The 71,787-nt window shown below is 41.8% G+C and overlaps 4 protein-coding genes across 4 annotated transcripts; 3 read left to right on the top strand and 1 right to left on the bottom strand.

The window, feature by feature from the left end:
* Nucleotides 1-19,214: 19,214 nt before the first annotated feature.
* EIF3F (eukaryotic translation initiation factor 3 subunit F) lies at nt 19,215-26,372 on the bottom strand. The gene is made up of 8 exons (XM_046637877.1): nt 25,950-26,372; nt 23,100-23,170; nt 22,778-22,857; nt 22,209-22,346; nt 20,773-20,864; nt 20,207-20,343; nt 19,960-20,073; nt 19,215-19,415 (listed from the first exon to the last, which is right to left on the bottom strand). The coding sequence occupies exons 1-8, from the start codon at nt 26,347-26,349 to the stop codon at nt 19,338-19,340; spliced, it is 1,110 nt and encodes a 369-aa protein (XP_046493833.1). The 5' UTR covers nt 26,350-26,372; the 3' UTR covers nt 19,215-19,337.
* Nucleotides 26,373-30,175: 3,803 nt separating this feature from the next.
* NLRP10 (NLR family pyrin domain containing 10) lies at nt 30,176-33,982 on the top strand. The gene is made up of 2 exons (XM_046638135.1): nt 30,176-30,683; nt 31,914-33,982. The coding sequence occupies exons 1-2, from the start codon at nt 30,401-30,403 to the stop codon at nt 33,677-33,679; spliced, it is 2,049 nt and encodes a 682-aa protein (XP_046494091.1). The 5' UTR covers nt 30,176-30,400; the 3' UTR covers nt 33,680-33,982.
* A 12,982-nt stretch (nt 33,983-46,964) lies between these two features.
* Nucleotides 46,965-47,909, top strand: LOC124251724 (olfactory receptor 10A3). Its single transcript, XM_046684548.1, has one exon. It carries the CDS (start codon nt 46,965-46,967, stop codon nt 47,907-47,909), a length of 945 nt encoding a protein of 314 aa, XP_046540504.1.
* Nucleotides 47,910-57,532: 9,623 nt separating this feature from the next.
* Nucleotides 57,533-58,505, top strand: LOC124251700 (olfactory receptor 10A3-like). Its single transcript, XM_046684503.1, has one exon. The coding sequence runs from the start codon at nt 57,533-57,535 to the stop codon at nt 58,475-58,477; it is 945 nt and encodes a 314-aa protein (XP_046540459.1). The 3' UTR covers nt 58,478-58,505.
* Nucleotides 58,506-71,787: the final 13,282 nt, after the last annotated feature.

Raw genomic sequence — 71,787 nt, forward strand, 5'->3', positions numbered from 1 at the left:
GGGGCGCGGCTGCTGCAGCCTGAACTGCTTATTTATTTATTTCCGATGTGTGCTCCACGTCGCCATGGCAACCGCTCCATCTTTTCCGGCGTCACTAAGGCACCGCTGCTTTCAAACCTTCCCGGGACAGAGATTGCTAAGAGGCTATCCCTTCTGCTCGCGTGGGGGTCCCGGATACGCGTTCCATACTCAGGCCCCCCCCCCCCCCCCCGCCCCGAGATGACTCCTCCTTTCCGGCGTGGGAATCTTCATCCTTTCACTCCTTCCAACCTTCCACCGTCGACTGCCCCCCTTCTCAGGAATGGGAATACCCATCCCCGGAATTTCGAAGATTCCCGCCATCTCTCCGCCCCTTCCCCCCGCCGCGCCCCCCCCCCCCCACCCCCCCCGCCCCCCCCCCACCCCACCCCAGCCTGGAAGTCCTTTAACCACAGGACTCCTGTCTCTCCTCAAACTGTCGCAACTCAGCCCCCTCCTTACCCTAGTGAAAATCCACTTCTCCCTCCCTCTTCCCCCACTGGAGTCCCTTGGCCTCGCTATTTAGCATACTGTGGCCCCCTTGGGGTCAGAAGACCAAGCTCTGTAAACACTGCCATTTCTAGGCCACCTCTTTCTGTTTATTTCCCTTTGTGCTTTTCCTTCATTACTACTAAAAATCCTTTGGAGAAAATCCAGCTGTGTTGGCTCAACTAGCGGAGAGTGCCTTCTTCGTCTATACCTGGCTGAGGGCGGCCCAGGGAAGGCTGTGGGGAGAGGGCTCGCTGGGTGGGAAACGGTGGGGTAGAGAGAGCTGGCCAGCCTTCCCGTCTGCCCCGCCCTTCTTTCCTGTCCCTTCCCTTCCCCCACCCAGGGCGGCTGGCTGCGGGGATTTACAGGTATAATCTTCTTGCAGAGGTCGGGGAAGCCTAAGAAGGACCTTTCAGTGCAGCTGTTGGGAGGGCGCGCTAATGTGCTGAGCCCAGGGGCCGGTGAAGGTGCCAACATTGCCTGGAGGTGGAGGGCAGGGCGGTCCGGTTTGAGCTACACTAATCCAAGGATCAGGGGCAACTCCTGTGAAACTAGACTTGCCTGTTAACCCTATGGGTTACAGGGCTTGCAACTGGCAGCGCGCCTGTTGCATCCAGCCCACAAACTTGTTTTTGCTTATCCTGCACAGTTTTGTTTTTCATTGACTAAGTTGACGACACTTAAAAATTGGAAGATTTAATAGATTGAGCTTTTGTCCTCTCTTGAAAACTAAGAAAATCTGGCATCCTTGGGCCCGCTGTTGCTCTCCTTATGGGGAGCATGTGTTCTCCTGTGGGCCTCAGGCTCCAGCCAGCCTGCTGCTCTCGCTTACGTAACTCACTGGTCCCTATAGCTTTGGAGTCAGCCACTCTGTGCAATGCAGTATCACTGTAACCACTGGTTTCCCATGGCCTTCAGTGTTGCCCAAATGCTTCAATAACCAGTATTTACCAAGGGCCAGGTCCTCAGCAAAATGCTGTATATAGCAAGCAGACACTGTTACTCCCTTATACCGTTCACAGACTAACAAGTGTGGAAGTGTGGACTGACTTTCAAACAGAACCACCGTTTCTGAACCACATCTTGATGGTGAGACTCTTGGCATACCCATGACCTCAGGAGTGGTTGATTGGGACTCTAGAATCAATTTGTTGGGACTGTGTGAAGCTTAAATCATTGTTCGGGTAGGGGTGAGGGATGAGCTTCCCTATCTGGAGAATGTGTGGAGTTGTAAGGCCTCCATCAGATGCTGCAGAACCAGAAGCTACTGCTCATGACCCATATGTTATAAGACAAGCCTCCAAGGATGTCCAAACTCTGAAGGACTGATAGAAGGCCGATAGGACCTAGGAAGGAACTCCCTCAGTAAGAGAGGTCCTGCTCCAGCAGCATCACTCCACTCCAACCCATGCTAGCTCAGAGCCAGCAGTCCCAGAGACCTGAGACTGACACTGGGTACTGGCTGCTGGGCCCCTGCAGCCTGCCTTAGTGAGGCCACTGGAGGCGGTAGTAATAAACACAGATTCTGCCTCCCCAAAGAACCAAGTAGTTGGTACAAGACAAGAGTTCTATAGCTATAAGAGCCAATAGTAGGTATGCTGGGCTCCAGACCCCCACCTCCAAACCCTGAGATCCCCAGAAGTGCAAATATGAAGCCCAAGGCCAGGTGTCCTGAGCCAGGGCTGCAAGCCATAGGGAAGCTACATCCCAAACGTCTGGGAGGAGCCCTGGAACGGGCAGATGGAATAGCTTAACAAAGCCCCAGAGAAGGACCCTTGACCCTTATCAATGCCAGGAGCTGTGTGTCAGTGTTCCAAGGGAGGGAGCTGTGTGGCAGTTTTAAAGAATGGTTGCAAAATCTTTGACATTCCTCTCATTGAGAAGTAAGGTCTATGTTACCTCACCTTGAATGTGGATGCTATGTGACTTCTGAGGTTAAGTAATAAAAGGCCTTTCAGTTGACTGGAGCCCTGAGCCACCATGTAAGAAGTTTGACTCCATATGGCCACCACGCTGTGAAGAAGCCTAACCTACAAGGGAAGGTCATATGTGGATGTTTCAGTTGACAGTCCTAGCTGAGCCTTCAAGTCAACCAGGCACCAGACAGATGAACAAAGAAGCCTTCAGAAGATTACGGCCCCTAGCAAGTCAAGTCATCCCCAGCTGCTTGAGTCTTGCCAGCTGAGCCCCAGACATCATGGAGGAGAGACAAGTTGTTCTTGCTGTGTCCTGACCTGACCCAGAGAACCTGTGAACATTATGAAACGGTTGTTGTTTTACACAATAGATCACCAGGCAGGCAGAATTCAGCTCAGAGGAGCTGGTTCTTTTTCCTTGAAAGCTGATTAATGGGCTTTTTGGTTACAAAAGCAAGGGTCCCAGTTAGTCTGCGTAGAAGAATGGTAACAAGGAAACTGATTGCTCTGCACAGTAAAGGAATAGGGGGTGGGAGTTGTCCTCTGGTGGCCAAATGATGGGTGGTAGGAATAAGGCTGGAGCTGGGAGAGAGAAAATACAGGAGAAAGGCTTGGGCAGGAAGAGGAGTGAAATGGCAGAAGGCTAGAGTCTAAGAGGGAAAGTGGCTTGTGAGAAATTCCCAGGCAGGGATGGGCAAGGAACCTGAAGAACGAAGAGGTCTAATATGCTATTTTAAGTTTGGTATCCCCAAATCTTTGGTGGAAGTCTGATATGTGTGCACCATCACCTTATGGGAATGATGCTTGGGGAATGCAGAGGGCGAGGCACTGTCTGCACATGGGACAAAGTGGAGTAGAAGGAGGATGGCAAGCCAAGAAGCTGGTTGGAGACTGAGAATTAAGTTACAAGCAGGGATGCAAAGGTGAAGGAGACCAGGAGGACATACCCCTTCCTGGAAATCCTTGGGCATATTAGGGAGGGCGTACCAGACTTCCTCAAATAAAAGGAGATAGGCTGGAGATAGTCCATTTGGCTTTAAAGGAAAGCGTTGCCTTAGAAGTTTGGAATGCTTGGGGCTATCTGTGAAGAAGTGCCAGGACCAGTGGTCCTGAAACTGGGTCCTGGCTACCCTATAATAAGGTGGAATCCCTTAGCCACGCAACGGAGCACGTTTCTGGGAGAGCAAACAAGCAATGTTAAAACCCAACACTGGGACCCAGGACCAAAGGTCCTTCGTGGCAAAATGAGGAACAGGGACCGGGGAGTCTCTGTCCCCAGAGAACAAACCCTAGAAGGAAAAACCCTCTGCTGTAACAGTGATGGAATGCTATGAAAGGAAACCACTACCTACTCTAAAAGGAGTTCCATATCCTCCAAAGTCAAACCCTGGAGACAAGCACTGCTGGCTAGAACCAAGTGCTCTCAACACTGTGCCCATAAGGCTCACTTTTTCCCTTTAGTTTCTGTTTCCACTGCTACCACTGTGTTTTACCCTAAGTGGCAATGCTCCCCCTTTAACAACTGTGCTCCTGGTGGGCACAATCCCTGTGTCCCCTAGTCCGGCCAGGACAGACTAGATCTTTGAAGACTTCATTAATTTTAGAGGGAAGACAACAGGAAAATCAACAGAGCCATCATGTGCATGCACAAATGCAGGTCCAGGACCCTGCCCCATTCCTCTGGCCATCTGCAGATATCTATACACTGATTCCAATAGGTGGACTCTCCTACAGGATTTCTTCCCTAGACATCCTGACACCTGCATGCCCAAGGTCAAGAGGTGAAGATGCCCATTTCTGTTCTAAGAGATGGCCTTCATCTCCAGGTGACTGACACTTTGAATGGCCTTGCCAACATGATAGGCCATCCACACTCTCACACTCTCAGAGTGTTGACTTCACCTTCACAGGCCCAGCTGAACAACCACAGTTACAAATTGTGTTAAAAAGCTGTAAGAAGAAAGAATTGTGTGCTATGGGAACGTAGGTGCAGGAAGGCGGGATTCAGGGAATTGGTCTAGTTTGTCGGGATGCAAAGAAGGCTTTCCTGAGGAAGGAACATTTCAGGTGGGATCTGAATGACTAACACAAGTTAATTAGGTAAAATTGGGGATGGGAGAACATTTCAGGCACAGAGCCCAGCATGAGTAAAAGACCTGAAATGAAAAGGAATATTGTAAGTTTAAGAAAAAGAAAGAGTACCACTGGACCTGAAATCCATGGACCACGGATGGTGGTGGAGGGAAATGCAGCTGAAGTAGAGGTCAGGGTCAAGTGATACAGGCCCCTGAAGGATATGAAGATGCTGGTCTCTATCCCAGAAACTGCGGGAAGTCACCAAAGGATTTTTAAACAAGCTGCTGACATGCTCTGATTTGTCAGACTTGCACTGGACACTGAAAGTGTGACATGGACTCCTTCCTTGAGTGGCCCACAGGTTAGGGGCAGAATCAGACCCAGAAGCCTTGTCACTGGCCTCTGGCCTCTCCCTTCAGATCAGCCAACCAGATTGCCTTTTTGGCCATGGGCCTTAAGGAGATGAGATTGCCCCATTAGAACCACATCTACAAAGTAGTATCATACCGTTAAAGCAGTCCATCTCACTACAGCTTGCAGAAGGTATGCGACACTTCTCTGGATACTGCCTTCAGAGCTGGGCTACGAGCCACAGGTTGGCTTAGACCCCAACTTAGTAGTTTAGCAACATCAATAGACTTTGGCTGTTCCCACTAAAAAGATTCTACTGGCTGAATTTCAGATTTAAATGTGATTCCCAGTGGAGTCTGTAACAGGCTCAAGAGGGGCAGTGCCGTAGAGGGGAGAACCTATGTATTCCCCTGAAGAAATGCTGTTGTGTAAAGACCTCCTTGTGTCATCACTGCCCTGGAGTTGGGGTGGGGTCTAGGACATATCCTTTGTGGCTCAAAAGTGGCCAATGGAGGCAGCAGTGGTAGCTTTGGTCAGCCCCAGGGCACTGTGCCTGGTCCCACCGCAGCTGAAGGTTCTGGCTTCTGGGCTAGGACCTTAGCAGACTCTACTTACCCAGGCAGAGCCAAAGGTAAACAGAACCCTGGAATCACCACTTCTGTTGTTCAAAATGTGTGTCACTTACTCCCTCTCCCCTTGGTAAACACATGACTTAGATTGCAGACCTTCGGAAGGTACCTTCTAGTCTGGGCCTACGAACCCTGTGTTCAGATCTTGCCTTTGTCTCCAAGTCTCTCTGGGGTCTTGTGCAGATTTCCTCCTCATCAAGTGTGAGTGATACCTGGGTTGCTAGGGCAATAAATGCTCTTAAGCCCTCCCTAGCAAATGCCCATGGTGCCTTGTGCCCCTCCCCCATCAAGTCAATTCCAACTCCTAGAGACCCTGTGTACAGCAGAGCCGAAGCCTGCCTGGTCTTTGTCTGCCATCCTCTCACATTCCGGTGCTCTGCCAGACAAGGCTCCACTGCTATTCACAGGGTTTTCATGGCTAATTTTCTCAGAAGTGGGTGGCCACGTCCTTCTTCCTAGTCTGTCTAGTCTGGAAGCTTCGCTGAAACCTGTCCACCACAGGGGACCCTGCTGGTATTTGAAATACCAGTGGCATAGCTGTCAGCATCACACAGCTGCCACAGTACGACAACCAAAAGATGGGTACTGTGGTTCCCTCACCAGGAAACTAACCTGGGCTGCAGCAGAGAGAGCACCAAATCTTAACCACTAGACCATCAGGGCTGGCTGTCCCTTCCCTAGTGTCACCCGGCTTCAGCACAGCTGTGCTGGAGCATTCTATGCATATTATCAGCATCCCAGCTAAAGAACCTGCTATGGTGTTTCTGCTTTTCTGGCTCAGGAATTTCTTTGAAGGAAACTCAGTGCATGGACAGGCACAGGCACTGCCTGGAATACAAGAGAGTTACCCCAAGACAAACCCCCAGTCAGTGGGGAAGTGGTGGTTGGCCTTTCTACATGGCTTTTCATGGCGTTCTTACAAGAGTAAGCCCCAGATGCCCCAGAAGTAACTAGCTCAATAAAGCACCTCTTTTTGTTTTTTCCCCTCATTTTCTTGCATTACTCTTTCCATTCTCTCACTCTTGCTTTCTGGCTCAACTTTTCAAAGAGGATCTGGCCATTGTGCACGTGGTAGCTTTGTACTGTGTCAAATTAGCTAAGCTGGAACTGTGTTTTCCAGAATATCCCTCCCTGAATGATTCTGTGTTACCTGTGGCCCCAAGAGACAGTTTTTGTGAGATTTGAAAGGTAGAAGTGAGGCAGCAGCCTGTGTGTGCATGCATGAGTGCGTGTGTGTATGTGTGCATGAGCATGTGCAGATGTGTGTGCCCATGCATCCTCTGAAGGTCTGTGCAGGGGCCCAGCACTGTGGCAGCTCACACATGCTGTTGCTGATCTGCTTTGATGGTGTGGGGCAGCCCCAAACAGGCAGCTCCCGCCAAATCTCAGCTTCTTTAGGACTGCTACCCCAGCTCCCACAACTTCATAAGCTCTAACTCAGACAGTAAATCCTTACTCCGTATCACTCATAGTGGTTCTGCATCTCTGACTGACCCCTGACTGAATCAAAATTGTAGGGGAAGTGGTTCCATAGGGACAGAACTTCAGGATGGGTTGTCTGAATTGATTCTGGGTTACCTAGAATTGGATCTGATTGGATTTAAAATGATTGATGACACTATTTCCATAGGTAAAGGAGACACTGGTAGAACACGCCATACAGGAGGAACCAACAGCTATTTCAATGATCATCTGTACACATTTGTCATCCAATGCCTGCAGAAGGCAAGGCTTTGGACGACCAAGTAGTTGCTGCCATAGAACACTTTAGTGAAAATAAAGAGTATATTGGGGTAGATTGTTTGCTTTTATTTGCAGGTGGAGAATCTGGGTAAAAATGATCATCTCAGGGCTTGAAATTCCTAGCTCAAGGTCTTCTCTCTGGTAAGGGATGGACAAGCTTCTATAGTTGCCCTGGAAGAAACCATTATCTATGGTATCTTCGGGGACGAGATTTCTGAAAACCAAATCAAAATCCAAAAACTAATCCTCTGGGTGGTTGAATTATAATACAAATTATATTATCAATCTCCCAGAATCTCATTAAAAAGATTGGGGAGGGGTTGGACCCTGAAGATTGAGAAGAGGACACATGAGCAGATTTTGATGAAATTGGGGATTTGAACCCCTAAATTATGCTGAGCCTCCTTTACCAGTAGAAAGAGCTCTTGCTCCCCTGATGTGAATGTTTGTGTATATATTAAGCCATGTTTTTCCTTCTCCTCTCCCATTCCCTTACCATCTAATAGAAGATATGTAAACAGTAAACTTTCATCTCAGTATTTAAGCCACATGATATCAAAAGGGGAATGTGACTCAGCCAGAAGGGACATCACCCAAAGACAGACAAAGGACTCTGCCCTCTTTTGGAGAGAGCGTTCTCCTTCTCTGTTTAAACCCTGTCTGATACATAGTAGGAGGAGGAAAAGGGAGAGCAAATGAGGGAGCGGATCTTGAGAATGCTGGGCTGTGAGTGGGGTGGGGAGAGGGGACTATAAGGTTAGATGGGGAGAGGGGACTATAAGGTTAGATGGGGAGAGCTTATTGACCGGGAAGCACTCTCCCGTGATTCGGGTTTGAATACTCTGGTAAGGGTACCTGGAGCTGGTTTAATACCTTTGCGATAGCCCCTGAAGCTTGGATATGGTGAGGGCCTGCAGTACGTGAGAAGGTGTAGTAGACAACATTGGTGCTTCACTCAGATCCTGTCGGATCCCTTTTTACTGTTCTTACGTGTGTCCTGGCCCACCTTCCACTTTCACCAACAGCTTTGATGGACTTTTGCTTCTAAAACCCAACACCTGCACCTCTTCTTCAGAGGACTACATTCACACTGCTGGAGCCACTTTTCTCACCCACACAAAGAGCCATAGGTACCTAGGATTGCTTCCACAGTGGATGGCCCTCCCCTGACACCTGACAAGTGCAGGAGTATGAAAGCACAGCATCCTTGCCTTGGGTACGTACAACACTGAGGTGTAACTTGTGCTCCAGTCTCTCTGTAGGATCAGGTGACTCTAACTTCTGTGGGACAGTGTCTGAGATCACACTCTTGCTTCACTTCCTCCTATTTCTTGTCCTCCTGCACCCACTCCTTTCCTTATTTCCCATAGCAACATTTCAGCGGTGTGCTGGAGCTGGCTAGAACCGAGAGCAGATTGTTAGCATCTCTTCCCAACTCCACATTCTGACACGTCATGCTGGTAGCTTTAAATTGGCCATAGTGGGAGCTTTCACCATGGAGTATTCACGGAAATTGGCAAATGCTATAAATCAAGGCTTTATTTTCTTTCCAAAGAGCCAGTTGTTCATCATTTACCATCACACCACTGGGCACTTCCTTAATAAATCACTTATACATGAGTACTCATTTCAGAGTCTGCTTCTGCAGAACCCAGCCTGGGAAAAGAACTACCTTGGCAGTTTATTGAGCATGAGGCGGCTCTGGGAGGTAGGTATGTTGGAATGGATTTATTACATGAGACCAGAGAACCCACTGTCTATTTCAGGTCTAAATGTGGACTAAAGCAAGAAAGCCCTCTTCAGCAGGTCCAAGCTGAGGTTCCAGCTGCCCTGACTTTTGGGTTCTATGACCTGACAGTCCAATAGTGCCAGGGGCCTCTGTGTTAGATAAGAACACTGTGTAGAGTCTGTGGAAAGTTCCATTAGGAGATCTTTTAGGTTTGAGAGCTTAGCGATGCCTTCTGCATCACAGAACTGCTCATATTTGAAAAAGCAGTTGATGGTGTGCTATGGGGCCCAAGCAGAGCCTGTGAATACCTGATAGTGGGACATCAAGACACTATATGACTAGAAATGCCCATTGTAATCTGGGCCACCAGTCCTAGAGTTGGCCTAGCTGTAAACCTGGTGACTTATGTCCACCAGTTCACCAGTCTTAAATGGGCAATTCATTGTATGATGACAACGGTGCACTTGGGATTGGGTCCAGACAGGTACAGATGGTACCAATCAGCTGCCTGAAAAGGTAATTTAGACTCCATGTCACATACCCCTGTGTCACCAACCTGCTCCCTCAGCTCACATTCATGCAAGTGGGGCTATTCCCTATTAACACTGATGTAGGAAGAAAAAAATTTGAGCCTGGCATATGGATGAGTTGGCTTGATACAATGGTATGAAGCAAAAGTGAGTTGCAGCCATACTACACACTCACTCAGGACAAGTCATAAAGGTGAGTGGTGAGGGAAGTCCTCCTAGTGGGTAGTACACTTGACCATTCACTTTGCATGTAGTGGGGCATGGCCTGAGGTAAGAATATACATGGACTTCTGGGCAGTGGAGAGCAACTCAACTGGTTGGTCAGAGGCCTGAATAAAGCAAGACTGGAGTATTGGAGAAGGAAGTCTGGGGAAAAGGCATGTGGATGAACTAACAGGAGAGGTGTGTGATTGTGCAGATCTTTGAGTTTCATGTCAATGCTCATGAGAAAGCATCTGCTGTGGAGGTACACAGTAATAACCAAGTACACAAAATGACTGGTCTGGTGGTTATCAGTCGGTTTCTATCCTCAACCAACTAAGTGCTTAGGTCCATGAATGGAGTGGGAATGTGCCAGACATGGACACTCTGCATAGGCCCAACAACAGGCTCCCTCTCACCAAGGCTGATTTACCTACTGCCACTGATGAATGCTCAGCCTAGTCACAGAGACTGATCCTCATTGTGGTATCATTCCTTGAGGAGACTGCCTCAGCACTTGGTAGTAAGCTGATTACGTCAGACACCTTCCGCCATGGACAGGGCAGCAGTGTCCTGGAACTGAAACCTTTTCTCAATATGGATTTATCTTCTATGCCTGTAGTGTTTCTCCAGTGGCTTATAGAGTATCTAGTGAGCAACCTGGGATCCTGTATATGAAGTCTCAGCTGAAGGCTGTATTTTATGGTAAAGGCTGTGTGACAATGGTTTTGTAAGACAAAGGGTCTTACCATATATTTCCCTGGAAGCAAAGGGTCAAAAGTGGAAACAGCTTTTTAAAGGTTCACCAAGGAGCCAGGTTTGGGATGACACACTGTGGATTAGGTCACAGTCCTCCAGGATGTAGTATTTGCATTAGACTCTCAGCTGATATATACTGCTTTGTCCCCAGGAGTTAGAATATACAGGGCCATGTAACCAAGGGCTGAAAACAGGATTGGTCTCTGCATCATCACCCAGTGAGCTCCTTGCAGAAACTGTGTTTCCCATTTCTGTGCCTAGTTCTGTTGGATTAGAGGTCCTCATTTTCAAGGACATGTCTTCCACTGGTTAACATAGGATGTGTTACACTTTGGGCTCCTCATGCCAGTGGACTGTCAGGTAAAATGAGAGTTATCATATTTGAGGGAGCAATCATCCATGACTGTTCAGAGGGTCTAAGGATGCTGCTGCATAATGGGATCAGGAGGACTCATCTGAAATTAGGGTGCTGAGTATCTCTTGGTGCTTTCAGGTCTAGTGATGACAGTGACTAGGCAATCACAGCCAAGAAGGCCTGATAATGGCAAAGCAGCCAAGGGCTCAGACCCTCAGGATGAGCAATCCAGACCAGCTTTGGTGTCCGGGTTGTGGGGGAAGGAGATGATAAATATTATTTGTGGCTTAGGAGCAGTTGCATCAGGGTAACTACAGTTTATTCCATTAAGCCTCCTGTTGAAAATTCTTTTTATAATAAAAGAGCTTGCAGCTGACCACTGCCTTAAAGAGTCAGTGACAGAGTGCATAAGCAGATCTGAGCAGTGCAAGGAGTGTACCTTCTCAGACGCTTTTGGTGCCCTGTGCCATAGCGCTTGGCCTCCCCAACTTCAGCACATTTGTGGTGGACAGCTCCATGCACTTTGCTCACACTCCATCTCAAGCTCTCCTGATTAGCTAGAGAAGGATGCTCAGCCCACCTGTAGATACAGCCTGTATGAGGAAGTTAATCTCTTAAGAAACTCTTCAACCAATGGGAGAACTGGCTAAATGTCTCAGCCTTCAAGTCATTCGGTAGGAAAATTCTAAGGGTTATTTTACAGTTCCTTAGAGGGTTCTCAGTGGAATGGAAATGACCAGTTTAATACCTTAGATTGTATTGGTTTTCCTCCCTTCCTTATCTCCATTCACTTCTGCTTCTTGAAACATATGTTTGGTTGATTGTGTCCCCTAAAATATAAGTCCTAAGCCCTGGTACCTGTGAATGTGACCTTATTTGGAAATAGGCTCTTTACAGATGTAATAAAGTTGAGACGAGATCATTAGGGTGGGCCCTAATCCAGTATAAGTGGTGTCCTTATAAGAAGAGGAAAACTTGGACACAGACACTCAAGAATGTCATGTGACAGATGCAGAGATTGAACTGCTGCAGCTGCAAGCCAAGGAACACCTGGGGCCACCGGGAGCTGGAAAAGGCAAGGACGAATCCTCTAGAGGCTTTGGAAGGAGCATGGCCCTGAGAACACCTTGATTTCAGACTTCTAGCCTCCAGAACAGAGAGAATAAATTTCTGTTGTTTTAAGACACCAAGTTTATGGCAACTCTGAGAATCTAATACAGATTGCCTTCCACATAAACTGCCTTCCCCCACATCCTGTCTCATGTTCTGCTTTCAGGGGACCCAAACTATGTATGTTCCTCCTCCAGCTGAGGTTTTAAGGTCTAAAACTGGGGTTTCCATTCTCAGCTAACACGCACACCTCAGTCCATCTCTTGCAGCACAATCAGCTGAGCAAGTCTCACCTAGGACTGTTTGGACACGCTCCTGCCTTGGACCATCTCCTTCTTCCAACCTCCAGTTTGGTGAGTGTCCCTCACTCATCTGCCAAAAACCCTAGGACCGGGTGGAGGTGCCAGGTTCTTTTATAGAGGCCCCAGGACTACATACTAGCTCTGACACCACCCCTTCCCTGGATGGAAAGCCCCAGAAATCTCATTTTCATCATCAGGACCTGGGCCTGGCTTCCTCCCAAGAAGTGGCAGCTCCAGATTTTTGTAGAGGGGCTTGTAGATTACAATCTGATTGGCAGGGGAGTGGGACCTAGATTTACTTAAAACTATGATTCCACGCATGTTTTGAAATGAGTGATTTTAGGGTGAGGATAGAGTAAGATCTTCAGTGTCATCACTCTGTAGCTCAAAGATGACCAACGGAAGCATCTCTAGCAGCTCTGGTCACTCATTTTGCACAAACCTAGCCTCTCCAAAACCAGAGGTGCTTTTTCTGTACCAGGCCCTTGGAAAACTGCTCAAAAACAGTGCAGGTGAACTGGCAACCAATAGCCTTTAAGTGGTGCAAGGGAGCCCACTAGTGGTCATGACTCAGAAAGCCTCAGGCACAGAGCAGTGCTCCTTACGGGTCTAGTGGTCCATTATCATGGACAGAAGGACCAACGCTATGAGCCAGAGACCATTATAAAACCGATGACCATCATGGGACGGAAAGATAAGCACAGGGCTGGCAAGTGCAACAAGGCAGAAGATAGGGCAGGAGGCATCAGACAGACCATCATGGAACAGAACTAATCACGGCCTAGATCATCACCAAATGCAACTGTTCTCCCTTGTGGGACACCACTGGGGAAAAGGGGGACAACTGGAATTTCGTTAGGCCAGTAAAGACTTGCTTTACTGAGCATGCATGGATTCCTGGACATTACAATGAGAAGCAATCTGGCCCTATTTGAACATTCCTGGAAATGCTGACCATGGCTAGGATGTGGGAGAAATGCTAATTTCATCAGACATGCTCAGAACCCCATGTCAGTTATAGGTGGTGCCAAGTAAACTTGCAGTATGAACGGATTCCTTGATTTTTCAAGGAGGACTGAGTGAGGCTTCTGGCGTTGAATCTGGCTGTTGACAGTTTTGCAGGTGTTGGAAGATGAAATGGGCTCTCAACCTAGGATGGGCCGGACAGAACTAAGTAAGACGCCAAGCTCTTGCTGAAGGCCTTGTCTCATACTTCTTGCCTCAGGGGGTGGGAAGACTCATTTTACCTGTTTAATCCTTCTTGGCCAGAGCAAGAACCTAGTAGGACCCCACACTTGCTTCCCTCAAGGGTCCACAGATTGCTGTGGGCTGTGTTCTCCCCAGGATCCAGAGCTTTCTGGTCCTTTCTGGAGACCTGTACTGGCCTCCTGGCTCTCCCTCTGGCCACAAGGGACAAAGCCCTAAAGTAATTCTCTCAGGACTCCAGCAGAGCCCAAGGCCTCTCTTGCACCCAAGTAGCCCACAGGCTCACGAGAGTAGAAAGGTTAGCGTTAGGAAAAGGAGCCACGTTCAGGTTTCCACATGCCTAGACTCCTCCTTGCTCTCCAAAGCTCCTTTGAGTTAATTTTCGCAGGCACCTGGGTTGGGCTGATGGAGGAGAGGTTTAAGGCATTTATGGACTCACGGAGGATAGAGGTGGGACAGTGCAATCTCTGGTCCCCCCGCAGCTTCCCACTCCCACCCTCCACAGTGGAGAGGGCGAGTAGCAGCTGGAGATGCACCTTCACAACGGTCAACTTCACATGCAGAGGTTAGGCAGCACTGTGTGGGTTACCCAGGTGACAACGTGTGACAGAGTAGAGGACAGAGATTACCCTAAAAAAATAGAAACTCAGACATTTGAATCCACACCATTGTTCACCATCATGGAACAATATCTCAGCACAAAACCGGAAACAACACAAGTCTAACATTAAAAAATAGTTTAAATAAGCTAGAGTTGTCCATACAATAGAAACTTATGAAACCATTCAAAATAATGTTTTTGAAGATTTAATGACATGGACAATGATTATTTTATAACTTTTAGTTACAAAAATTATTTTATAAAATTTAGTTAAAATTTCAAAATACAGAATTAACTCCAGGTTCAGAGAACTTGTGAGACATCCCAGACGACTTTTGGGAGGATCTGAGGAAGCAGGGTGTCCCCATAAAGGTAGGAGCACGCCAACAGAAAGACTGCACTGTGGCCGTTACTGCGACCCTATATTGACCTTCGGTCTGTTGCATCCTTAGAAACACAACTCTTTCTTTATGCGTCATTGTAAAATTAAGAGTAATATTTTGATTTTTACCTTTTCTTCCAAGTTCTTCCTCCTCTTTTGGGCTTAGTCAATTCCCAATGTCTTTCAAGACTGAATTCCCCTCTCTGATCCTCAGGCAGATTTAAGCATGTCCTCTACTGTGTCTTCCTAAGACTTGCTCCTCTTTTAGAGCAATTATTCCATTTTGTCACAATTGTTTCTCCCATAAGATTGTAACCCACAGAGGGCAGGGAGCATGGCTCACCTCCGTCTATATTCCTAGTGCCCAACACCATGTCTGGCACATATTAAGCATCACTAAACATCTGTAGAATAAATGAGTAAAATCAGTAACCTACTGTCTGGTTGCTCCCTCCCTCCAGTCCCTCTCCAAAGGATCCCGATGAACTTATCATGTCTGGAGTGCCTCATGGCAGCTGTCCCGCAAGCCATTCATTCATTTATTCATGTAACATTTATTGAGAATCTACTCTGTGTCTGGGTCGGCTCTGGACCTAGGAATGTAACAATCAATAGGATAGGTAGTCTTTGCCCTCACAGAGCTTGTAAACAGACAAGTCTCAAATGGTGAGATAAATGCTAAAGTAGAATGGCATGGATCATGGCATAGGAGCACCTTTCAGGAGGAGGCAGCATCTAGACTCAGACCTTCAGGATGAGGAGTAAGCCAGATAAAGCGACATACATTTAAGACAGAAGACAGTCAAATGCAAGGGAGCTCAGGCTGGAAGGGTGAGGGATGGAGCTGGAGAGTCGGGCAAGGTCATGATGAGCCTTACAGGTTGTCGTAAGAAGTGTGGACTTTACCCTGGGCAATGGGACACTTGCAAAGAGATTTCATCTGAGGTACGTCCTGGTCAGATTTGCAAGAGCAGTGTGGCTGCTCTGACAGTGGACTGAACATGGTGCATACGAAAACTGTTTTTCTCTCTCCACTTACGCTCACATCAAACACTTCTCCACCAGATGTGCATGTGACGTCCCCACAAGCAATTCTCAGACAGCAGCTGGGTGTCCTACAATTTAACTCAACTCTGACACTACCTATCTGGAGACAGCATCAGACCCCAAGGTTAAGGGCTCAGTCCCACAAGACTACCTCCCCACACACCTCCCCCTCTTTCAGATGCCAGTGGGAAATCCAGGTGTCACCTGTGCTTCTGACCGACCAGCTATAAATCAGAGGGTCCCACGACCCCTTCCTTGAGTTTGATCAGTTTGCTAGAGCACCTCACAGAACTCAGGAAAACATCACTTAGCATTACTGATTTATTACAAAGGATATTGAAGGACACAAATGAACAGCCAGATGAAGAGAGACACAGGGTGAGCTCTGGAAGGGGAAAAGAGCACACAGAAGAGCCCAGAGCTTGTGTCTCTGTGGAGTTTGGGGTGCACCACCTTCCTGGCATGATCCTTGTTCCCGGAGGCATTCTTGTTCACCAACCTAGAAGCTCTCCAAATCTCGTCGTTTTGGGTTTTTAGGGAGGCTTCATTAGTAGGATTGATTAAATCATTGGCCATATGTGACTGATTCAACCTACAACCCCTCTTCCCTCCAGGAGCTCAAAGTTCCAACCTCCAATCACAAGGTCGGTTCCCCTGGCAACCAGTCTGGTTATCTAGGTGCTTTCCGAAAACCACTTTATTAACATAAACTCAGGTGGGTTGAAAGGCGCTTGTCAGGAATAACAGGATTCTTTATTGCTCTCACCACTTAGGAAATCCCAAAGGTTTTAAGAGCTGCGTGCCAGGAATGTGGATGAAGTCCAAAGTATGTATTTCCAATACCACAGAGGGCAAGACTGAAGGCAGAGTTGAAGTAAACTAGTTGAGGCACGATAGAGGAGGAGGAGGGGAGAATCGAGGACACACCTAAGGTTTCTGGCTTTGATAAGCAGGGACGTGGTTGTGTCATCATCTGAGGAAGGAAATTCAGGAGGTGATTTGTGGGGGAGGAAGAGACAATCAGTTCAACATGGAATATGCTGAATTTAAGATGGTTTTGAGACATCCAGGTGAAATATCTGGTGTCCACTTAACTAGTGTGGAATCAGGAAACCAGTTCCGAATAAGGACCAGAGCTACAGCTAGAGATTGGGCATCTGTAACACACAGGCAATAATCAGTTACAGGCTTCCATGAGATCTTCCAGGCAGAGGACCCAGGATGGAACCCTGGGGAATGAAACCTTGAGGGAAGGCCAGAGGAGGAAGAACGAGGAAGCAGCACAGAAAAGGAGCGGTTAAGGGAGCTGGTGTCATGGAACACAAGCAACATAGAATGTCCCACTAAGACACATCCTGAAATATTTTTAGCATATGCACAACCATATACAAAGAGAATGTGTGAACATACACACATTCACAGTAAAAACAAACTTGGGCACATATAAGTAAAGGCTGCAAAAAAAGAAGAAAGAAATCCAGTCATCCTTTTTGAGTCAACCTAGGCAGAGAAGGGTGTCCTTTCCTTATTAACACCTTGCTAGCCGGGAGTCAGCAAGGATGGAGCTGCAGCATTGACACTGTCCTTCCCTGAGCCTTGGCACTATTTTCTGTGCCTAAAATGCTCTAATCTCCCTTTTTCTTTTTTTCAGTCTTTCTCTTCCTCATTCTTTAAGTCCAGCTTAGATTTCATGTCCAAACTGGAAGCCTTCCAGCATCTCCAACATCTTGTGATTCCCAATATAATGAACTCTTATCTGTCCCCTCCAGTAGATTCTAAGCAGGCACCATGACTTCTTGCTTAGCACACTGTTTAGCATTTGATAAGTATTACATAAGCAAATGGATAACCTGAATTCTTCACCTTTCCTCAAAATAAGTGGTGCAGCCTCATAGTTTGCCAAATAAGTCACAATTATTTAGTTGCATTTTAGACTTCCCCATTTAGTTCCAACCCCTCTAACCTTAACTCTGGACACAGCTGCATCCCCTAAGATTCTACCACTCGGGAGTAGCCAGTTTCCACATACCACCATCCCTCCAATCACCTTTATCAGAGACCAGGCAACATCCTAGATTCCTCTCATCTCTCACCATCCAAGTTTCAACCAGTCTCCAAGTCCTCCTGAGCATGCCCCACGTGGTCATGCACCGCACAATGACGTTTTGGTCAACAACGGACCACATATACAATGGGGGTCCCATAAAAATGACACCATATATTCTAGGTGTGTAAGAGGCTATATGGTCTAGCTTTGCGCAAGTACACTCCACGACATTCGCACAATGACAAAATCCCCTAGTGACGTGTGACTGTAATATCTTTTTGAATCTGAGTCTGTCACGATCCCCACTGGTACTTCCTTAGTGTGGGTTCTCATCATTTCTCCCCTGAACAATCACAGCGACCCTCTGACTTGTCTTCCTGCCTTATATTTCTCTCCCTGTCCATCCTTCCTCTACACCACTAGGTGATTTTCCTGAAATTCAAATCTGATTAAATCTGCTTAAAATTATCCAGTGCCTGCCCACAGCTTCCAGGATAAAAATCCACCGTCCACAGACTGAAGGCCCTTGTGGTCTGGCTCCTGCATGTGCCACCTTAGCTTATGAACAGGTGAAGCTTTTTTACATTTCTCTGCTTTTTTTTACACGTGTTTCCTCTGCCCTGATCACCCCTTCCGGATTTCTTAGTAAGAAAAACAAAACAAAACACCAGCTCAGATACCATGTCCTGGGTAGAATCTTCCCAGACTCCCTGTGACAGAGCTGGTCAATCCTCATGACATGCTCCTGTTATGTCCTATTTTTGCTCTATGAGAGTAATTATTTCACTGGGCCACTAAACTATGAAGCAGAGGGCTACACGCAGAAAAAAACCCCAAACCTGGATTCAAATCCCATTTCATCACTTAATAATCCTGTAACTGCAAATAACATACTCAACTTCTCCGAATCCCAGCTCCCTTTGTAATATGATGAGAATAAAAACTGCCCATAATAGGTGCTCAATAAATGCTAGATTCAGCTCTCATTTTCTATTGCTTTGCAACTGATTATTTGTTTTTCTGTTTTCCTCACAAAATGGGGAAAAACAACCTAGAGATGGACCACAGTGGCAAAAAGCTCTACCCTCCTATTTTGAAACACTGACCATACCTTTGACTCTTTCCGTTCAGATTAAGTGTTATTTTCCCTCCACAGATTCTCATTTTCTGTGGATACCAGAAGACCCATCAAGAAATAGTTCACAGCATTGTCAGTGGACACTTTACCAGTTTGAAAATCAAAGTAAAAAATTTGCTAAAGCAGAGTTAATCCTCACTATAAAGAAGGCTGTCTTTCTACCAGCTTGTACTCATGGGCCCCAAGTCTCAGATCCGTATCCATCCCCTTTTTTCCTCTCCTCTCACTCACTAGCACATTCTCTAGGTACTTCAAACTGTGCATAAGGCAACCCTTTGTATTGCCATCCATATAAGATGCTATGGAAGAGAAAGGATAAAAATAAATTTTTTTGGAGGTCCAGTTTACTTTGATCATAAACAATAAGACTGGGGAGAAAGTGCCCCTGTAAACCAGTGTGCTAAGAAGGCTGTCTGGTCAGGTCAGGTGAAGCTAAAGCGGCTTGGGCTGTGGGTTAACTACTGATAATGAGTCATGCCAAACATACAACCAGCTTCTACCCAGGGTACTCACTTCCTGGTTCCTCTGTGAGCTCTAAAACAGTTTTTTCCCTTCCACCCAGCAGTAAACTCACATAATACAGAATTCATTTACAAAAGGTAGGCTATGTTTATTTAGACTCACAAGCAGTTGACTGACTCGGTGTGACTCAAACCACAAAGAAACCAGCTATTTCACTCCATTCTGAGTCCTAGGATTGGGGCCCATTCACAGGTTTACGAGTTTCTCATTGAGGGCAATTTGTGACTGTGTGAGATTGGCCAAGTAGGTCACCATCAGCAGGTCCTGGAAGAGAAAGAAGCCACAATGAGTGAGGAATGGGGCGGCAGAAAGGCTGGTCTTGGCCACCTCTACGATGGACACTGGGTGTGAAGACAGTCCTGGATAAATGACAGCTACGAAAGGCTGAGCAAGAGTTGAGGGTGGAAGACAGGAAGGAAATGCTTGAAAACACTTTCTCATCTCTACTGATGCAAATATAGACTGGGGGTGCTTTAGCCCAGGTCCATGGGTAGAATACAGGGGGGGTCTGTGGACTCAGATGGGGAAAACAAGAAATTGCATTTTCATTAACCTCTGAACTTTAGCATTTCTTTCAAGCATGACTCTAGATAACAAGTCACAGTAGCGTCAGCAGTACCTGAGCCAACGGAATCAAGGAAAGAGATGCAAGGGAATCTCTGAGCATGTGTACTATCTCTTTCTTCCTCCCAACCTGCACTGCAAGGGGGCCAAAGGTGAAGCCCTGTCTCCTCTGTCCCCCTGCAGGCTATCTTCCCCAACTCCCTTCAGGTCGTGTGCATGTGCTGAGGTAGGGGACAGCACTCACATTGATGTTGCTGTTGAGCATGGTCTCGAAGTCATCAGGAACTATCTTGGGTACTTGGTTAACCAGACTCATCAAGAAGCGGCCCACTGTATTGTCAGCTGACACCTTTCCAGACTGAGCACCAAACAAAGATTTAATAAGGCAGTTAATTCTCACCACCGAGGACTGTCACTTCATCAGCACATCTCTCAGCGACCTCGGGGTAGAGATCCATGCCCTCCTCCTTTTTTTCCTTCCCCCTCCTCACCAGTACATCCTCTGCGTACTGCAACACTGTGCTTAGGGCATCCTGGATGCGAGCCGACGCCCCTCCTACTTGCTGCAAGTCACTTGAGAGTCCGATCACCCGGTTGGGGCTAAAACAGGTCTTCATGATCAGGTCAACTGTGGGAGCGGGTTGGGGGATATAAGAGACACAGAGAATTCAGTCATCCCACCAGGAAAGACATGATTTCTAACCATCCTAACTTTCCCACCCCGCTCTGGACTCAGTCAACTTCCCCAGACTCCCCTATTCTGCCCTTATTAGCTTCTTCCTCCTGGAAGCTGAATTCCTGCACCTAGTACGCTAGTCACTGGTTTCGGTCTCATATGAATCTGGTGCTGCTAATTTCCCATCTCTAACAACTTCACAAGCAATTCCTCGAATTCTATTTATATAGAAGAATGACTGTGACTTCCACTCATCACAAACCTTAGATGAACAGTTCCTCTTTAACCCACTCAAGGCCCTCCATCCTTGTTAGAGAGCAGCAATCTTGTCCCCTGAAAAATGCCAAAGGCCTCGCAAGGCGGTATGGGAAAGTAACTCACCTCCGATGCGTTCTGTGTCATAATATGCATATTTCACTGTCAGAGGTGTGAACATCACCCCCATGGTCCTCCCAGGGACACCCATTAAAGTGCTGGGGAGAGAGAAGTCAAGGTAAACAGACAGTTTTGGGGGAGGCTTTCCATGTCTAGTCCAGGCTTGGAAAGCAGTCACACCAAGAGGATGGCTTCCAAGGTTCTGAGATGAGAAGGCTCGACCATGTGAAACCCAGGGTCTCATGGGAGCAAGACACTTTCTTCACTGAGCTCATTCCACACACCAGACCCTTGGCCTGCAAGAGGGGACTCAGCTTTCAGACCTGGTCTGGTCTCTTCAGAGGATTACTTCACACACTGTGCAATCTCAGTGATGAGAGGACAGGACACTGGATTTCCCTGTGGAGCTGGCTGCCTAGACATCCACCCCCGTGGAAAAAAGAGATGGGACAGATCTTTTCTGGGACTGAGCCCTTCATGAGCATTGAAAAAAAAAAAACTGACTCTAGCCCACCAAGATTACATTGGGTACTATAAGTACTCTTACTAAAGGTGACTGCCTTTACTATGTCAACTACATACTTTGAACTGGATCTTGAGGAATCTGAAATAGCCAGAAAGGCTAAGAAATCAGGCAATGGCTAGAGCTTAGGGGTATAACAACTGGCCCATAAGGCCACCCTCTTTGTCTTAGTGCATAATAGTTAACCGGTTACATCAGTGTCAGACACAGAAACAGCACAAAGCTAAACAGCATAAGAGATGCTCCAACAAATGCCTTCACGCTAACCAGAAAGTATAACCCTTCCAGCTCCTCTACCAGCCCCTTCTTCAGCATGTCATCAGAGCCGTTCCCAGCACCCCCACCAAAGGGCGTTTTAATTGCCAGTAAGCTCAACATGTCAATGTCGTAATGCTATTGTCATCAAAACTGTACTGAATCCTGGGTTAACAGATGTGTTCAAAATAAGGACAGCCATTCTTTAATCTGTACTACCCAGGGTCCTGTGCTCAGTGCTAGGGATAACAACAAGCTAAAGGATGACTCTGAAAAGCAGTGAACATGGTGAAGGATCATGACCAGAGTACCACGTGAGCATTGGCTGTAAAAACTGTGAAAAGTTAGCTTCTAGAAAAGATGTCATGAAAAACAACAGTTTGCTCAAATACCTAAAGGGCTGCCATTTGAAACTGGTTAAAAGCAAAATGTAGAAATCTGGGGAACAACCAGAATCGGTGAGTGGAAATTTCAGGGATAGATTCTGTTTCAGAGTAAAACCTTCCTAATGATTTTAACTGTTGAGAACGAGGAATGGGCTTCCTTGGGAGGCAGTGAGCTACACACAAAGATTAAACCTGCTTGGGGTGGAAGTGGGGTGTCATCCAGGCGTGGTATGAACCAGACAGCCTTTTATGCCCTTGTGGCCCACGACTCTGGTCACCTGACATAGGCCTTGATGCTCATGCGGCCGTTCTGGAGGCTCGTGTCCACAGTGAGGTGAATGGGGTTGGGGGCTTCCCGGCTGTAGTACTCATGGATCAGCACAGAGTGCTCTGTGATGTCATGGCCTGTAGCGTACCTGGAAAATGGAACATAGCTGTGGACTCATGTCTACCTGTGACATCAATACCAAACACGATGGTGGTACAGGTGTCTCTAGGTACCTGATACTTCTAAGGTAGTGATACCCCCAGTGACACCCCAAATACCAAAACAATAAACACACTGAAAACTATATCAAATCAAATCACAGACTGACTTACAGCTATTGAAAAATTCCAAGGCACCACCAGTAAGGCAAAAAAAGATTTGCTCAGTAAAAGCTACAATTCAAAATAAATATTCTTGGCCTCACAGGATCAGAACTGCCAACAAAACACACTGAATTCACAGCTCCTTGAGATAACACACTTTCAATATTCTGTCTCCAAGAGGGAGTACAGTACCTAGTCAGGTGGCAAAAGGCCTTGGCGATCACTGAGACTTTCCTTTCCCCCACCTCCCACTTACCAGCCCAGGATGAGCTCATTTGGAGAGACCTTCTTGTGCAATTCATACATGTTCTTAGCAAATTCCATGTCAACAGCCACCTAAGGAGGAAGGCAGAAAAGGAAGCTAAGCCAGAAGCCCATATAAAAAATGGATAAAAAGGACAAGAAGCTACCCCCAATAGTCAGAAGAGACCTGGGAAGTATGTCCAAATGAATGAAGCTCTTTGAAACCGTGGGAGCTCTAGTTATAAGCACAACATGTTGTGCTGGAGGGGCCTTAATGAGAGCCAAGCAAATGAACAGCTACAGGCTGCACAGGAGCAGCTCAAATTCCCACTCACCTCATCTTCTGACTCGTTGTGTGGCACTGAAAAGCAATTGGTGACTTCCACAGAGTGCTTGTCAACGGTTCCTGTGAGAGAGCATCATCCATGTGTTATAAAGCCATAGGGCTCCCAATAGCCTCTGACCACTTTCCAAATACTTTCAGAGTTTTCTTCAAAATCAATGAACAAAAATCTGAACTCATGAGCTCCAACTTCAGCCATGTGCATCAACGGAAGCACGATTCTCTGGAGAACTGAAACTCTGAAGTGATCTCCAGCTCCTTCCTTTAACTGTCAACAATTAGGGCCTATTCTTCCTTCATAAGGTCCCCTCTAGCCTATCTGTTACCTCCTACTAACAGCCCTACTCCAGATCTTCACTCTGTGACCTTCATTTTTCAGTTTCCAGACTTTCTCCCTATACTTTAATCTACAGATTAAATTATATTCTAATAACGTCTATACAGACCATTGTGGCCTTGTCTCAGAGCACAATTCAAGGAGCTTCACTTGTACCTCCCTTCAGCCACCTGGTCCCATGGGCCTAACCTTAACCCTAGCATCATCCAGAAACCCACCTGGGAACCTTAAACGTCAGCGTCAGTCTTTCACCACAAACTTCTACTCTTCTAGTTCTGATACCTTTACTCCCACTACATTTGCTTCTTGACCTCACTAAGATTGCTAGTCCCTTGCCTTCTCCATTGTTTCCCTCATCTACTGGAACCTCCCACCTGAAGCTTCAAAAGTGCCTCTCTCTCCACCACAGACCACAGTGTTGTCTATACCCCTCAGTGTCTGTTTAATTTCACTTCACTAGGTTTTTGCCCCCTTAGCTGAAACTATGTCCTCAACCCCAAGATTTCACGTTCTTTGATCTCTTGTCAGCATTCAACAGACTCGAGCAAGCCAAGCTTCTGAAATAGTTGTCTGCTATATTTCCATGCCACTATGACACCCTTCTACTAGAGCATTTATCATATTGTGTTCTAATTAGCTACAGTAAGAGTATAATTTCATCTTGCATTTAAGGTTAGAGCTTGTTTTATCAAACCTTGAATTCTAAGTACCTAATGGTCTTATGGATACATAAAAGGTACCAGTGGACTTCATTTAACCAAATGAAATATGTTTCATGAATGAATGCCTGAGAAAACCTGTAAGTTCTGCAAGCAGAATCTACGGCTTCATTCTCCAGTGAGCATTGCCTCTATAACACCTAGCACTGTACTGTGATCCCACTCTAGAAGAGGATCTGAACATCTAGATCACAGTTGGTCTAACGAGGGTCAGTGTCACATTTGGGGCATGCAGCACAAACCTCGGGTGGAGAACTGTTTCTTTAAATAGCTTCAGTGAGTCTGGAAAATTTGACGGTGCAGCTGAAAGAGTACGTAACTATTTGTGGAGTGCCAAGTCGGTGATGCAAAAAGTCACTTGTTACAGAAGCTCAAAGCAAGGCTGTCACAGAGGTTAAAAATGGGGGTGGGGTGGGGGCGGGGGTGTGGGATGAAGGATTGATACTGAACACTTGCCCTGGGAACCTGGAAGATGAGTGGAACTCAAAAAAACGAGGGCGAGAAGGGTGTGCACTTGCGGCAAAGAGAATACAGAGGCTTGGTTTGAGAAAAACCATGGCAATGTTTGGAAGATAACGGACCATTTCATGCTTCTGTAAAATGCTATACCCTCAAAGACAAAGAGAGGGAGAATGTGTGCATGTGTTAGGGATGGAAAGGTCTGATGTGGTGGAGGACGGCAACTGACAGCTGTTTCGTACCAAATGTGTGCCAGCACAGTTAAGATGCTTTCTGCAATAATTTAGTTCTCACAAAGACTAAGTCTAAAGTAGCCCCTGAAGGAACTAGACTTTAGGTAATTTGTCCCAAGGCATGTGGCTAATATTTGGTGGAGGCTGTCTACAAATCCTGTCCTTTTTGCAATATACCAGTTGTCTTCTAGGGTAGAAGGACTATTACACGTTCAAGAGTAAGAAAGAGAAATGATGCACGGGAGTGGAGTGGATTCAAACGTGTTTAAAATCTGTAACTAAGATGCAGTGAAAATGAATTTGATGAGATCAGCACTCCCCAGAAAAAGGGATATACCAGTAACTCCTTTTCAGTGCTTCTCAGTTTCACAGATTAACATAAAATAGCTATACTTCAAATTTGGAACATAGGCAGGGAAAAGGTTTTTCTTCGATTTGAAGGTTAAGCGATATTATAAACAGATAATACAATCGTTCATGCCCAAATGGAAAATCAGAGACCGCACTGGGGAAACAGGGTCTACACCTTAGGAACCAGTAAGGGACAGAGGACCAGGCTTAGATGTTTAGGAAAGCAGAATGTTATTGAAACCCTAAATGGGATCCTGCCAAACCGATTTACTTGTTGAGAGAGACATCTTTTTACAGATGCCCCACTCCTTTGCAACTGGTTAGAAACATTATTTGTAAACACCTGGGAAATAAAGACGTTTAGTCAATAGATGAAGGAGGAAAACCTGGTCACTGGGCTTAGGGAGTGAGGCTTTTTGACTTCCTAGTTGGCGCCTACACTCGTTCGTGGTAGACTGGGACTGATTATGCTTGACGGAAAATGCTGCTGGGAAGAGGAAAAATAAAAAGTCAGTCACTCGGCACACGACATTTATTCAATAAGCAACTACTCCTTACGAATTTATGTCGCCCAAAGCGACTTCCATCTGGCAGGAAAGTTCAAGTTCATTGGGAAGTTAAGTCGCAGCAGGAAGGGGGGATAGAGAAACAGGTGAGCGGTCAAGGGAGATGGGAAGAGAGGGGAGCAAGATGAAGGGGAGGTGGGAGGCAGAAGGGAATGTGGATTTCCTCTGACCACTCACCCAGCAGGGTCCCGATAACGCGGGCAGCGCCCTCGTTGCGTCGCTCGTAGCTGTCCACGATGGAGGCCAAAATGACCGGGTGCAGGCGGACCACGCGGCCGCCGGGGAAGGGGCCCGGGAGAGCAGGACCCGGCAAAGACTGCGCCGGGGTCTGCGCTGGGGCTGGCGCCGAGGCCGGGGGCTGGCCGGGAGCCGCGGTCGCAGTCGCCGCTGCCGCCGGGTCTGAGGATGAGGCTGGAGCCGCCGTCGGGGCCGGAACCGGCGCTGGAGCCGGCGCTGAGCCTGGGGCCGGAGCTGTGGGTGAGGCCGGGGCTGGGGCTGAGGCCGAGGCTGGGGCAGCAGCCGTGGCTGGGGCTGGAGCTGCAGCAGGAGCACTCGCCGGTACCGTCGGTGTGGCCATCTTGTCGAGAGAGAAGGAGCCAGGAGCGGAAGGGAGGGAGTTACGACTATTAGGAACACGATAGGCTGAATACGCACCACGTGAACTAGATCTTTGTGCTTATTGGCTACTGATGACGCTTCTCGTGGCACTACTATTTCCTGCTCTGAGTTTGTGCTCTTTGATTTTGGTCCGATACACACTCGGTGAGAACTCAGCTAAATCGTTCCAAGTAAACTTGGGACCGCGCTTGGAGAAGAGAAACAATTCTGTCTGCGCTGCTACCGCCAGATGTAGCCCGAGAGTGGAGCAAGGGTCGCAATTTGTGGTTTTAGACTTTAGTGGGATAATGGATGTCAAAGTGCCTTTTATTTTTTTAAATCTTTTTGGTAAGGAAGATTGGCCCTGAGCTAACATCTGTTGCCAATCTTCTTCTTCTTTTTTTTTTCCTCTCCAAAGCTCCAGTACATAGTTGTATACCCTAGTTGTAGGTCATTCTAGTTCCACTATGTGGGACACCACCACAGCATGGCTTCATGAGCAGTGTGTAAGTCTGGCCCAGGAGCCAAACCCTCAAACCCCAGGCTGCCACAGCAGAGGGGCGAACTTAACCACTATACCTTGGGGCCCCAAAGTGCCTTTTAAAGGGTTTTGTTCTTAAGAGCCTCATAAGGGGTCAATACGGTGGTTTCTTCATTCAATGATTTTAATATATGCTAGACTCTCTTTTAGTTGCTTGGGACATATCAGCAAATAAAACAAAGATTGTTGCCCTTGAAAAGTTTACATTCTAGCAGGGAGAGACAAGTACAGTATATAATACATTAAAAGGTGATAAGTGCTATGAAAAAGGAAAAAGTGGAGAGTGGGGGGGATCAGGAGTTGTGAGGAGGGAGGGTGGGTCACAACGAGAATGTGAGATATGAGTGGATTTGAAGGAGGCAAGGGAGGCAGCCATTATTTGGGAGGAGAGAGCCCCCAGGTAGAAGGCACAGCTAAGGAGCAGGCTATATCTTCAGCTCACTGATTCTCATTTCAGCTGCTATTTATTCTGTGTATTGAATTTTAGATTTCAATAACTATATTTTTCATTTCTAGAAGTCCTATTTTCCTTCCTTCCTCTCTCCTCTCCTCTTCCTTCCTTCTTTCCTTCCTTCCTTCCTTTTTTATTGAAGTATAGTTGACATACAATGTTAGTTTCAGGTGTACAATATAATGATTCAATATTTGTATATATTATGAAATGATCACCATAAGTCTGGTTAACATCCGTGATTACACATAGTTGCAGATTTTTTTCATTGTAATGAGAAACTTTTAAGATTTACTTTCTTAGCGACTTTTGAGTATGCAATACAGTATTATTAACTTCACTTGTTTACCTCCTATTCTTTCTTTGTTAATTTCTATTTTATCAACTTAATACATAATCATAGTTTAAAAGGTCAGTTAGCGTTAAAAAGCCTATGCTCCGAATACAGTAGTTCCCTGTTCCGTCCCCTCACGAAACTCCCAGTCACTCTATCCTGAAGTGACTGCTTTAGATATTTAACTGTTTCTTCTTACATCTCTGCACTTCTCAATAATACATGTCTACTGCTACCTTTTGGTTTGTCAATGTTGGGCATTATCTATTTACTTCCTATGCCAGAAAATTCTACTGCTATCCTTTCAATATAATTGCATGCTACATTTTAGTTAGATCAATATTCAGTGGGGTTACATTATTATTTCTATGCAAATGCTATTCATACCTGAGTGTTGTACTATACTACATTTTTTTTTGTTTTTCCTAGAGCCAGTAATTTCCTTATTTTACATATTTGTCTAGTTTGCTTGGTACTTATGGTTAGTTTTCCACACTAATAGCCTCAGTAGGATCTTTTGGAAGGCCCGTAGCATCAGTTAATCTGTCAATCTCTCTTTTCCTGGAGACCATCTGTCTTGAGAATCCTGTTCTCCTCTGTCAGGACTTTCTGGCAAACTGCCTAATAGGACTTTGTTCTGCTCTTTGACTGGATTCCTGCTTCATGGAGCTCCTGTCTTCCTCCTTTTTCATTTTGTTGGAGCACATCCTCCAGTGGTTTCAACAACTTACAGAAATGGTGCCATGGCTGAGGATGTGATGGTGACAGTGCCCCCATTCCTTTGTCTGTCAAGTCAAATTGCCCCAGCCTGCCCTGGAGTTGAGTGGTGGAAGAGGATGGGGGTTTCAGAGAGGGAGATGGAGGGTCTGTTGGACGCTTTTTCTCTTGGTAACAGGAGTTCATCCCTTTGGCCCCTGCCTTGTTTCTCCACTTTGCTGTATGGAGGAATGAGGTCAAGTTCTCTTGTGACCGGTCTTCATCCACTGACAGTCAGAGGGAATGTGTGTTTGTGCTTCTCCAAGGCTCAGCGGGTTCTTCATCTGTTCTAGCCCCACATGTACTAGAGCCTGCTAGGTATCAAAGGGCAGGCGGTCACACCCATCCTTTTGATTCCAGCACCACCAAGCAGAAGTGAACTAGTAGGTTCGGGCTAAGTGGACCCAGGCTTGGCTTGGGGATCTGTCTGATCCGATAAAGGGGCCTGTTTCAGCTCAGTCCCCAGGGCCTTGTTGTTGGGCTCCTGCATCAGGGAGCTGAGTCATCCCTGCCTCACCTCCAGCTCTCCAAGTCTGAACAGACTGAACAGCCTAGACTGCACATCTTCTTGGCAGACGCCAGTGCTGTCTTCTCTTGCTCTTTCCTGAATTAGCTCCACCAACAGCAGAGATTTTCAGGGGAGCCTGAGGCTTTCTTGTAAATTGCTCCTGCTTCAACAGGCCTGTTTCTAAACTGCCATGTGACTTGCACCCAAAGTCCATTGTATCCTAACAGCTTCCTAAAATTTTCTCTCTCCTTTTGTTGTGTAGTCAAAATGCTGATATTTGAATCTCAGCAACTTCCCCCATTCCCAAATACTTTTTGCTCAGTCAGACATTTTGCTACTGAGATGAATTCTCCATTGGCTTTAGAGCCCAGGTGTCACTCTGGACTCTGAAAGCTTTCTATCAATTGTTACTTTTCTTCTTCTGAAGGCTATCACCCTGCCAACATTTTAGTTTTATATTTTAAACACAACTCAAGATCCTGCTCTCCTTTCTCTGCTTTTTTAGAATCTACAAATGTCTCCAGTTTTGGGGAGCATTTAGCCTAACTACTTGGTCTCTGCTTCTGTCTTCCGTGTCTTTGTCTTTTCATCTCTTTCTGTCTCTCTCTGTCTACCCAGGTCATAGACCACAATTTAAATCCTGCTTCTTTGCCCACTGGTCTAGCTCTGGAAAATTATGGGAAGACATTTTTCTCTGACTGTCAAATTTCTCATCTGAGTGATCCCTGAGACAGTTTCTATGATGATCAAAAGGGATAATATATATAAATCACCCAGCACAAAGTGAGCTCACAGAGTGGCCATTTCTCTTACCATTATTTGAACTTGTCTCCTTATCTGAATCAGAACACTTCTAGCTTTAAAATCCTGTGTGTGACTGAGTCCATGAGGCTGATGTGTGGGGCCAATGGGCTGATGAGTATAGATTATTTTACTTTCTTGCCATAGCTCTTCAGTCCCAGCAAATATGCGCCACCTGGATATAGGTTCACACAGGCAGGGAGGGGCTCACTTTTAAAACTTAAAAATGCATTTTTTTCTTAACCCAAACTGTCTAAAGAGGCATACAGAGCCTGATAAACAGTGGGTGTGAGAGGGAGCGAGAAAGGGAGGAGAGAGAAACAGAGATAGAGAGAGAGATCAACACGCCCACACGCCTTCCTATATCTTTGCTGACACAATAAAATATGTGACAGAGAGGCCTGAGGGGAATGAATAGAAAAATTCCCTGCTGTCTTATCCACTCATCTTTCTTGAAACTTTGCACGTATCTCGTATCTCAGCTCTCCTTGGCCTTCACTCAGCAGCTTGCCGAGCACCCAGAAAGCAGGGTGGGCTGAGGTACCTTCAGGCTGCTCTTTCCTCAGCAGCGTACCTCTCCTCTCTTCTCTCCCCCTTTTCCAGGTCATCAGTCTGAACTTGACCCTTCATTCTGAACACCATGGCCCTGGCCCGCAGCCCCCAGGAAGCATTGCTCTGGGCCTTGAGTGACCTTGAGGAGAATGAGTTCAAGATGTTAAAGTTCCGCTTACGGGATAGAGCCCTGCTTGAGGGCCAGTGCCAGCTGGCCCGAGGGGAGCTGGAGGGCCTCAGTCGGGTGGACCTGGCTTCTCGGCTGACTTTAATGTATGGAGCACAGGAGGCTGTGAAAGTGCTGCTCAAAGTCTTGAGGGACATGAACCTGTTGGAACTCGTGGAACAGCTTGGCCACATTTGTCTGAATGGTGAGTGTAGCTGGGGAAAAAGGGAGATCAGGGTGGCACCAGGACTCCCCCTCCCCTATGACATTTCCAGAGGCTTGCATAGCCTGTAATTTGTACCTTCTCTCTCTTGCCCTCTGCTCTTGCCTGGGAGCCCCAGTGCCCGAGGGTCCTAGTGGTCTCTAGTTGAGGGCTCTGACAACTGTCAGGTGGAGGGCCTGAGCAGAGGGTGGGATTTATTTATAGAAAGACTGGGGCAACTCATGGCCATAATGCCCCACCTCCTACCTCCACCTGTAGTGCCAGAGAAGAGGAGAGTATGAAGAGAGGAGTTTAGAGATTGGGGATGGTGTTGGTGAAGGGGGTTCTGCTAACCAGAAGAAATGGCATCAGGGTGCGGGGTCAGACCTTTCCCCAGTTGCTTTCCTGGCTGGTAGCTCAGCCTGCTTCTCAGAGAAGACAGCCTGCTCCTGTGCCCTGCTCTCTTAAGGAACCAGTGGATTGATGCCACCCTAGACAGTGGGGTGGGCATGGAGCCTAAATGGCTTCCTATCCCTTCTTGTGGGGTGCTGGGGAGGAGGGAGGTTCTGTTGGTTCCTTTGCTCTCTCCATAGGCTCCTTTCATGTCTGAGAGTTCCTCTGACATACAGATGGGAGGGTTCCGTAGAGTCAGAGTTGTGGCTCCTGTTCCGAAGCTGGTTTATCTTTAGCACCTGACCTGACATTTACCAAGAACAGCATCCTATTACATCACCATGCTTCAGCTTCCCTTTCCTTTCTCCTCTCTCTGTCCTCACCATTTCAAATGGGGACATTTCAATGAACACTCAGACATTCACACACACACAGACTTTTGCGCATACACGTATTCTTACAAACACATGCTTGCTGATGTACACTGACATGCCTTCCCTACATGAAAATACACAAGCTTCTATAAGCCCACTCCCATGAGCATGTGTGTATACGAGCATTCACTCCCACCCCACAGATATCCACACACACAAAACACACCCTTGCACACTCACACAGATGTGCACACGAACACCATGCACGCACAGTCACACACACACATACACACTCATACGTACATATGGTGGTCCCTACCCACGAAGCTAGAAGTATAACCTTCAGGGAGATACAAGTTAGAGAGCATAGAAAATGAAACTAAAGAGCAGAGTCCGGAGTTTGAAGAGCCCACATTGTCCTTTTTTATTCTCGTCTCACCACCTAACACCCACTTGTCTGGCTCAGATTACAGAGAAATATACCGAGAGCGTGTGCGCCGCCTAGAGGAGAGGCAGGATGTGGAAATCAACTGCAGGTACAATCAGCTGCTGCTGGTGACCAAGCCCAGCTCAGGGAGCCCAGAATCACCTGCCTGCTCCATCCTGGAGCAGGAGCTGGACTCTATCATGGTGGAGGCTCTATTTGATCCAGGGGAAAAGCCCTACCAAGTCCCGCCCATAGTGGTGCTCCAGGGGTCCGCTGGTATTGGAAAGACAACACTGTCCAAAAAAATGGTGCTGGACTGGGCCACTGACACCCTGTACCCAGGCCGGTTTGATTATGTCTTTTACGTGAGCTGCAGAGAAGTGGTCCTGCTCCAAGAGGGCAAACTGGACCAGCTCCTCTTCTGGTGTTGTGAAGACAATCAAGTGCCTGTCACAGAGATTCTGAGGCAGCCAGAGCGGCTCCTGTTCATCCTGGATGGCTATGATGAGTTGCAGAGGCCCTTTGCAAAGCAGTTGAAGAGGCTGAGGTCAAGTCCCATGGAGGACATGCTCCACCTCCTAATCAGGAGAAAGGTACTCTCCACGTCCTCCCTTCTCATCACCACTCGGCCCCTGGCTTTACAGAATCTGGAATCCTTGCTGGAACAACCACGCCATGTTCACATCCTAGGCTTCTCTGAGGATGAGAGGAGGAGGTATTTCAGCTCATATTTTACAGATGAGGAGCAAGCCAGAAATGCCTTTGACATTGTACAAGGAAATGACTTCCTCTACAAAGCATGTCAGGTTCCAGGCATTTGCTGGGTGGTCTGCTCCTGGCTGAAGGGACAGATGGAGAGGGGCAGAGCAGTCTCAGAGACACCCAGTAATGGCACTGACATCTTCATGGCCTATGTCTCCACCTTCCTGCCACCCAATGACAATGGGGGCTGCTCCGAGCTTACCCGAGACAGGGTCCTGAGGAGTCTGTGCTCCTTGGCAGCTGAGGGCATCCAGCACCGGAGGTTCTTGTTTGAAGAAGCCGACCTCAGAAAGCACAATTTAGATGGGCCCAGCCTTGCTGCTTTCCTGAGCAGCAATGATTACCAAGAAGGACTTGAGGTGAAGAAGTTCTACAGCTTCCACCACATTAGCTTCCAGGAATTTTTTCACGCCATGTCCTACCTGGTGAAAGAGGACCAGAGAGAAGTGAAGAGGCTGCTGGATGAAAAGAAGCAGGAAGGGAATGAGGAGATGACCCTCAGTATGCAGTTTTTATTGGACATAGCGAAAAAGGAAAGATTCTCCAACTTTGAGCTAAAGTTTTGCCTCAAAATCTCCCCCACGATGAAGAAGGATCTGAAGCATTTTAAAGAACAAATGGAATCTATAAAGCATAACAGGCCCTGGGATTTGGAATTTTCTCTGTATGAGTCTAAAATAAAAAATCTGGTAAAGGGTGTTCAAATAAGTGACATATCATTTAAGATGGAACATTCAAAAGAAAAGAAATCCTATAGCAAGAATGCATTTTCTGTCAAAACCAGCTTGAGCGATGGACAGAAAGAGAAGCAAAAAAGTCCAAGTGTGGACAAAGGTAATATTGCAGGGTCACTAAAGGAGGCTTCTAATGGAAAAGGCAGAGGGACAGAGAAACTAGAGACAGGGAGGTTTGGGAGCAGTAGGATGGAAAGCAGAGGAAGCAAGACAGCAGAGCTGAAGGGTCAAGAGGACGGTGGGGTAGATGGACAGGAGGATGAAGGGAAGAAGAGTAGAAAGGGAAGAAGAGATGAGAGATTAGACTAATGGGTACCAGAGAGAGTGGAAGGACAGAGGAGCAAAAGAGAATTAGATAATCGAGTGTCAGATGACTTGGAACATAGGATGTGGAGGAGTCCATGTGGAACAAGTTCTTAGGAACAACCCACATTTGCCATCAATGGCCCCAGCTCAGTTATTTATCAACCCCTCCCCCTAGAGGCTGTTTATAACCTCCTATAGTGTAGAATCTTGTTTTAGTAACTAACTCCTTTTATATGTTAATGTCAATGACCCAGCAAGTGATTCTGATGTTGGGCTCCTTTGCATAAAATAAACTCCTTAACATGATAAAGTGTGGATTGTGCTCATTCTATATGATTGGATAATGTGAAGCATATCAATGTCACCATTCAAAGGAAATATTGTACTGTGGTATAATGGAATGTCCCTTTGACTCTGCATTTGTGATTAATTTGCTGCTTAAATAAATAGTAACTTCCCATCTTTCTAGAAACTTCTGGAATTTTCATGTTGGGAGTGAGCTTGTCATAGCTCACTTCACTTATGCCTTGTTGTAGACCTTTAGGCTTGGAAGCTCTATTGTGACTTGACTTAGCTCTATGCTAATAACATGCCACTGTTGTTTCCAGCTGTGCCATTAACTGACTTTTCTTTTTAGAAAAATCAGTCAGTTCCAAGTGCTAACTCCAAGTCTCTTTTTCTGCTTTGGTTCCCTCTGTACAGAAAAAAAGGAGAATAAAAAGGAATTCTAGGTGCCGATGTGATCAGTTCCCAACCCTCATTTCATGGATGAGGAAATTGAAGGTCAGTCAGGAGCCCCATCAGTTTGTGGGCTTCCTCAGAGCGCTCCCTTAGTTCCCACACCTCAGCCAACAGTGTGGAGGTCCTCAGGACTCCATGCAGGCACCACAAACCTGCCCCGCTCCCAGCTGTTGCTGCTGGCTCCAAAGCAGCTGAGAGAGCTGACGCTATCTTGGACTCTCAGTGCCCCATAGAAGGGTTGCAGACACCCCTCTTTTTGCTTTTCACACATTTTTATTGCTGTCTTGACTCCTCACAAGTTGACCTACATGTACCACTTCCAGCAATCTGCCTAACATGCCCAGACATCTGAACCCAAGGGAACTTAGCCTTGACTGATCAACTTAGGACACCATGACACTAATTGTTATTAACTCTTCTTCACACAGGAAGTTTGGTGGCTTCACATTTGATAATTATATACGTAGCATGTTGAGCACAGATTGTGTGTATATACAGAATATGTGTAAGAAGCTGACTGTGTGTGCAGGTACTTATTTCAAGAGCAATTTGTACTGTATTAATGAAGGCACTGGTTGGCACCCACTGAGTGAGGCAGTGTTGTCCCCTAAAGAGCTTGGATGTTCTCAGCAGACCAACTCCTGAATGTCTTAGAGAATTTGGGACAATGAAACAGGTGTCCAGCCATATCGCTAGATCTTCATGGAGCCAAGGAGGCCTGTTTAAAAAAACATGAATCGAGTATCCGATTGAACTTTAGACATGTCATTTCACTTAGGATTCACATTCAATTCAAACTCACTTAAGCAAAAATTAAATGACTTGCTGTATTTATTTTTTTAAAAAACCTGATTTCTAGTTGAGGTATGTCTGGCCCTTTCTAACAGTGTCTTCAATCTTTCACTCTCTCTTCTCTGTTGCTCTTCTTATAGTCGCCCTTTGCTCTTATTTCAGAGAGTGACCATTATGGGTCAGAGAAGATGGCCAGAAGGGGTGTCAACTTAAACCATCCTTATGGTCAATTATCCCAAAGGAATAGAATTGTCTTTACCAATAGCTTTAGCAGGAAGTTGGGGGAGGATTCTGACCTGATCCTGGGTATGTGCCAAGCCTTGAATGACCTCTGTGGTCTGGGAGATGAACTTCTGACTGGCTAGGCCTCCGTCTCATAGCCTAGGCTGCAGTCCCAGGGTTGAGCAAGAAAGGATCAGCACCTCCTGAAACATGGAATGGGAGAGTGGTTCCCCAAAAGGAAGGATTCTGAGCAGATAAAATATTATGTCACACAGGCAAGCACAGAGATACAAGTGTCTCTGATGGCCTGGGGTTCTTGGAGGGGCCTGGGCAAGAGGGAAACGTAATGAGACCCCTGTGTGTAGAAGTCCAGAAGGATGGGCCTGATCAGGCTGCAAGGCGTGGTAGTCAAAGGAAACAGAGATTCTAGGAGCTGAGAGAGGCTGGGCCCACTCTTGGAACTCCACAAAGTTCCTTACTTAGCCTCCCTCTGGGGGTGGGAGGTGTGAACCACAGGAAAACAAGAGCTGTAGTCCAAAGGAAAGAGCTTTGTCCCTTGGGAACCGTTATGGGAAGCCATTCTAAAAGAGTGGAGTTCAAGAGTGGCAGGTGGAGGAGGGTATCAGACAAAATACAAGATGCTCAGTTAAATTTGAATTTCAGATAAACAATGAATAATTTTTTTTGCATGGGACATACTTGTACAAAAAATTATTTGCAGTTTATGTGAAATTCAAATTTAACTGGGAATCCTGTATGTTTTTTTGCTCAATCTGGCAACCCTATGTGGAAGAGGATGGAGGTGGAGCAGGTAGCAGCCATGAGCCACATGGAGTAAGACATCAGCTGCAGTAACTCTAAGCATTCCTGAAATCCTCCTCATCTCTCCTCCTCTTCCCTGGGACTCTTAAAAGAAAAGCAGTCTTGACGAACTCACAAACTGCTGGGGCTCCTGTAGCGGGTTAAAAGTGTGTACACTTCTGAGTGTTCTTAGGAGTATCTGGGGAAAGGCTGCCAGGAAAAGACTGACTTTATGTCAGTAAACCCATGGCAACTTTGAGATTGGGTCAGTGTGCTAGACATGACAATTACCTGCACTGTCTGGTGAAGTCTGGGACACGGTTATCAGAGAAGGAGTGAACGGCGGGAAATATAGTAAGTCAGATATGCCTGAGGCGGCTTGGCAGTTACAGGGGAAAGTCACCCAACTCTGCCTGTTTCCTGCTTTTAGTATGTCTCTTTCACATCAGTATGTGGACAGATGTGAATAAAACTGGAATTAAGCTCACTAGACCCAGGGTACAGAGACAGAAAACTGTTATATATTTTTATCCCTCCCCAGATGCACACAGGCACTGCCACAGGTGGGCCTTCCCTTCCTACTTACAAGATGGGGATAACCTCTTTTTTCTTATCCACTGTTTCATCCCAGAGGCCAAGATTTTTGTCCATCTTTCTGAAATGGGTTTGCATTGCTGCTGTCATTCCTAAGGAGCCATTTTAGGATCATTTTTGAAGGCTGCGAACCTCATTCCTAGGACTGCTTCTGACTCTTTTCTCAAAGTTTGAACTATGCCCCTACTCATCCTTGGCAAGGGACCTCATATATTTCTCTGTATAAAGCAACTGGAAGCGTTTCCTCAGGCTAACACTTCTTATGCAATTATAACAAAAGGTCAGGGGAAACTGGGCTCCACTTTTTATGAAAAAAGTGTTTCAGACTTCTGAGAGGAATGGAGATGTTGACCTTGATTGTTCCTTCCTACTTGAAACTTCCTGTGACTTCAGGGACACTGTTCTTGTCTAGTTCTCATGTTTCTTCTCACCACCCTCTTAGACTTAGACCCTCTGAGACTTAAATGTCAGTGTTCCCTGGGAGTCCATTTTTGACCCTCTTCTCTTCTTACGGCCTAACTTGAGGTGATGCTCCTGTTGCTAGTGATGTAACTAGATCGATATGCCAATGACTCCTTGAATCTGGAGCTCAGATCTCTGTTCTGAGCTCCAGATCCATACCAGTTGGCTATTCCTTTTGGGGAGGCCTAATATTCAACAACTGGAACAAAGTCTGCTGGAAAACCAGCTTGAGGGGCAGAGAATTGAAAACACAACAAACTGTTTTCTTCTTTTGTCCTCCTGTTCGAAAGACTTTATGATGGAGAATATCTCCTATTGTCCATTTTTCCTGCTTATTTCAGAAAAGCCTTCTGGAAACCTTTCCAAGACTTGTTTTTTCACAGCTGAAAGGAATACAGACATGTAGGGAGGGCAGGGACCAGGCGTGTTGAATTCATCATGATGTATTAAGAGCCTTGCAAAGTCTTGGCACCAAGAGGTGGGCAGTAAAGATTGGTTGAATGCAAGAATGTCCAGGGACCTCTTTGTCCTCAATCATATATAAAGATACATTTATATAATTGAAGATTTTGATACATAGATGCTGGAAATTGGGGGAGGGAAAGCATAAATTTTGAGTTACATACCGAGGCTCCCCAGCTGTAAATATTGCCTCTGTGTGGATTTCACCAGTAACAAAAGAAAATGTAACAAAGGAACTTACATTGGTGTTATAAGCATGTCAAAACCATGCGAGAGATAATAGAACACTTTGTGATGGATAGAATATAAAATATAAATATTGTATGTAAATATAAATAAAATATATAAATAAAAATTGAAATTTTCATTATCTAATAGTAGTAGTAGTAATGACAACAATTTTATTTATTTGTTTTTACTGAGAGATTTGTTTTTCTTCTTTTTTGATTATTTTATCGAGATCGTAATTGTTTATAACATTGTGTAATTTTGGTTGTAGATTATTATTTATCAATTTCTGTATAGGCTTCATTGTGCTCACCACCAGTAGTTTAATTTTTGTCCGTCAAAATACATATGTGCCCCATTACCCCTTTTGCCCACTCACAACCCCCTTCCCTTCTGGTAACCACTAATCTGTTATCTCTATCCATATATTTGTTTATCTTCCACATATGAGTGAAATCATGCAGTATTTGTCTTTCTCTGTCTGGCTTATTTTACTTAACATCATACCTTCAAGATCCATCCATACTGTTGCAAATGGGACAATTTTGTCTGTTCTACGGCTGAGTAGTATTCCATTGTACATATACACCGCATCTTCTTTAGTCATTCATCCATAGAAGGGCACTTGGGTTGCTTCCACATCTCGGCTATTGTGAATAATGCTGCAATGAACACAGGGATGCATAAATCTCTTTGGGTTGTTGATTTCAAGTTCTTTGGATAAATACTCAGTAGTGGGCTAGCTGGATCATATGGTATTTCTATTTTTTTTTTTCAAAGATTTTATTTTTTCCATTTTCTCCCCAAAGCCCCCCCCGGTACATAGTTGTGTGTTCTTCGTTGTGGTTTCTTCTAGTTGTGGCATGTGGGACGCTGCCTCAGCGTGGTCTGATGAGCAGTGCCATGTCCGCGCCCAGGATTCGAACTAACGAAACACTGGGCCGCCTGCAGCGGAGCACGCGAACTTAACCACTCGGCCACGGGGCCAGCCCCTGGTATTTCTATTTTTAATATTTTGAGAAATCCCCATACTGTTTTCCATAGAGGCTGCACCAGTTTGCATTCCCACCAGCAGTGTATGAGGGTTCTCCACATCCTCGCCAACATTTACTATTTTTCGTCTTGGTAATTATAACCATTTTGACCGGTGTAAGGTGATATCTCACTGTAGTTTTGATTTGCATTTCCCTAATAATTAGTGATGTTGAACATCGTTTCATGTGTCTGTTGGCCATCTGTATATCTTCTTTGGAAAAATGTCTCTTCATATCCTCTGCCCATTTTTTATCTGGTTGCTTGTTTTTTTGTTGTTGAGTTGTATGAGTTCTTTATATATTTTGGAAATTAACCCCCTGTCAGATATGTGATTTGCAAATGTGTTCTCCCAATTAGTGAGTTGTCTTTTCATTTTGTTCATGGTTTCCTTTGTCTTGCAGAAGACTTTAGTCTGATGTAGTCCCATTTGTTAATTTTTTCTTCTGTTTCCCTTGCCCGAGTAGACATGATATTCGAAAAGGTGATGCTAAGACTGATGTCAAATAGTGTGCTGCCTATATTTTCTTCCAGGAATTTTATGGTTTCTGGTCTTACATTCAAGACTTTAATCCATTTTGAGTTTAATTTTTATTTATGGTGCAAGATAATGGTCTACTTTCATTCTTTTGCTTGTGGCTGTCCAGTTTTCCCAACACCATTTATTGAAGAGAATTTACTTTTTCCATTTTATGTTCTTGGCTCCTTTGTTGAAGATTAGCTAGCCATAGATGTGTGGTTTTATTTCTGGACTTTCAATTCTGTGCCAGTGATCTGTGTGCCTGTTTTGGTGCCAGTACCATGCTGTTTTGATTACTACAGCTTTGTAGCATATTTTAAAGTCTGGATTGTGATGCCTCCAGCTTTGTTCTTTTTTCTCAGGATTGCTTTGGCTATTCGAGGTCTTTTTTGTTTCATATGAATTTTTATTGAAATATATTTGACATACAACATTGTGTAAATTTAAGTTTACACAATTACAACATGTTAATTTGATACATTTATATATTGTAATATGATTACCATTATAGTGATAATTAGCACCTCTATCACATAATTATCATTTCTTTTGTGGTTGGAATAATTAAGTTCTGGTCTTTTAGCAAATTTGATTATAATACAGTATTGTTGTCTATATTCATTATATTGTGCATTAGATCTCTAGGGCTTATTTACTACTCATTGAAAGTTTGTACCCTTAAACAACATCTATCCTGTAACCCCATCCCCCATCCTCTGGTAATCACTATTTTACTCTCTGTTTTTACAAGTTTGGCTTTTAAAAATTCCACATGTAGGTGATATCATACAGTACTTGTCTTTCTCTGCCTGACTTATCTCACTTAGCATAAAGTGCTCAAATTCATCCAAGAAGGATGTCCTTCTTTCTCATGGCTGAATAATATTCCATTGTATATAGATACCACATCTTCTTCATCCATTCAACCATTGATGGGCACTTAGGTTGCTTCTATCTCTTGGCTATTGTGAATAATACCACAATAGACATGGGAGTGCAGATAACTCTTCAATATCCTGTTTTCATTACCTTGGGTATATAGCCAGAAGTGGAATTGCTAGATCATATGGTGGATCTATTTTTAACTTTTTGAGGAACCTCTGTACTGTTTTCAATAGTGGTTGAATCAATTTACATTCCCACTAACAGTGCATATAGTCTATGCGGTACCTCTGTCCATTTTTTAATTGGATTGTTTGTTTTTTTTGTTATAAAGTTGTATGATGTCTTTATATATTTGAATATTAACTCCTGATTGGATATGTGGTTTTCAAATATTTTATCCCATTTGATAGTTTGCCTTTTCATTTTGTTGATTGTTTCTTTTGCTATGCAGCTAAAGTTTGATTAGGCCCACTTGTTGATTTTTGCTTTGTTGCTTGTGTTTTTGGTATCATATCCAAAAAAATTGCTGTCAAAACTCATGTCAAGGAGTTTTTTCTCTGTTTTCTTCTAAGAAATGTATGGCTTCAGGTCTTATATTTAAGTTTTTAATCTATTTTGAGTTAATTTTTGTGAGTAGTGTAAATACAAGTCCAACTTCATCTTTCTGCATGTGGTTATCCAGGTTTCTCAACACCATTTATTGAAGAGATTCTTTTTTCCCCATTGGGTCTTCTTGGCTCCCTTGTCAAATGTTGATTGAGTATATATGTGGGGCTTTATTTGTGAGCTCTCCAATTCTGTTGTATTGATCTATGTGTCAATTTTTATGCAAGTACAATACTGTTTTAATTACTATAGCTTTGGAGTATAGTTCGAAATCAGGAATGGCAATACCTCCAACTTTGTTCTTCTTTCTCAGGATTGCTTTGGCTGTTCAGGGTCTCTTGTAGTTCCACACAAATTTTAGGATTGTTTTTTCTATTTCTGTGAAAAATGTCATTGGAATCTTGATAGAGATTGCATTGTATCTAAAGATCACATTGGGTAGTATGGATGTTTTAATAATGTTAACTCTTCCAATCCATGAACATGGGATATCTTTGCATTTATTATGTGTTTTTCAATTTCTTTCATCAAAGTTTTGTAGTTTTCATTATACAGATCTTTCACTCCCTTGGTTAAATTTATTCCTGAGTATTTCATTGTTTTGGATCTATTGTGGATGGATTTGTTTTCTTTATTTCTTTTTCAGATATTTCATGGTTAGTGTATAGAAACACAACTGATTTCTGTATGTTGATTTTATATCCTGCAACTTTACTGAATTCATCGATTAGTTTCAACAGTTTTTTGGTTGAGTCTTTAGAATTTTCTACGTGTAAGATCATAGTACCCACAAATAATGACAATTTTACTTGTTCCTTTTTGATTTGGATGCCGTTTACTTCTTTATCTTGCCTGATTGCTCTAGCTGGGATTTCTGGTACTATGTTGAATAAGAGAGGGGAGAGTGGGCACCCTTGTGTTTTTTCTGGTGATAGAGTAAAATCTTTCAATCTTTCACCATTGAATATGTTGATGTATGTTCCTTCTATACCCAATTTGTTGAGAGTTGCTGCCCCAATCTTGACCCCTGGCAGGGATATCATCAAGAATTCCTATCAGACTCTAGTACTATCATGACCGATGTGCCTTTAGATCCCTCTGGCACTGTACTGAGGATTTTCTGCATCTACTTTTGTCATGGTTGTCACTGACAATGCTCTTTTCCAGGCAAGTTAGAATTTTCTCTTCCCATTTTGGAACACTGGCAGAGATGCAAGCCCCTCCTCACCTAGAGAGAGAAAAAAAAAGAATGGCTACTGATCCCACAGCCTGTTGATAGGGCTTACTCTGTGGCTTTCCTTTTTAGTTCATAAGAGACTGTGGAAGATAGTAATCTCTGCGTGTCACACTTATCTTTCTCCACTTCTAGATCCCAATGAGTTTCTTACCATGACAGAAGGCTCCTGGAGCATCCATATAGTGCTCCTAGCAATGCCTTTTACAGTCAGATTCTCAGCATGTTCAATGAAGGAATGGTCAATCCCAAAAATGTCCCTGTATTAGTAGGATGTGTGACTATTTGCCCCTTGACTTCTTTTATATCCTTTTTCACCTCACTCCTGGACTTGGGAACCAGCCCCCAGTGTGTGCAAAATCCTTGAAGTGATTCATTTATGGACTTCCCTTGCCCTGTTTCTATTTAATCTCAATTTTCTCTTTCATGAAGATTTGAAATCCTCTCTTCTTTACCCACCACATTCATGTACTCCAGAACTATCAATGTACCCTCTGCAATATTTTTTGTTTTGCCCATCCATTCCACCCTATCTATACTTCCTTCCAGTCTGTCTTGCAAAAACAAATAATGAAATTTGATTGGGTCTCAGCCTTCATCTTAGTAGTTAGATGGACACAGGACGCAGATTAGAGAGGATGTATTCCAGGTGTTATTGGCAGCCTTCTTGCCTGTAGGAGGGGAGAGCTGCCTTGAAAATGGAACCCACTCTAGGAAAGCAAAGATGAGCAATAGAGAAAGGGAACCCAGGTCCTGGTTACTTTATCTGAGTTCTGGACAGAGCCAAGCCTGCAGATTCATTCATCCCTGCATTCTGCTGGGACTGAGCCAATGGCCTCACTGATTGTTCAGGTCAGTATGGACTGGACCCTGAGTCCCCTGATTCTCACACATACCCTGTGAGATGAATAACATTATCTTTATTTTAGCAGAAAAGTAAGAAAGCCAGAGAAGTTACATATTTGCTCAAAGTCAGATAGCTAGTCCAGATGGTTTTAACTTCAAGTTAAAAAGTTCCAACTATGAAATCATCTGAATGATTTTTTCCCCAAATTTTCAGTGTTTCCATATTTCTACTAGAAATATAAAAAATTTTGGTAATGACATCCAGGCTTTTCATCAAGCAATTCATTTTACTTTCCCTAATGTGTTTCCTATCATTGTAGAAACTGCCCACCTCATGCAATCAGACCCTCCATCTAGATCATCCTACCTTTGCTCACACCTTCATCCCTTCCTCCTTTCTTCATTTTGCTTATTTACTAACATTCACTCAGACTCTGCTTTCATTTCTTAATGAGGGAGGTCACGGTGGAATTGAGTCTCTTGAGTGAAGAAGTGTTTATCCCCTGTAGAAACCTGAAGGAGTGTTGTTCCAGGTTTGTGCAGTTGAGTTTTCATATGTCCAAATGGGAAAGTCTATATAAATTGAATGTAAATTCTCCAGAGAAGGATTCTCCCAGGGAAAAAAATTTGTTGCTGTATAATGTCACACAATCAGTGCATTGAATCACTGAGTTCTATTTATTGGAGAGTTTTTTTTAACTAAAGAAGTGAAACATCTGATTAAATGGGACGAAAATCAGAGGCAGTCAACAGGTCAGGTTCTTCTTATGTACCTGTTAGTGGGTTTACCATTTATAGTTCTTCTAGCTAGTAGGAGATCCCTATAAAGTGATAACCAGTGCTCAGGTAAGAATATAAACTAATCTGCCTTTCATATTCACATAAAAGTTTGGGCAAAGATTAGAGCTATAAGTAGTTTGCTTGCACTAATCGTCAATTCATACAGGTTTCTAGCTGGGATGGGAGATGGTCAGAAATAAGGCTGGTTATGTAGCAAGAAGAAACCCGGAGGAGGGAGTGAATTGCCCAAGGTCATACAGAAAGTTAACTCTAGAGCCAGAAGAACGTGTCAGTGAATTAGTCAGGTCAGCATTAGGGTAGTTCATGTTAGGGGGAAAAGATGGAGCATTCAGGTTCAGTTGTTTTGTTTTAATCACTCATGAAGGCAGCAATTTAGATTTGTTCTATAACTTTATCAGCCTCCTGAAGTTTGTCAATTTTTAATAGGACACTACATTTTCTTACTTTTAAAACTTATTTGGTTTTATACACTTGGAGCTTACTATATACTTTTGTCTATCAGAAATGCTACTTAAATTTTTTTTCTGCAGAGTCCACTTTACTAATTTTAGGAGATTTTTTGATATCCAAAATATAAGTATTAAAGTTAATACATTTGATTTTAATATATCACTATTGTCAAATTCACTAAACCAACTTGCCTTGCACTCTCCACTAATGTCCTGATGATCTGAGCTCAAGACAGCATTGCATGTCCTCAGCTTGTTTGTCCTTCTGTCCTCCTGGCTTTCTCATGTCCCACAGTGAAATTCTGCTGGTTTTCAAAGCATCCTCCAAAGGCCAATAGGCCTCCATTTGAGTACTAAGATGTCATTGAATACCTTTGATTTGAGCAAGTCAGCCTTCCTCCTTATGCCTCCTTCCACTTAATGGTCCTTCTACCATGACATCCTGTGATTACGGTTGTTGACTCTCCCTCTCCATTCAGAAGTAATTTTTCCCTCTTTAAATTTCTGATGCACTTCTAAACCACTCTGGTTTCCCTTAAATGCCAGCCTGAGAAGTAAGCATTTTATTTTACTAGTAAGAAGAGACCCTGAAGATTCTGGGAGAATGGATATTATTTTGGCAGAGGTATGAGCGATAAAGTGAAGGAGAAGGTACAAAACATGGAAAGCCAGTTAGGAGACCATTTACTGATGGAGGGAGATTGAGGGGGAGGAAAAGAGGCAGTGAGCTGGAGCAGTGGGAATGAACTTGCTCAGGCCAGAGGGACTCGAGATTTTAAAGACTCATGGGCCCGACAGTGAATAGGATGCTGGGGATAGGAGAGAGTTGGTATGGGTGACTATGGAGGAGAAGTGGGAGAAGTGAGGTGCTCTTCCCAGAGAGGGGCTCAGGAAGAGCAGCTGGACTGGGAGGAAGATGGTCAACTCTGCTTAGGACTGGCTGGCCCAAAAGACTCAGGCAGAATTTGTGCCTCCTACATGCTTACCCACCACTATTCCAGCCTCCCTTTAGTCTGGCTGTCATCTTAATGGAGGGGAAGCCCTACAGCCTGCAGTTTTCTATGAACAAATCAGAGAAACTGCCATGTCAGAGCTGGAAGGGATATCCAGCGTTATTTTCCTGCTCCCAGCCACACAGGGGAGTCTGAGTGCAGGAAGAGGCAGAGACTTACCTTAGAGGAAGTGGCAGAGTCAGGACTGGAGCCCAATCCCCCAATCCAGTGGTATTTCCAATCCCACAAGAGGCCTCAAAGTTCTACAAAAGCCATGGATTAATTCTGGGCTCTTTATTTCCTTGTATTTGATTTATTTTTCCTTTGGGCACTATATTCCGTAAGGGCAGAGTCTGAATTTTCATGATTATAATATTTATTACTCCATTTATTCTATAAGTATTGTTTTACAATCTATTATCTGTTCTAGGCACTGAGAATACAGCAAAGAAAAGAATAAAGCTCCTGTCCTCCTGGAGTTTACATTCCAGAAGCGGGAGTTAGACAATAAGCATAAAACCAAAATAAATATGTGTTATTTCAGTTAGCGGTTATTTCAGTTAGTTAGTTATTTGAGTTAGACGGGAGTCAGAGAGTGCTGGTGTCGGGAATAGGAATTGCTTTTTATGCCATGTGGTCAGGGAAGAACTGTCTGTTGAATTTATGGCTCAAATGTATCTGAGGGTACACAGGCACCCACAAGGTAGATGCTCAATAATGTCTGCTGAATGGTTAATGGTTAAGTGAATTCCCGTGTGTGTGTGTGTGTTTGTGTGGGTGTGTGTGTGTGAGAGAGAGAGAGAAAAGAGAGAGAGAGAGTCACTGTCTAAACCACAGGATCAGAATGACCAAAAATGGTATTTTCTATAGCTCTGAAAGCTACTTCATGGTCACAACGATGGGCCACGGAGAACTGACGTCTAAAGTCTTCCTTTCAGGCAAATTCCAGTATAATTAGTCCCATTCTGACCACAAATCAATATGCTTGAAGCAATTTACCTGATGTTCATCTGAGATAAGTGCATCTAAAATTCAACCGCTTTTGAGTGTTTCTCTATTTATTTGAGTATTATTATTCATATATTTCATTTTCAACAAAGTAATATAAACGCATTTTGAACTTTCGCATTTATAAGAAATATTCATCAAAATTTGATTTAAGTTTGAATTATAAGTTACAGTTTTTTCTGTTTTTTTTTTGCTATTTATTTGAAACACTTTATTTGAAAATTTATGTACAAACATACAATTGAAAAGAACAGAGATGCATACATAATTGTAATGGGCAATAGATTCCAAATAATGTAGTATCTGTGTGTGTTTTAAGAATAGGATTAATTTTCAACCTAGCAAAAAAGTTGCCAGAGAACATCTTCTATTGTTTTGTACTTTTAAAACAAGATTTCTGAGCCAAAATTCTTCACTTCTTCATTTGTATTTGGAAAATTCACTATTACGTTATATTGCCCATTCTCAAAATTGCCAACCTGAAGATCTGTCAAAATGAACTCATGATTACATCTTCTGCCGAGAATTTCAGATTTCAACTCTCAGCTATTGGATCGTGACATTATAATTTACATACAATGTCCATAAAAACGATATACACTATACTACCGAAATGAAAAGGCACAACCAGAGCTCTGTGGTTGAATTCATCCTCTTGGGCTTTTCTAACTTTCCTGAACTCCAAGAGAAGCTCTTTGGGGTTTTCTTGGTTATCTACCTGGTGACTCTGATGGGAAATGCCATCATTATAGTCATCATCTCCCTGGGACAGAGCCTCCACGTTCCCATGTACCTGTTTCTTCTGAACTTGTCTGTGGTGGATGTGAGCATCAGCGCAGTCATTATGCCTGAAATGCTGGTGGTCCTCTCCACTGAGAAGATGTCAATTTCATTTGTGAGCTGTTTTTCACAGATGTATTTCCTTCTCCTTTTTGGTGGGACCGAATGTTTTCTCCTGGGGGCAATGGCTTATGACCGATTTGCTGCAATCTGCCTTCCTCTGAGCTACCCAGTGATTATGAACAAAAGGGTTTTCATGAAATTAGTAATGTTCTCATGGGTGTCAGGGATCATGGTGGCTACTGTGCAAACATCATGGGTTTTTAGTTTTCCCTTTTGTGGCCCCAATGAAATCAATCATCTCTTCTGTGAGACTCCCCCAGTGCTAGAGCTAGTGTGTGCAGACACCTTTTTGTTTGAAATCTATGCATTCACTGGTACCATTTTGATTATCATGGTTCCTTTCTTGTTGATACTCTTGTCTTACATTCGGATTCTCTTTGCCATCCTGAAGATGCCATCAACCACTGGGAGGCAAAAGGCCTTTTCCACGTGTGCTTCCCACCTCACGTCTGTTACCCTGTTCTATGGCACAGCCAATATGACTTATTTGCAACCCAAATCTGGCTACTCCCCAGACACCAAGAAGTTGATGTCATTGGCTTACACGTTGCTTACTCCGCTGTTGAATCCACTGATCTACAGCTTTCGAAACAGTGAGATGAAAAGAGCTTTGATGAAATTATGGAGAAGAAAAGTGGATTTACCCACATTCTGACTGTGTCGGGAAGCCATGTGTTATTTGCTCACCGCCTGACTGAACTTTATTAAATTTAATAAATGGCCAAACATTCTTCATTTCTCTGTATGAGCATCTTTAATTTGCTGAGTTTTCCAAGTTCAATAATATATTAGGGATTCCTTTCTTTCGATAGTGTATGGTCGTCATTTACTTTTCATAGATATATACGTTTTCATAGCATATAATACAACAGTTTATTTCTTCCTCTATTGTCATCATCCAGGTCATTACCGGATTATTGTCATCAAAATGAAGGTTCAGTAAACACCTAGTTCCATATGTTCTTATGTACTGATGTTTTATTTCTGTATAATAGGTTCCTCAAATTGGACCTGATGTGATGAAGAGTATGTTTATAAATTGCAATAGCCGTTGCAGAATTGCTTTTCAAAATCATTTTAACTTTTCAGAGTGATCGGAAGGCCTGCTCTGCTGTAGAGCTTTAAGAGACCAAGAAATAAATGAGATTTTTATTTCTGGAGTGAAAATCTGTTCCGTGAATGAGTAAACAAAATATAGTTATTTTGGGGAGACCAAACAGGTTATACTTCATGGACTCACAACAGATTATTATTCAAAACAGGCTTTATCCAGATATTCATCCAATGTTAGTGACCAGGGAACTAACTGAAGTTAGTTCCAACCAACTTCTGTGAAGTCTCACTTGATAGATTTGTATCTTTTCCTTTATAGACCACTATTTTTAGGCACATTTGTTAAATTTCTTTTTGTAGGCCCGAAATGCCCCTGGACACTGTTTACAAACACAAGATGATTCGTGTTTTTTGTTGTAGGAAACTAAGTGATTAACTAATTGTGCAGATTTTCTATGGTCCTTGAATCACATCATTAACTGTATGATCTTCCCCAGAATAATTTTTCATCTGGTAACATTTGAAACATTTCATGCTTGCTTCTTATTTTAATGTCGCTATTGATAGAGAAGGGCCCTTTTATTGAGTCTACTTCCATGAGCTCTTTTTGCTGCCAAACTTCCTAACTTTTCCTCCAAGACCAAGTCAACAAACTTTCCCTTGCCCAGTCTTATGGACTAGCCTTCTGATCCAGCACCCCCAGAATCTAGTACCCTCGGTTTCCCTGGCCTCTCTTGGCACAGGTCAGTTAGATCTTGCAGCTCTTTGTGGTACAGTCTCTTTTTTCCTTATTAGGCTCAGTGTGCCCCTGGCTGGGTTCTGTTGTGACTTAACCCTATGCATAGGCCTGGTGTCCAGGAGAGTAGATGAACTTAGCTCCTGATGTGCTTTTTATATAGTCTTCCTGCTCTTTTTTTTTTTTTAAAGATTTTATTTTTTCTCCCCAAACCACCCAGTACATAGTTGTATATTCTTCGTTGTGGGTCCTTCTAGTTGTGGCATGTGGGACGCTGCCTCAGCATGGTTTGATGAGCAGTGCCATGTCCGTGCCCAGGATTTGAACCAACGAAACACTGGGCCGCCTGCAGTGGAGCAGGCAAACTTAACCACTTGGCCACGGGGCCAGCCCCTGTCTTCCTACTCTTAATGGGAGGGACTGTCCACTTCTGCAATATCAGAAGGTTCAGAGATGTCTTGGGAGTGAAAATCTTTGGAGACATCCATCCAGTTCCCATTCTATGTGTCAAGGTATTTTTCCAACTCTGGCTTCAATTTGGCATAGTAGACTTTCCTTGATTAAGCATTGAACTGTCTTTGAAGTTCAACCATTCTATCTATTAAACTCTGGATTTGATCTTCAGCCTTTTCTGCTTTACCGTTATAAGAGATGAGGTTACTTGTGAACTACTAAAGATTCTCTGGGTCTACACATTTAGTTCTCAGTGGTTTGTTGATTGCACTCAGCTTTTTTGTTATCTATCTGGAGGAATCAAAGCAATATAGTAATAACTATATACTATACTATACTATACTGTGATGTATCAACTCTCATCCCCTCCAACATTTTCATGCCTGAATCATTGCACCGGCCGGTACGTTTCCCTCCACAGTTACATAATTCCATCTTGGAATTATGCAATTTCATCTTCACCATTCCTAAAAACTTTTGTCACTGAACTGCCCTGTTATACCAGGTGAAGTCTATACTCCACATAACCAAAGGGATGGGATCTAAAAACCAACCAGGTGGTAAAGATCAAGGTTTCAAACCCTATTTTACTGCCTGCTTTCATTGACTACTTTGAGTACCATTTGTGCTGGTTGGGTTCTCTAGGAAGCAGACACGGGGATGGAGTCTCATCAGGGAAAGAAGATTTGGGAAAGAATAAGGGTTGAAATAGGATTGGGCAGGAGGAGCCTCCTGACTGCCAAGTAGGCCTGGCAAAGTCTTCTGCAAACCCAACAGGGAGATCTGGATTCTCCATTAGATGCATCTGGTGTGGGTCATAAATGGCTGGATTCTTGCTCTGTCATTGACTGGGGACCTCTCTGAGAAGAGTGTGGCCTGGCTTGGAAGCTGAATCTGACCATGAAGAAGCAAATAGCTGTCACCTAATCACATCCTTTGCATCTGGGCGGTGTGTCTTTTCTTGGAGAGGAGTCTGAGCAGCACATCTCCATGTCTGCCATGATATATCTAAAGATTTTGATGTATGGATGGTTTAAATTGGGAGAGGGTAAGTATAAATTTTGAATGATATACCAAGGCAAAGCAGATGGAAATAAATACCACCTAATACAGATTTGGTCTGCAACAAAGGCAGATATAAAGGAACTGGCACTGGTGTTATATGCTTGTGAAAACAATGTTTGAGGGATATAGTAGAAAGTTTAATGGGTTAGAAAATAAAAATTTAAATTAAGTATACATTTCTCATTATTGCTAATTGAATATGCATAAGATGTCAAATAAGTGACAGGCTGCATGGTTTAGTGGAAACACTGGAGGCATGCAGTCAGAATTCATAAACCTGGTTTCAAATACTGCTTCTGCCGCCTTCTGAGTTTTGCCAGTTACTTATCTGTTCTGAACATTAGCTTCTTTGTCATAAAAGCAGGATGATGAGGATGGTAAAATAATATTAACATTTGAAATATTGTAAAGATCAGCTATAATAACAATAAAAGTAATAGTAGTTACAGTAGGACAACAATGATAAAAGCCATCACAAGGTGCAGCTCTTGTGTGCCAGGCATCTTGTCAAGTGTCTTATACTTTTCTCTCATTTAATCCTTGCAACACACATTGTGAGATAGATACTATTCATATCCCCATTCCTTGACTCTGTTCTTTATATAATTTTTCAGTTCTTAGGTACACCAATTATGCATGCATTTGATCTTTTTTGTTAGCTGTCAGTCTATATTTTTTACTTTAATCATTTTAAATTCTCTTCATTTTGTTTTATTTTGCTTGATTAATCCTCTCTCTATGAATGTGTTTCAGCAGTATCTATTCTTTTTTTTTAAATTTCAATATGGAGATGATATTTGTGATTTTTTTTGATTCAACCCCTTTCCTGAACTCTTCCAGCTAAGGTTTCATCAGATTCTGTTGTTTCTCCTTGTCTTCCCTGAACATGTATATATTTTGCTTTGTTCTCTTCCTTATAGAGGCAGTAACTTCATAAGTTGCAGAAAGTCTTCACAATATTTTTGGTAACAATTTTTATCCACTTCATGGCAACATTGTTCTAGTGAGCATTTTTACTCATCATTTGCTTCTCCTGTTCTTTTCTTTCTTTTCCTCTTTAGTTTCTGTGTATTATTCTGATTCTGGAGCTATTCAGGTTATCACACATGTTGGAACAAGGTGTGCTCTTTCAGGATGAGCCACATGCAGGGTGTTTGGACCTTGGTCCTGGCCATATTTCAAGTGAGCAGGTTTGCCCATGGTTAACAGTAATGTTCTTGATAAAGCTGTTACTCAATTGTTGGTCAGACACATAGGCTTCATCCGGGACATTAAAAATGTAGACTCTCAGGTCTCATCCAAGACACAATGAATTCCACTGTGCTTATCAGTAGAATCCCCAGGTGACTTGGATGCACTTTAAAGTTTGAGAAGCATTGGTGTATAACACAGCTTATATCTTTATAATGAAGATGAGTTCATTTTTCCTTTGCTACTCCCCTGCCGTCAGATCACGGAAGATCACGCTACCTCATCTTATCCTACTGACAGATAGCTTCCTGAGACTGTGGTGTATTTGTGCGACCTTTGTTCATCCACACCCACCTGCTTCTCCTTTGTGTCAGAGCAGGTCCAGGGAAGACTTTACTGCCAGGTTACCCATCCAATTCGCCTTGTTTCAGACAAGAGGATTATTGGTTTTGTCGTTCAGGCTGTGCCACTTGCAGTGATTCTCAACTTCAGTTTAGTTGTATTGCATCAGAATCACTCGGATGAATATTAAAAGACAGATTCCTGGCCCCACACAAAGAGGATCTGTTTCAGTAGACCTGTGGTGGAGACTGCTAATTTGCATTTCTAATAAGATCCCTGATGGTTCTGAAGCTGCTAATCCAGGGACCACACTTTGAGAACAAAAAAGCTCTCAAGTTCCCTGGTCCCACAAGCTCTAGAGAATTCTTCTAGCTTTGTCTGACCTGCCCCTGTGGACATGACCTCTGAATCTTCATGCGTCATGTTTTGACTTTCATGTTTTTGACAACTCCTTTATTTAGGTTGAGATATGTACCAGTTTCTTTGAATATGAAACTTGGGTTTAAGTTCTCATTAGTATTGTCATTTGGGGCAAATTTCTGGAATGCTAGTGCCATCTTTACCTTGCCATTTAAAAACCTTCATTTTATTTTCTATTTTTAATAACTTGCTTTTAACTTTTTACAAAAGTAATTATTTTTTAAAGAATTTTGTATATCAATGTACAAAATAATTGATTGATATACAAAATAATTCAAAAGTCTCTCTCAAAAATGCCTCAACTTTGATCCCCAATTTCATTCCTAGAGGTACTCACTCTAAATTATTTGCTGTCTATTCTTCTTGATTTTTCCTACGTATGTAGAAACACTAGTTACGTGTACACATATTTTCCTTTTGTAAAAATAGGAGAAGGAGAGTTTACAGTCTGTTTTTCAACTCTTTTATTTCAATTAGTATTTCAAAGGTATCTTTTTATGTTTGTATGTTTTTTGCTTTGTTCTTTTTAACAAGTGCATCATATTCTAAATGAGTAAACATGATCACTGTGACCAGTTTCCATAAGTGAATATTTCAGTTTCAACTTTGCACTATTATAAAACTGTTCTAAAGAGCATCCTTCTATACATCTTGTGCACTTAGTATATATTAAATTTCAGGAAGTAGAATCGCTAGATCGAAGAGAGTCACAGTAGATTACCAATATGATTACTCTGTTAGATTTCCCTCCAATAGGGTTATAACAACCATACTTTCAGAAAGTTTTAAAATTTCCAAGACTTTAGTTTTCTTTTCCTATATTTGCTTCTCATTTTGCAGTTTTATTGCATAGTATGTGATGTGTATGACTGCCAAGTACTTGGATTTATTGATATTTTCTTTCTGACAAATACATAAGCAATTTTTGTAAATATTTCATAAATATTTTGGGACGAAAATATAGTTTGCACAAAAAGTATGTTTCTGTTTCATATTTACTCTCTCATTATCATCTGTTAAATCAAATTTTATTATGAAAATCTTTCCACTTATGTGTCTTTGTTGTCTATTTTGTCTGTCCATCATTGAGGATAGTGTGTTAAATCTCTACTTTTTGATTTTTGTTTTGTCATTTTAGTACTATTGGCTATGAATTAGAGTTTGATATTAATATCACTTTCTTTTTATCCCCTTTATCATGTATCTGAAATGTTTCTATAAACTTTTCATTGAAATCTAATATGCATACAGGAAAGTATACAAATCACGCCTCTACATCTTGAAGACCTCTCACAAATGGTGTCTCACCTGCATTACCATAGCTGACACCAAGCAATAGAACATATCAAGCATATCAGTATGATAGAAGCCCCCACGGGATTTTATGGGGTATGAATCACGGAAAGTACACACTGTGTAGCATTTTCCAGACCTGATGCACTTGACTGGTTTGTGTATGGGGTGTTATCTCACAAAGGAGAATGATATGGGAGGGATCTTTGCATTGGATTCTGTGAAGGGAAATCCCTTTTCCTCAGGATAATTGGTACATTTTCCACTGGACACAGATTAGACAGAATCAATCCATATGTGTTATTGGCAGCTTTATGGCTGCCAGGGGGGTGAGCTGCCTTGAGAAGGGAACCTCCTCTGGGAAAGCAGCAATGAGAAGTAGACAAAGGTAACCTACATTTGGCCACATCATCCAGTTCTGGATAAAGCCAAACCTGCAGATTCATTCTTCTTTTCCCTCTGTTGGGACTGAGCCAACGGTCTCATTAACTGTTCAAGGCAGTTTCAACTGTTCCCGAGTCCCTGATTCTCATATATGCTCCATGAGATGAATCACATTAGGTTTACTTTACGGGAAAATTAATAGAATCAGAGAACTTAAATGATTTGCTCAAATCATTCAAACTAGTCCAGAGCTCTTGACTCCTCGTTTAAAAGTTCTACCTATGAAATCAATTGTAATGACATTTTCCTCAAAAGTTTTCAATGGGTCTATATTTCTACTAGAAATGATCAAAAGTTCTTGGATGAGGGGGAGGGCAGGCTGGCTTTCTCCAAAGAGGCTTCAATCTACTTGCTTTATCTTGATTCCCACCATTGCGCAAGCTGCATTCCATCCACTCATTCCTCTACCTCTAGCTCTCCTGCCTTTGCTCACAGCTTCTCCCCACTGCTCACTTCTTTCCCAGTTTTCAACCTTGGTTCAGCCTCTGTTTTCACCTCCTATTGGGAGATGTCATGGTAAAAATGAATCTCTTGTGTGAAGATGTGTTTATTCCCTATGGAGAATATGAAGGAGTGGTGCTCTAGGTTGGTGCTCTTGAGCTTTCTCACCTGAGGGACCAAGTTCAAGCCTCTTTAATTCACCTAGAAATACTGAAAAGTGTTTATGAAGTGATTCCAAATTCTCCAGAGAAAATGATTCAGTGTCATATAATATTGTAGAATCATTATATTGAGTCACTGAGTTGTATTTATGAGAAAGTGGCTTTTGACCGGAGGTAACACTTCTGATACAGCAGCATGACTTTTAAAGAGACAGAGTCAAGAGGTAAGAAAGTACAGATTCTGCTTGTGTGCCCGTTGTTGGGTTTTCCATTTACAGTTCTCCTCACTGATAGTTGGAGATGCTGTTGACATGTTGTCTCAGTGCTCAGGAATCATTAGACGCAGCTGAAAACTTTGAACCAGTAGACTTACTGGTGTTGACACTAGCCAATTTCCTTTTCCCTTCTTTTCAGAGAAAAGTTCGGAGGATAGTAATAGGTACAAGTACTTTCCATGCACTAATTTTCAAATTGTAAAAGTTTGTAACTGGAAAGGAACTTGGTAAATAGTCCGATTCTTAACTTTTCAATTGCAAGGCTGAAATCTAGAAAAGGGAGTGATTTGCATAAGCATTCCATGTCAGTGTGTTATCCAAGACAGCATTAGAGTCTTCTAAGTTATAGAGAAAATGTGGAATATCTATGGGTAGTTGCTCTTTCAATTATGAAGTTTTTGTTCCATTACATGCTTTGATCATTCCTTTAAATGTTTTCCCTTTTGTTTATATGATATTTTAAATTTTCTAATTTAAAATGTATCCACTTTTAAATATTTAGAACTGAATGCATCATTTCTTTTCTCCATTAGAAATGGGTTTAAGTATTTGATCCTGCAGAGTCTATTTTACTAAATTTCAAATATTTTTTGACATCTGAAATGTAATTATTATGGTTACTACAGATACTGATTTTAATGGATGATTATGGTCAAACTCAGAAATAAATCAACTTACATTCTACTGTCTGCTAATGTCCTATTGATCTGCACTCAAGACAAGATTACATGTCTTCAGTTTGCTGTGTCCTTCTGTTCTGCATTCCTCTTCTCCCACAGTGAATTTCCACTGGCTTTCACAACATCACGGAAAGGCCAGTAGGCGTCAATTCTAGTGCTAAGTTGTCATAAATACCTTTATCCTGAGCAAGTCATCCCTCCTCCTAATGTCTTTCTCCTTCCACCTAATGTATCTTCCCACATGACATCCTGTGATTACAGTTTTTCATCCTCCCTCCCAATTCAGAAGTAATTTTTCCCTCATTAAAATATCTAAAGCACTTGTTATTATGCCTATTTCCCAATAGCGTTGTGTACTGGTGTCACTTTTCTTTTGACACTCTATTCCTTTAAGATACAGCCTGGGTTTTCCTAATTATTTTATTTCCGTATTCATCAAATATAGGTTTAACATCTATTATTGGCCAGGGACTGTTGTAGTGTTTTAGGCATTGTGAATAAACAGAAGAACAAGATAAATCTTTACCTTCCTGGAGTTCATATTTTAAGGAGGAATTAGAAAAGGAAATATATATATATATATATATATATATATATATATATACACACACACACACACACACACACACACACACATAAAGTCAGTTGATGGTAATGGAGAAAAACAGAGCAAGTTATAAAGGGTATCAGTAAGAGTACTGCGGTAAGGGTGGAATGCTATTTTATGTAGTGTTTCCAGCTCTCTGTTGAGCTGTGGGATCAAATGTGTGCCTGAGATTGCTGAGCCAGGAAAATGGTGGGTGCTCAATCAGTGTTTGTCAAATAAGTAATGATTAACTAAACTTCTTGATGAGAAAGGGAGTGGGGAGAGAGAGAGAAAAGAGGGAGAGAGAAGGAGAGAGAGAAAGTGAGAGGAAACTTTTAAATCACAGTTTCATAATGATAAAAATGGGCTTTTTCTCAAGTCATCATGGTCACAAGGATGGGCCATGGAGAAGCCCATCTCCACATAATTGGCCATGACCAGTTTGAGCAGTTATCACTAAACCTGAAGTCAACTCACACAGTTTACAGATCATCTCAGATAGGTACTCCAAAATACAACTTTCTTTATGTGTTTCTGCAGTGTCATCACATTTCACTAAGTCACATACAGTAATGTTAAACCTAATGAATATTTCTAATAAACATATATTGACTGGGCTGTAACTGAATTATTATTGTTATTTGTGTGAGCATCTTTTTCCATTTGTCACTCTTGGACACTTTATTTTTTGTGGTATAACATTTCTTAATTATTTAAAATTGGGAAAAATAGATGACACTTATAGCAATGTAATAGGAATGAGACCTAAGTTCTAAAATATTTTTTTGCTTTCAGGCTATGTTAAACATTTCAAAGTACATAGTGTATGAGTTGCACTGTAAGTAAAAGAACTTTGATATTATTTTGTGCTATTTAGATAAGGTTTCTAAGTGAGAATTATTCATTCTCCTTTTATATTTGAAAGATTCATTAATTCTTGTAATTGGCCATTCTCCAAAATTGCCAAACTAAATTTCTGTCTGCAGAGATTCCTCCTTATAGCTTTTGCCAGGATTATCTGGGGCGAATGCGTTCAATGAGTTTAATGAGTTCAATGGCTTGAACTCTCAGCTATTAGACTGCGACTTCATAATTTATGTGCTATGCCACAAAAACAATATATGCTCCCATTACTGAAATGAAAAGGCACAATCAGAGCTCTGTGGTTGAATTCGTCCTCTTGGGCTTTTCTAACTTTCCTGAACTCCAAGAGAAGCTCTTTGGGGTTTTCTTGGTTATCTACCCGGTAACTCTGATGGGAAATGCCATCATTATAGTCATCATCTCCCTGGGACAGAGCCACCACGTTCCCATGTACCTGTTCCTCCTGAACTTGTCTCTAGTTGAAGTGGGTTTCAGTGCAGTCATTATGCCTGAAATGCTGGTAGTCTTCTCCACTAAGAAAACTATGATTACTTTTTCAGGCTGTTTTGCACAGATGTATTTCATTCTTTTTTTTGGTGGAACTGAATGTTTTCTCCTGGGGACAATGGCTTATGATCGATTTGCTGCAATCTGCTTTCCTCTGAGCTACCCAATGATTATGAACAAAAGGGTTTTCGTGAAATTAGTAACGTTCTCATGGGTGTCAGGGATCATGGTGGCTACTGTGCAGACCACATGGGTTTTCAGTTTTCCCTTTTGTGGCCCCAATGAAATGAATCATATCTCTTGTGAAACCCCAGCAGTGCTAGAGCTTGTGTGTGCAGATACATTTTTGTTTGAAATCTATGCATTCACTGGTACCATTTTGATTGTCATGGTTCCTTTCTTGTTGATACTCTTGTCTTACATTCGGATTCTCTTTGCCATCCTGAAGATGCCATCAACCACTGGGAGGCAAAAGGCCTTTTCCACGTGTGCTTCCCACCTCACGTCTGTTACCCTGTTCTATGGCACAGCCAATATGACTTATTTACAACCCAAATCTGGCTACTCCCCAGATACCAAGAAGCTGATGTCATTGTCTTACTCACTTCTTACACCTCTGCTGAATCCACTGATCTACAGCTTTCGAAACAGTGAGATGAAAAGAGCTTTGATGAAATTATGGAGAAGAAAAGTGGATTTACCCACATTCTGACTGTGCTGAGAAGCCTTGTGATATTTGGTTACTGCCTGACTGAAGTCTGTTTAAGTTTAATAATGATGAAAATTGTTTGCATTTCTTGATATGCAATATATTTAATTTGTTGCATTCTCTAAGTTTAAAAATATTTCAGGGAACCCTTTCTTTTGATAGTGTATTATTGTCACTTGTTTCATAGATATATTCCTAGAGACATAAGTTTTAATGACATATGATATAATAGTTTATTCATCCATTTTTCTATTATGAATCTCCTGGTCATTACTGGATTATTGTCATTAAGACAAAGTTTCAATAAACACCTAGATCCATATGTTCATATGTACTGATGTTTTATTTCTGTATGATAGATTCCTCCAAGTTGGCCTGATGGAACAAAGAGTATCTGTGCTTATAGATTTTAATAGCCTTTGCAGAATTACTTTTCAAAATGATTGTAATCCTTCAGACTTAGCTGAAGACCTACTCTGCTGTACTGACAGTGTAGAACTTCAAGAGACCAACAAATAGATGAGATTTTTATTTTTGGAGTGAAAATATGTTTCATGAATGAGTGAACAAAGTATAGTTATTTTGGGGACACCAAACTTATTCTACTTCATGGACTCACCCAGATTATAATCACAAACTGTATTTATCTAGGTATTTTTCCAGATATTCATCCAATGTTGGTGACCAGAGAACTACAAGAGAACCTTCCTGAAATATCACTTGATAACATCTTTTTCAATTATAGACCACTCTTTTTAGAAACTTTTGTCGAATTTCCCTTTGTAGGCCAAAATTGTTCCCAGACACTTTTCTTATAAACAATGGATGACTCATTTTTTAATTGTGGAAAAGTATTATAATTAACTAACTGTGCATATTTTCTATGGTCTTTGAGTCACATTGCTAACTTTGTGGTCTTTCTCAGCATGAATAATTTCTCATCTTGCAACATTTGGAACATTTCATGCTTGCTTCATGTTTGAATGTTTCAATTAGTGAACAGAGAGGGGCACCTTTGTTGAATCTACACCATTTGAAGCTGTCATTCAGCTTTGGAAAACAATTTTTTAATTTTATGGCCTCTACCAAAAATCAGAAGTGTAGGTGTAAAACTGATTGTATTTTCACAAAAAGAAATTTCATCAAAAATTTGATGTAATAGTTGAGTTTGAGTAATATTTGAATGTTATATACTTTTCAGTACAGCATTAGACAAGTGCATTGGTATGCACTTTTTAGCAGATTCTGTCTCTTATTGTGCTGAAATTTCTTTCAGGAGACTCTGTCATTTGAAGCAGTATATGTATTATGGGAATCACAGAAGGAGAAGAGAGAAAGTGATGGAAAGTTTATTTAAAGAAATAATGGCTGAAAACTTCCCAAACTTAGGGAAAGAAATGGACATCCAGATTCACCAAGACCAAAAGTCTCCAAAAAGAATAAATCTGAAAAGGGCTACAATAGGACGCTTTATAAGTAAACCATCACTAGCCAAAGACAGAAAGAATTTGGAAAGCGGCAAGGGAAAAGTGACTAATCACATACAAGCTTGCTCCCATAAGACTATAAATGGATTTCTCAACAGAAACTTTGCAGGCCGGGAGAGAATTGGATGATATATTCAAAATATTGAAAGAAAAAAAATGTCAAAAAAGAATACTCAGCAAAGCTGTCCTTCAGAAATGAAGGAGAGCTAAGACTTTCCCAAACAAACAAAAGTTGAGGAAATTCATTATCACTAGAACTGACACTACAGTAATCTAAAGGATATTCTTCAAGGTGAAATGATAAAACATTAATTAACAATGTAAAACATAAGAATGTGTAAAAATCACCAGTAAATGTGTAGTCAATTCCAGATTCTCCAGTATAGTAATGGTTATGTACAAATCACTTTCAACTCTTGTTAAAAACAAAGGTATTAAAATTAACTTTAATTACAACAATTTATTATCAGATACACAATATAAAAAAGAATTAAATTGTAGTATCAATAACCGAAAATGTGAGGAAGGGGAGAAATTAAAGCATAATTTCTGTTTCCTATTTTAGTTAAGTTGTTCCCAACTTAAAATAGGATGTTATAGCTATAAGATGTTTTATGTAACCCTCATGATAACCACAAAAGAAAACCCTGTAGTAGAAATACAAAAGATTAAGACAAAGGAATCAAAGCATATCACCACAAAAAGTCATCAAATCTGAAAAGAAGACAGCAAGAGAGAAAGAAAGGAACAAGGGAACTATAAAAACAGTCAGGAAACAACGAACAAAATAGCAATAGTACGTTGTTACTTTTCAGTAACTATTTTAAATATAAAGGGATTAAATTCTCTAACCAAAAGAAAGAGAATGGCTGAATGGATAAGGAATCAAGATCCAATGATATCCTGCCTACAAGAGATTCACAGTAGCTTTAAGGACACACAGACTGAACATGAAGGAATGGAAAAAGATAGTCCAAGCAAATGGCAACCAAAAGAGAGCATTGATAGCTATACTTATATCAGACAAAATAGATTTTAAGCTAAAAAATGTCATGTGAGGCAAAGAAGGTCATCATATAATGATAAAGGAATAAATTTACCAAGAAGATATAACAATTGTAAATATTACTCACCCTACATTGGAACACCTAAATATATAAAGCAAATACTATCTGAACTAAAGGAAATAAAACAGCAATACAATAATAGTAGGGGACATTAATACCCCATTCTCAATAATGGATAGATCATCCAGACAGAATATCAGTAAAGAAACAGTGGATCTGAATAACAATACAGACTGAATGGACTTACAGACATATGCAGAACATTCCATCCAATAGCAGCAGATTATGCATTCTTTTCAACTGCACACAGGACATTCTCCAGGATAGATCACATGTCAGCCCACAAAACAAGTCTCCCACAAATTCACAGAGATGGAAATTATATCAAGTATCTTTTCTGACCACAGTGGTGTGAAACTAGAAATCAACAATAGGAGGAAAACTGGAAAATTTGCAAATATGTGGAAATTAAACAACCCACTCCTGAAACAAACAATGAATCAAAGAAGAAATCAAAACAGAAGTAAAAAATATCTTGAGGAAGGGAAAATGGAAATACAGCATGCCAAACTTATGGGATGCAGCAAGAACAGTTCTAAGAGGGAATTTTATAGTGATAAATGTTTATATTAAGAAAAAAGAAAGATCTCAACAAAACAGCCTTACATTACACCTCAAGGAACTAGGAAAGAAGAACAAAATAAGCCCAAAGTTAGTAGAAGGAAGGAAATAATAAAGATTAGAGGAGAAATAAATGAAGTAGAGAATAAGAAAACAATAGAAAAGATCAACAAAACTAAGAATTGGTTTCTTGAAAAAATAAAATTGACAAAAGTTTTAGCTAGACTTGCTAAGAAAAAAGAAAGAGGATTCAGATAAATATAATCAGAAGTGAAAGATGGGACATTATGACTAATACCACAGAAATATATAGGATCATAAGAGACTACTGTGAATAATTATACACCAACATACTGGACAACCTAGAAATAATGGATACATTCCTAGACATACAACCTGCCAAGACTGAATCATGAAGAAATAGAAAATTTGAACAGACCAATTACTAGTAAGGAGATTGAATTAAGTAAGGAGATTGAAAAGCCCGGGACCAGATGATTATACTCATGAATTCTACCAAACATTTGAAGAAGAATTAATGCCAACCCTCAAACTCTTCCAAAAACTGAAGAGGAAAGAACATTCCCAAACTCATTTTATGAGGTCAGCATTATCCTGACACAAAAGCCACATAAGGATACTTCATGAGAAGAAAACTACAGGCCATAGCTCTAATGAATGTCTCAACAAAATACTAGGAAGATGAACTCAATGGCACATTAAAAATACCATATACCATGATCAAGTCGGATTTATTCCTGGGATGCAAGGATGATGCAACATAGGCAAATCAAAAAATGTGATACACCACATTAACAGAATGAAAGGTAAAAACCATATGAAAATCTCTGCAGATGTAGAAAATGGATTTGACAAAATTCAACATCCTTTTGTGATAAAAACTCGCAACAAAGTGGATATAGAAGGAAGGTGCCTCAACATAATAAAGGCCATATATGTGAGAAGTGCAAAGTTAGCATCATTCTCCGTGGTGAAAGGTTGCAAGCTTTTACTCTAAGGTCAGGAATGAGACAAGGGAGCCATTATCACCCCTCCTATTCAACACAGTACTGGAAGTCCTAGCCAGGGCAATTATGCAAGAAAAAGAAATATAAGTCACCAAAATTGGAAAGGAAAAAGTAAAATTCTCTCTGTTGGCAGATGATATGATCTTGTATACAGAAAATTTTAAAGACTCCAGGAAAAACTGTTAGGACTCAGCAATGAATTCAGTAAAGTTGCAGGATACCATTCCAACATTTACAAATAAGTTACATTTTGATACATTGACAACAGACTATCAGAAAAAGAGGTAAAGAAAACAATCCCATTTACAACAGCATAAAAAACAATAAAACACTGAGGAGTAAAATTAACTAAGAAGGTGAAAGATCTATATACTGAATACTGCAAGACATTGGTAAAAGAAATTGAAGACACAAATAAAGGGAAAGATGTCCTGTGTTCATGGATTGGAAGAATTAGTATTGTTAAAATATACATTCTACCCCAAACCATCTATAGATTCAATGCATTCCCTATCAAAGTTCCAGTGGCATTTTTCACAGAAATAGAAAAAAAAATCCTAAAATTTGTATGGAATCATAAAAGACCTTGAATAGCCAAAGCAACCTAAGAAAGAAGAACAAAGCTGGAGGCGTCATACTTCCTGATTTTAAACTACATTCCAAAGCTATAGTAATCAAAACAGTGTGGTATTGGTGAGAAAACAGAAACATAGACCGATGGAATAGAATCGAGAGTCCAAAGATAAACACTTGCATATACAGTTAACTATTATTTGACAAGGGAGCCAAGATGCTCAACTGGGAAAAGCTCTTCAATAAATGATGATGTGAAAACTGGATATTCATATGCAAAAGAATGAGATTGGAGCCGTATGTTACACTACTCACAAAAATTAACTTGAAATTGAATTAAAAGCTCAAACATAAGACCCCCAATCATAAACTCCTAGAAGAAACCATAGGCCTAAAGTCCCTTGACATTAATCTTGGCAATGTTTTTTGGATATGACACCAAAAGCACAAACAGGAGAAGCAAAATCAACAAGTAGAACCACATCATACTAAAAAGTATCTGCACAGCCAAAGAAATGATCAACAAAATGAAATGGCAACCTACAGAATGGGAGAATATATTTGCAAACCATCTATCTGATAAGGGGTTAATATCCAAACTATATAAAGAATTCATACAAATCAATAACGAGAAATCAAATGATTCAATTAAAAAATGAGCAAAGAACCTGAACAAACATTTTCCGAAAGAAGACATACAAATGCCCAACAGTACATGAAAAGGTGCTCAACGTCACTAATCATCAGAGAGATACAAATTAAAACCACAATGAGATATCACCTCATATCTGTTAGAATGAATATTATCAAAAAGACAAGAGATAACAAGTGTTGGTGAGGATGCTGAGAAAAGGAAGCGATTGTGTACTCTAGGGAATCTTAATTGATACAGCCACTAGTGAAAACAGCACGGAGGTTCATCAAAAAATTAAAAATAAGACTATCATACGATCCAGCAATCTCACTTCTGGGTATATGTCCAAAGGAAAGGAAAGCAGGATCTCGAAGAGATGTCTGCACTCTCATTTCATTGCAGCATATTCACAATAGCCAAGACATGGAAACAACATATGTGTCAGTCTACAGATGAATGGTTAAGAAGAAGTGCTATATACAAAAAGCGAAGTATTATTCAGAAATGAGAAGAAGGAAATTCCGTCCTTTGTGACAACATGGATAGGTCTTGAAGGCATTATGCTCGGGGAAATAAGTCAGACATAGATGAATAGTGTATGATCTCACTTATATGTGGAATCTCAAAAGGTCAAACTCACAGAAACAGAGTAGAATGGTGGTTGCCACGGGTTGAGGAGTGGAGAAAAAGGGGAGACGTTGGTGAAAGTGTACAAACTTTCAGTTATAGAATGAACAAGATCTGGGTATTTAATGTACTGCATGGTGACTATAGTTAACAATATTGTGTAATGTCATTGAAAGTTGCCGAGAGAGTACATCTTAAAAATTCTCACCACACACACAAACACACAGACACACAGACACATACAGGTAATTATGTAGGGTGATGGATTTGTTAATTAACCCTATTCTGGTAATCATTTCACAATAGATACTAGAGTTCAATCATCACGTTGTACACCTTAAACTTACACGATGGTATATGTCAATTATATCTCAATAAAGCTGGAAAAAAATAATAGCAATATATAGTATAACAACTACAATAAAGGCCATCACAAATTGGAGCTCTTCTGTGTCAGGCATTGTGTGGAGCATCTTATATTTTTCTCTCATTTAACCCTTGCAATAGCTTTATGAGATAGACACTGTCTTATTCCTTATTATCTTATTCCTTAAAATTTTATTGAAATAATTTTTTAGTTCTTTAGGTACCTCCATTATGCACGTATTGGATGTTTTTCTTTGTTAGCTTCCCAAGTCCGTGTTTTCACTCTAATCATTTAAAGTCTGTTCATTTCCTTTTCATTATGCTTGAATATTCTCTTCTCTCTTTACCACTATGTTTCAGCAGTGTCTATTCTCTTTTTCAAAGTTTCCAATATGGCATCATGTTTGAGATTTTCTTACTTCAACGCCTTCCCTGAACTCTGCCAGCTAAGGTTTCATCAGTTTCTGTTGTTCTGCTATGTCTTCCCTGAGCATGTCTATTTTCACTTTGTGCTCTTCATTTATATAACATTACTTCATAAATTTTAAAAGTTCTTGGCAGTATTTTTGATGATGATTATTATCTGTTCTATAGCAACATGTTCTAATGAATGTTCTTTATTTGTCATTTGCCTTTTCTGTTCTTTTCTTCCTTTTACCCTTTAGTTTCTGTTTTACTCTGATGCTGGATCTCTTTGGATTATTGCCCATGTTTTGAAAAAAGTGGCCTTTTTCTAGACCAGTGATGCACAGGCTGTTTGTCTGGAGACAGAACCAGGCTGTATTTCAAGTCAGCAGGAATTACTCATGGTTAACAGTAACCTTCTTTGTAAACGATTTTCTCAATTGTTGGTCAGACACATAGGCTTTATGTGGGATGTTAGCACCATAGAATTTCAGGTCTCACTCAAGGCTTAATGAGTTCCAATCTGCATATTAAAACATCCCCAGGGGACTTGGATACACTTAAAAGTTTGAGAAGCGTTGGTGTATAACACAGCTTATATCTTTATAAGGAAGATGAGTTCATTTTTCCTTTGCTACTCCCCTGCTGTCAGATCATGGGAGCTCACGTTACCTCGTCTTATCCTACTGATAGATAGCTTCGTGAAACTGTGGTGTATTTGTGTGACCTTTGTTCATCCACGCCCACTCGCTTCTCCCTTGTGTCAGAGCAGGTCCAGGGAAGCCTTTACTGCCAGGCTACCCATCCAATTCGCCTTGTTTCAAACAAGAGGATTCTTGATTTTATCATCCAGCGTGTGCTGCTTTCAGTGATTCTCAACTTTAGTTTAGTTGTATCACATCAGAATTACCTGGACAGATGTGAAAACATAGATTGCACACATAGAGTGTCTGTTTCAGTAGATCTGTGGTGGAGCCTGCTAATTTGCATTTCTCATAAGTTGCCTCATAGTTCTGAAGCTGCTGGTCCAAGCACCACACTTTGAGAACGATGGCTCTAGAGAACTCAGTTCTTCTACCATTATAGAAAGTACGTGTTAGGCAGCATTTGGCATGCCTGGCACATGTGACTAGTTCATGCATGGGATGTAATCTTACCACGGCAAATGATATGAGAGGGATCCTTGGATTGGATTCTGTGAATGAGAATCCCATTTTCTTAGGATAACTGGTATGCTTCCCAGTGATACATATTAAATAGAATGAATCTCTTACTGTTCTTGGCAACTTATTGCTGCCAAGAAGAGAGAGCTTCCTTGACAATGGAACCTGCTCCAGGAAAGCAATGATGAGTAGTCAAAGGTAACCCGTGTCCTGGCCACTGCTTCCAGTTCTGGGCAAAGCCAAGTCCACAGATTTACTCATCTCTCCAGTCTACTGGGGCTGAGCCAATGGGCTCATTATTGCTCAAACCAGTTTAGACTGATCCCTAAGTCCCTGTTTCTCTTATACCCCATGAGGTTAATAATGTTATGTTTATTTTACAGGCAGAGTAATATAACCAGAGAAGTTAAATGATTTGCTCAAATCATACAAACTAGGACTGATCTTTTCACCCCTAGTTTAAAAGTTCTAAATATGAAATGAACTGTAATGACATATTTTCTAAAAAAATTCAGTGGCTCTATATGTCTACTTGAAATGATTAAAAGTTCTTGGATGAGGGGGGAGGGCATCCAGGCTTTCTACAAAGAGAATTTCAATCTACTTGCTTTACCTTGATTCTCACCATTGCACAAGCTGCATTCCAGCCAGTCATTCCTCTACCTCTAGCTCACCTGCCTTTGCTCACAGCCTCTCCCCACTGCTAAATTGCTTCCTCTGTTTTCACCTTCTTTTGGGAGATGTCATGGTGAAATTGAGTCTCGTGTGCGAAGAGGCATTTATTCCCTATAGGAATGTGAAGGAGTGGCGCTCCAGATTGGCGTTCTTGAGTTTTCTCACCTGAGAGACCAAGTTCAAGCCTCTTTAATTCATGCAAAAATACTGGAAAGTGTTTATGAAGTGATTCCTCCAAGTTCTCCAGGGCATATCATTTAACATCATGTAATGTTCTAGAATCATTGTACTGAGGCACTGAGTTGTGTTTATGAGAAGGTGGCTTTTGACTGGAGCTAAAACTTCTGATAAAGTAGCATGACATTTACAGAGACAGAGTCAAGAGGTAAGAAAGTGCAGATTCTGCTTGTGTGCCTGTTGTTGAGTTTTCCGTTTACAGTTCTCCTCGCCGATAGTGGGAGACGCTCTTGACGTGATGTCTCAGTGCTCAGGAATCATTAGATGCAGCGGAAGCATTTGAATCAGTAGACTCTTTGGTGTTAACACCAGTCAATTCATGTTCCTCTTCTTTTCAGATAAAACTTCGGGCAATAATTAGAGGTATAAGTACTTTGCATTTACTAATCATCAAATCTTAAAAGTTTGTAACTGGAAGGAAACTTGGTAAGTAAGTCCAACTCTTAACTTTTCAATTGGGAGGCTGAAATCTAGAAAAAGGGAGGGATCTGCCTAAGTGTATTCCACATCAGTGAGTTATCCAAGACAGCATTAGAGTCTTCTAAGTTATAGAGAAAAGGTGGAGTCTCTATGTTTAGTCACTCTTTCCATCATGAACATTTGGTCCATTACATGCTTTTAATCAATTCCTCAAATGTTTTCCATTTTGTTTATATGATACTCTGAGTTTTCCAATTTTAAAAGCTGCCAGTATTTAAATATTTGGAACTGAATACATGTTATTTTTTTCTCCATTAGAAATGGGCTTAAGTATTTGATCCTGCAGAGTGTATTTTACTAAATTTCTAGTATTTTTTGACATCTGAAATGTAATTATTATGGTTACTACAGACATTGATTTTGATGGATGATTATGGTCAAACTCAGAAATAAATCAACTTGCCTTCTATTGTTTGCTAATGTCCTACTGATCTGCACTCCAGACAAAATTATATGTCTTCAACTTGCTGTGTTTTTTCATTCTCCTGGGTTCCTCATCTCACATAGGGCATTTCTGCTGGTTTTCTGCCGACATGCAAATCTGATTTGATTTTCAAAAAAAAAATAAAATAAAATAAACCAAAGAAATTTCATCAGCAGATTGCTGAAACCTTGTGGGTAATATCTGAATATTGTATAGTACTGTTTTCAGTTAGACATCAAAGAAACATCAGGAAAAATTTTAACTGAGTGCCATTTTTCTTTGATATCCTGAAATTTCCTTCTCATAGCTCTTAAAAGAACCAATTATGTAAGATTTATATAAAACAAACAAGCAAACAAAGGAAGCTAAATACAAAGTTTCCTTTTAATCATTCTTGGAGTTCATTTGTTCATTCATTGATTTTATAACCAATTTTTCTTTTTAAAGCCTTAACTTATTTTTTTCTTGGCTTTAATGTGATATAATTGACAAATAAAATTGTATATATTTAAAGTGTACATGATGATTTGATATACAGATACATTGTGAAATTATTACCATGATCAGTTTAATTACCACATTCATTGCCCCACATATTTACCTGTTTTTTGATTGAGAACACTTGAGATCTACTCTCTTAGCAGATTTCAAGTATCCAATATGTTATTATTAACTATAGTCACCACGCTGTACCTAAGATCCTCAGATCTTCTTCATCTTGTAACTGAAAGTTTGTACCCTTCGATTAACATCTCTCCATTTACCCAGCCCCTGGTAACCACCATTCTACTTTCTGTTTCTATGAGTTAGACTTCTAAAAAAATATATTTATTTATACATCTATTTATTTATTTTAGATTCCACACATAAGTGATACCATACAGTATTTTTCTTTCTGTCTGGCTTATTTCACTTAGTATAAAGCCCTCCAAGTTTATCCATGTTTGTCACAAAAGACAGGATTTCCTTCTTTTTTATGGCTGAATAATATTCCACTGTGTGTGTGTGTGTGTGTGCGTGTGTGTGTGTGTGTGTGTGTGTGAGAGTATAGATATATATACCATATTCTCTTTATCTGTTTCTCTTTAAGTGGACATGTAGGCTGTTTCCATATCTTGACTATTGTGAATAATGCTGTAATGAACATAGTAGTGCAGATTAAACCAATTTTTCTTAAGAAAAATTGTCTAAAAAAAATTTCTTAAGAGATCCAAATCTCAGTGAAATAGTCCCTGCCCATGAAGGATTTATAGTTTATTGTATAGTCATTAGAATTGGAGAATCAACACTACTAAATTTATATCCTTTCTTATTTCATTATCTTTTGTGATAAACAAAAGTCTAAATTGGCAAGATGTTTATGGAATTACAATAAGAAATCAGGTCACATTAATTCTAAACGTGAACTTGCTTCTGAGTGTGTGTATCTACGTGCATGCCGGGAATTCATAAATTTGTGATGTTATTTGAGGAGATAGAAATGATCACTAGTAAATTTGGCCATAGTTTAAAAATTTTATGTCAGTCTGATGAATCGAAATTGCTACCATGCTTCACACATAATAGGCTAATCATGCAATTTCCTCATACTATTCTCTGTAATGGTTTAACCAGTCACTGTATCAGATACTGCTAGTTGCCTGGTTTATGCCCATTCTCCCATTTTCTTTAGTAACAGACCTCAATTTTCTTTATTTTTTGCCCCAGGTTTACTGAGATATAATTGTCATATAACATTGTGTGAGTCTGAGGTGTACAACATGTTGATTTGATACTTATATGTTGCAATATGATTACGACCCTTGTGTTAGCTAACACCTTCATCATGTCACATAATTACCATTTTTTATTTTGTAGTGAGAACGTTTAAGAACTACTCTCTTAGCAACTTTCAAATATATAATACAGTATTGTTAATTACACTGACAATGCTGTGCATTAGATCCCGGAACTTATTCGTCTTCTAACTGGAAATTTGTATCCTTTGGCCAGCATCTCCCCAATTCTCCCTCCCAACTCTAGCCCCTGGTAACCATCATTCTAGTCTTTGTTTCAGTTTTTTTAGATTCCACATATAAGTGGGATCATACAGTATTTGTCTTTCTCTGTCTGACATTTCACTTAGCATAATGCCTTCAAGTTCCATCCATATTGTCACAAAGGGCAAGACAACCTTCTTTCTCATGGCTAGATAATATTCCATTATCTATATCTGTATCTGTATATCTGTATCTCTATCTACCACATCTTCTCTTGGCTATTGTGCGTAATGCTGCAAAAAACACGGGAGTGAAGATATCTCCTCAAAATCCTTTTTTTATTTCCTTTGGATATATATCCAGAAGTGGGATTGCGGGATCATGTAATGGTTCTATTTTTAACTTTTTGGGGAACTTCTTTACCATTTTCCATAGTGGCTGTATCAATTTACATTTCCACCAAAAGTGCACAAGGGTTCCTTCTTCTCCACATCCTCATCAACAATTGTTATCTCTTGTCTTCTTGATGATAACCATTCTAATAGGTGTGAGGGGATATCTCATTGTGGTTTTGATTTGCACATCTCTGATGATTAGTGATGTTTAGCATCATTTCATGTGCCTGTTGGCCATTTGTATGTCTTTGGAAAAATGTCTATTTCCTCTGCCCATTTTTTAATTGGGTTGTTTATTTTTTTTATTGTGTTGTATGAGTTATTCATATGTTTTGGATATTAACACCTTATCAGATATACGATTTGCAAATATTTTCTCCCAGTCCATAGGTTGGCGCTTTTTTGGTTGATTATTTCTTTTGCTGTGCAGAAGCTTTTTAGTTTGATGTACTCCCACGTGTGGATTTTTGCTTTTGTTGCTTGTGCTTTTGGTGTCATATCCAAAAGATCATTGCCAAATCAATGTCAAATCTCTGTTTTCTTCTAGGAGTTTTACAATATCAATCTTTAATCCATTTTGAGTTCATTTTTGTGAGTGGTGTAAGATACGGGTCCAGTTTCATTTTTCTACATGTGGTTATCCAATTTTCCCAACAGCATTTATGGAAGAGATTATGTTTTCCCCATTGAGTCTTCCTGGCTCTCTTGTCAAATATTGGTTGACCATATATGTGGGGGTTTATTTCTGAGCTCTCAATTCTGTTCCATTGGTCTATGTGTAAATTTTTATACCAGTACCATACTGTTTGAATTACTATGGCTTTGGAGTATAGTTTGAAATCAGGAAGTGTGATGCCTTTAGTCTTGTTCTTTCTCAGAATTGCTCTGGCTATTGGGGTCTTTTGTGGTTCCAAACAAATTTTAGGATTATTTTTTCTATTTTTGTGAAAATGCCATTGGAATTTTGGTGAGGATTGCATTGAATCTAAAGATGGCTTTGGGTAGTATTGACATTATAACAATATTAATTTTTCCAACCCATAAGCACAGAATATTTTTCCATTTATTTGTGTCTTCTTCAATTTCTTTCATCAAAGTCTTGTAGTTTTCATCGTACAGATCTTTCACTTAGTTGGTTAAATTTTTTCCTAA

This window comes from Equus quagga, chromosome 14 (genome assembly GCF_021613505.1).
Source record: "Equus quagga isolate Etosha38 chromosome 14, UCLA_HA_Equagga_1.0, whole genome shotgun sequence".
Taxonomy (NCBI): domain Eukaryota; kingdom Metazoa; phylum Chordata; class Mammalia; order Perissodactyla; family Equidae; genus Equus; species Equus quagga.

What these genes read in the sequence shown, in the direction of transcription:
- NLRP10 (XM_046638135.1), top strand. Translation starts at nt 30,401, where the DNA reads ATGGCCCTGGCCCGCAGCCCCCAGGAAGCATTGCTCTGGGCCTTGAGT. An exon ending in TGGCCACATTTGTCTGAATG is followed by an intron (nt 30,684 to 31,913) that starts GTGAGTGTAGCT and finishes TGTCTGGCTCAG; the next exon opens with ATTACAGAGAAATATACCGA.
- LOC124251724 (XM_046684548.1), top strand. Translation starts at nt 46,965, where the DNA reads ATGAAAAGGCACAACCAGAGCTCTGTGGTTGAATTCATCCTCTTGGGC.
- EIF3F (XM_046637877.1), bottom strand. Translation starts at nt 26,349, where the DNA reads ATGGCCACACCGACGGTACCGGCGAGTGCTCCTGCTGCAGCTCCAGCC. An exon ending in CGTTATCGGGACCCTGCTGG is followed by an intron (nt 23,171 to 25,949) that starts GTGAGTGGTCAG and finishes GCTCTCTCACAG; the next exon opens with GAACCGTTGACAAGCACTCT. An exon ending in ACAACGAGTCAGAAGATGAG is followed by an intron (nt 22,858 to 23,099) that starts GTGAGTGGGAAT and finishes CTTCCTCCTTAG; the next exon opens with GTGGCTGTTGACATGGAATT.
- LOC124251700 (XM_046684503.1), top strand. Translation starts at nt 57,533, where the DNA reads ATGAAAAGGCACAATCAGAGCTCTGTGGTTGAATTCGTCCTCTTGGGC.